General features: G+C 41.6%; 4 protein-coding genes and 1 long non-coding RNA gene across 9 annotated transcripts in view; 3 read left to right on the top strand and 2 right to left on the bottom strand.

The window, feature by feature from the left end:
- The window catches only part of LOC111960687 (voltage-gated delayed rectifier potassium channel KCNH1-like), a 61,729-nt gene extending 49,077 nt beyond the window's left edge, over positions 1-12,652 (bottom strand). Inside the window, exons 1-8 of the mRNA XM_023982834.2 lie at positions 12,117-12,652; positions 9,168-9,291; positions 8,061-8,167; positions 7,812-7,940; positions 7,161-7,279; positions 5,473-5,640; positions 4,907-5,131; positions 1,635-2,064 (exon numbers count right to left, since the gene is read on the bottom strand). Coding sequence (XP_023838602.1) covers positions 1,635-2,064; positions 4,907-5,131; positions 5,473-5,640; positions 7,161-7,279; positions 7,812-7,940; positions 8,061-8,167; positions 9,168-9,291; positions 12,117-12,189 — 1,375 coding nt within the window. The 5' untranslated portion in view covers positions 12,190-12,652. The remainder of the gene's footprint in view (positions 1-1,634; positions 2,065-4,906; positions 5,132-5,472; positions 5,641-7,160; positions 7,280-7,811; positions 7,941-8,060; positions 8,168-9,167; positions 9,292-12,116) is intronic.
- Positions 12,653-14,761: 2,109 nt separating this feature from the next.
- Positions 14,762-36,992, top strand: LOC111960676 (REST corepressor 3). 2 transcript variants are annotated; one of them, XM_023982811.3, is made up of 12 exons: positions 14,764-15,099; positions 15,211-15,267; positions 15,670-15,747; positions 15,848-15,900; positions 16,309-16,470; positions 16,775-16,899; positions 16,985-17,063; positions 23,724-23,945; positions 28,796-28,873; positions 30,442-30,499; positions 30,603-30,847; positions 35,709-36,992. In XM_023982811.3, exons 1-12 carry the CDS (start codon positions 14,976-14,978, stop codon positions 36,078-36,080), a joined length of 1,653 nt encoding a protein of 550 aa, XP_023838579.1. In that variant the 5' UTR covers positions 14,764-14,975; the 3' UTR covers positions 36,081-36,992. The 2 variants fall into 2 exon arrangements, with proteins under 2 accessions (XP_023838589.2, XP_023838579.1); XM_023982821.2 differs by lacking the exons at positions 15,670-15,747; positions 15,848-15,900 and having other exon boundaries at positions 14,762-15,099.
- A 4,773-nt stretch (positions 36,993-41,765) lies between these two features.
- LOC111960656 (TNF receptor-associated factor 5) lies at positions 41,766-52,157 on the top strand. 4 transcript variants are annotated; one of them, XM_023982782.3, is made up of 11 exons: positions 41,766-41,918; positions 43,501-43,740; positions 45,270-45,333; positions 45,651-45,752; positions 45,926-46,090; positions 47,093-47,170; positions 48,011-48,085; positions 49,313-49,405; positions 49,768-49,908; positions 50,390-50,561; positions 50,992-52,157. In XM_023982782.3, exons 1-11 carry the CDS (start codon positions 41,851-41,853, stop codon positions 51,591-51,593), a joined length of 1,800 nt encoding a protein of 599 aa, XP_023838550.1. In that variant the 5' UTR covers positions 41,766-41,850; the 3' UTR covers positions 51,594-52,157. The 4 variants fall into 4 exon arrangements, with proteins under 4 accessions (XP_023838550.1, XP_023838543.1, XP_023993707.1 ...); XM_023982775.3 differs by having other exon boundaries at positions 43,447-43,740; XM_023982790.2 differs by having other exon boundaries at positions 41,835-41,918; positions 43,508-43,740.
- An 8-nt stretch (positions 52,158-52,165) lies between these two features.
- On the bottom strand, positions 52,166-55,607 carry LOC111960667 (E3 ubiquitin-protein ligase TRIM35-like). The gene has a single exon (XM_023982801.2). The coding sequence runs from the start codon at positions 55,122-55,124 to the stop codon at positions 53,760-53,762; it is 1,365 nt and encodes a 454-aa protein (XP_023838569.1). The 5' UTR covers positions 55,125-55,607; the 3' UTR covers positions 52,166-53,759.
- A 698-nt stretch (positions 55,608-56,305) lies between these two features.
- Positions 56,306-63,454, top strand: LOC112067780 (uncharacterized). Its single transcript, XR_002896325.2, has 3 exons — positions 56,306-56,802; positions 62,042-62,240; positions 62,668-63,454. It is a non-coding gene; the product is annotated as an uncharacterized lncRNA (long non-coding RNA).
- The last annotated feature ends 7,952 nt before the right edge of the window (positions 63,455-71,406 follow it).

Genomic DNA, 71,406 nt, shown 5'->3' with positions numbered 1-71,406 from the left:
CAGGCGACTCAACTGGCAACATATTGCATGACTAAGCTTCTGTCCAGCTTCCAGGCTGTGGGTGGCAGACTGTCTTCCCACCACTGAGGAATAGCAGCATGACCCCCCCATGCTCCCCTGTTACTCTCGCTTCCACTATCACCTGCCACCCTGCATCACTGTCAACCCTGGGCAGTGCCAGTCTCTCCCCGAGGTGCTGAGCAAACCTCTGTATACTCCCCCTCATCTGCTGCTGCAACATCAACACAACAATGCTGTGTGATGTGAAAAAAATCCCAAAACCGCTTCACTTAGTTATTCAGGTTCTACCATGCATGTTATAATTTAAATACATAACATTGCGTTGTTGTTTTTTACTCAAATTGATTTCCTGAGCTGGATAACTCCCCCCCCCCCAAGTTTCAACAACCCTTACAGTGTACAGTATGTATTAAAATATTGAAGCTAATAAAATGAGGGTCTGTTGGTTGGAGTGTGATGCTTCGAACACCAGGCTCGTGGTTTTGATTCACACTCAGAAATTGATACCAAGTCACAAGTCAGTATGGATCATAATGTATACTAAATGGTCAGCAATGCATTCTGGGGTGGAAGAGTAGTTGAAAGGTGCCGATCACGCTTGCCTCATTATTTCGCAACTGTGTTACGTCACAGGGATGTTGAAGTTTACTGGTCTATACATAGTCATGTGAAACAAACGTTTTATACTGGCAAACTTCAAGCATGACACTAGCACGCAAACTGATGATGCCTGCCACAGTTTCCCCAGTCCTATTACATGTTATGTCTATTTCCAGGTAGATAATGAAGGTCTCAACTTGACCTAAAAAGATAAAACAGAACTCTTTTTTTCATTTCTGCAATCCATCATATTCCTCAATCTTGAGGCCTGCGTTGCAATTGAGAATGCAATTTAAAATCACGACAGGGTTCTGTGAAAAGCCAATGCAATGTCCCACAAAAGGACCCGGGAAAAAACTGTGTCAATCGCATCTCCAGTAGAAGAAGTAATCCTGTAACCACGGGCACACGATGAATCACTCAGTTGCCAGCTCAAAATGGATGAAAGCATTTGAAAATCCCCTTTAGATATGTACAATCTTCACAGCACAAAATTAAACAAATCGGCTTATTCATAATAAACCTTAAGCACCATGTGAAATTAGGCACCTGTGTCTTTTCGGGAACTGATTAGAACCGTCACAATGTTCATAAATGCTTCAGTCAAGCAATTATCTGTAATAACTTCATGGTAAATGTAGCTGTGATTGAGTTGTATAGTAAGGACATTAAACAGCATGCTATCTTCTACTGAATTCATCAAGGATTCAGAGACATACTGGCCTGTTAACAATACTTCTCCCTGAAGAAGCAAGGGACACATCTGGCATGGTATTTCTTAATGAAACATCAATTGTGTTGTATTTTTCATAAAGATAATACGGCAGTCAGAGGAGGCTGGTGGGCGGAGATATAATCGTAATGGCTGGAATCGGTGACAAGGGATCAAACATGGTTTTGATGAGGTTCAATTTATTCCATTCCAGCCATTACAATGAGCCCGTCCTCCTATGTCTCCACCTACCAACCTCCTTTGATGACAGTAAAATTTCATGGGTAGGGTTCTTACTCACATCCGATCATCATCATTGCCACAGCGAAGAGTTTTTCTCCGTCGGTGGTGGGGGCGATGTTTCCGAAGCCGATGCTGGTCAGGCTGGTCATGGTGAAGTAGAGGGAAGTGATGTAGACCGAGTCCTTGCTAGGCCCGCCCTCCCACCTCCCGGAGCCACTGGCGTTGAAGCGGTACGGTGTCCCCACCGATTCGCTCAATATGTAGAGCCAGCTGTCCATCCTCACACTGTTGGTGTTCTCGTCGATGACCTCGTAGTCGCCGATGCTGTACCAGATGCAGGCCAACCAGTGGGCAGCCAGGCCAAAGACGCACACCAGCAGGACCAGGACAGCGGCCCCGTACTCAATGTAGTGGTCCAGTTTACGGGCCACCCGGCCCAAGCGGAGCAGACGGACCACTTTGAGGGAGCTGAAGAGACTGCTGATGCCCTGATGGGTAGAAAATAAGAGGGGCATGGTTAGGCTAAGCGAGAGAATGAAAAGTAGAGCTTTACTAAAATTCCAATTATCCATTGTTCGTGGTTCTAACTATTTTACTAACTGTTCATTCATTGATTAAAGATAAACTGGAAGGGTCCCAACAGTGAACCCTGTGGAACTCCACTCCCTAAAGCACTGTACAGTATATCCTGCATATGGATTTGGTACCATGGTGTAGTTCCCTGTTGTGTTGATGATAATGAATACAATGGTATTAGCTATAAAATAAAATAATAGCTGGAGGGTATGTTTTACAACATGCTACTTCTACAAAACATAACTTTGCTACAGAAGCTTGATTAGTGAAGAATTCCACACTGCCATGTGACAGAATAACGGTTATTTGGGTCCTGGACCAACCTCTGGAAAGTACAGTATCGGAATTGATTTAGCCCGGGGTTACTTTTGTTTTCATAGATGGACACGGAGCAGGCACCCACAATTAATGTTCCAGGATCTTACTCCGATAATGGTATGTGAATGAGTACTAGGGAGGACAGGTTTCTGAACCATTTGGAGATTTAATTCCAGAATTTGAATGAGTCCCTCGTATGTGGCTTTATCAAAAATCCCATTACCCTCTTTTGCATGCTCAATTTGAATCAAGCTCTTGGCGTCTTCAAACGTCAAAATGTGATGTGACCTGAAATCAACTGCTCATCGAATCTAGATTCCCTAAAACATTTAAGACTTCGTGTGGCATACTGTACAGAGAGGCTGAGATGCAAAATGCATGGGCCCGGCGCTTCCCGAAAGGGTGAATCTACATTTAGTACTTAAGGCAAATATAACGCAGTGCGGTTTATGTAAGCTCACTAGCCTCTGCTCACGTTTGCCTCCATGACGTGTGCGAACCTACTGCATCAAGCAATTTTCAGCTCACCAGGGACACATTCATGATGCAATTACGTTCAACTACAATAAACACATCTCCTCAATGAAAGGGAGAGAGGAAGCTCTGCTTCGTTCTAAGCCGAGAAAAAACTAAAAGCTCAAATGTGTCCCTGTGGCAACTTGAATGTCTCCCTACAATTGTCATTGAATACAAACAAGGTCACTGTGCTGAAAGCCTTCCCTTCAGAGGAGCAGAATGGTTGCTAGCTGCACAGTGCTTGTATATGAGGCACAGCACCCGAATGAAAAGGACGGATAACTGGCGTTGACAAGTGCAGCGAAGGCACATGCAGCGCCCACAGGCTTTGTGGAAGCTCACTGTGGGGGTGCTATAATCTTTCGGCACACCACCCTTCGCACAACAACAGGCAGACAACACAACAGTACATAACACTGGAGATGTGGAGAGGAAAGATGGTGGTTTCTGCACTTTTGTTTTGGTTCTAAGTTACAATGCCCAAAGTTTAAGGACAAAAACAGTGTTGTGACTTGTTAATTAAGCTATAATTGGCTAACTATGTTTGTTGTTTGACCCTTTGAAGCACTTTTTTATTCATTATTTAAATGTAATATTGACCTTTATCTGTGCCTTCTGTAGTACAGAGTAATTTTTATGCTGATAATACTGTACTTGGGCTTAGGCTAGAATGATATCACTTGCAGCATCTATTGATTACTTTAAGGTTATCAAGACTAGCGCGTGAATCAAGACGATCTGGACCATCCTACAAAGGCCTCTGTGCCAAGTTTGCTTCCAGTGAGTTTTACTACAGAATGTCTCGAAGAGGCATCAGAAAAAGGTGCTGTTACCAGCCTCCGATTCCTGTGTTCTTTTTAAAATGTTAGAGGGATCTTCTCTGACTTTTTAGCCTCTATTCACAGTATTTTCCAGCAACCCTGTTGTCCGATGGTGTTTGAATCTTTGACTGTCTGGCAACTATAAGTCAACCATTAGGCAACTGCGGGGGATGACATTTCTACTGCTGAGAAGTTGTATTAGAATAACATTCAGAAAGCGGAGTGATCCACATCATTGTTTTGAACCAAAACAATGCACATTTCTAGTGTTATTCAGTCATATCTATTTTCTGTTTTCAATTTGATATGACTCAGCTGGCTGTGGGTAGGAGTGTATTGTAGAGTGAATAATGGTGAACACAGAGGTTAAAGGTATACTCGGCAATATGACATCATACACAGTGGGGCGACTTCCTGTTTACAGAGATTAACAACAGGATTAAAAGTAATAGTACGTTTTTACAGTACCCAAAACCAGTCTGGGATTTCAACTGACAATGGGTAAAAAAAAGCCTCGGCAAAAATAACTGTCAAAAATCTGTGATCTGTGATTAGTTGAATCCAGTCCCTATAGTCAATAAGCCATTTCTAAAGAATCTGGTAGTATGACAGAGCATTTAGTCCCATTATCGCTAGAAAGGTTGGCCGAAAACGCCAGCAGTCCCTATGGATGGACGTGAAATCCCTAGAGACACTTCAAGTCACAAATAATTCAAACTGACTCAAAGTGACTCCACCTATGTGAGTTTTCCTCAGTGCAGATGAAGATTCCCAGCGCTGAAGCGACTCTTGAAGTCTAACAAATAATATCTAACAATTTCGCAACATATACCCAATACACACAAATCTAAGTAAAGGAATGATGAATTAAGAACATATAAATATATGACGAGCAATGTCAGAGTGGCATAGACTAAGATACAGTAGAATAGAATACAGTATATACATACGTATTACGCTACAACGATGTGGTGAGCATTCCAGATCCATAAAACAATGTGTGTGTCTGTCTGTGTGTCTGTCTGTGTGTGTGTGTGTCTTCATCCATATCCATCCATCCACAAACACACAGACCCCAGTTAACAAACAAACCACTGACCTCGTCAACGTTCTCGAAGGCATTGATGACGTCGTACGGCAGGCAGGAGAGCAGGTCGATGACGAACCACGTCTTGACGTAGTTCATCCGGATCAGTTTGGGGTCCGAGATGACCTCTCCGGCTGGCCCCACAAATGTGGTATGGAAGTTGAGCACGATGTCCACCAGAAAGATGACATCCACGATGCTGTCCACCACCAGCCAGGTGACATTGTTCTGCTTGGTCTGGAGGATTAGAGTAGAGAATCTTTATTAGTTAAGCAGTAGAGTAGAGAATCTTTATTACTTAAGTAGTAGAGTAGAGAATCTTTATTACTTAAGTAGTAGAGTAGAGAATCTTTATTACTTAAGTAGTAGAGTAGAAAATCCCTGAGTGGCAATTTACAGCTGGTACATAGTCAATAAAAGTACACACAAACAGAGTAAAAATTAAAAATAAACAGTTCGCTAAGGTTCGGTTTGGAGTTTAGAGTAAGGGTTAAGGTTAGGGTAAGGGTTAGGGTTAGGGTACGGGTTAAGGTTAGGGTAAGGGTTAAGGTTAGTGAGTAGTTGAATAGAGTTTAGACCTTGAATGAGACGTTGTAGGGCACCATGATGGCTGTGTAGAAGGTCAGGATGAGGATGACCCAGTCCCAGGTGGTCTTGAAGGCGCAGTAGTGGAGAATGATGTGGGGAGGAGTTTTAGGCGTCTCCTGCTTGTACTGCGGGAGGATGTCTGAGCCCAGCTGGAGGACCTAAGTTTGGTTAAGAAACGGTTGGTAACGAGTCATGAATGAGTCAGTGTTTTGGCAGCTAGCTACCTTTAATTAGCCTGGTGGAACCAGCCTGATCGCTGCGTAGAATAGTGACCGCGATCAGACTGGTTCCACAAGGCTAACACTGAATTGGACCAGTGTGCAATTTGATTCTCCTGCTATTCACCATTCCAGGTGTGCATTTTTACCTAGTGTACACATAAATATGACAACATTTTAGTTTGTTATGACAGTGTCTCTTATTGTATGAGAGCGATAACTTTGACATAACACTCATAATAGAAAATACTAAGTCATGGCAATATAATGACCACATTCTGTAGTCTTTTGGACCACACAAAGACAGTTCAGTGTTGCCTTGATTTCATCTCTCGGTATCTCTTGGATTGTGTGACATAACTCTCTATCCCAATCAATATAACATACAAAATAAGAGTGGACTTCCTCTCTCCCTCATATATTTTTTTAAATAAATTGATGGAACTTTCCAGGATCAACAAATAAACAAACGGTAGCCATTTTGTTTTACCTAAGCTAGCAATCACATCTCCCCATTAGTAAACAGAGCACCTTATCTGACCATCTAAAAACACAATTAGCTTTTCCACCATTTTTCAAGAAACAGGATGTTGCTAGAAGATGGTGGTGGTAAGACATCTTGGACTAGTCCCAGAAGATGTCAGAGGAGATATCTACCCAAACAGTCAGTCCCCTTGGGATATCAGAGGACTAGAGACTTTATTTCTAGCCTTGCGATTTTCAGAGGACTAAGGACTATTCAATCAAACCTGCATTGCAGTATGGTATATACACTGTAGGTAGTAGCATAGACGGCTCCCTTATTCAGAGTAAAAAAAGTGTACAGTGATAATCAAGTCCGTAAACAAGTCAAACATTGCTGAGGCAGATTTAATTGAATCCTACTCTTGTCGACATCTCTGTCCTTTTATGCACTGATTATAAGTCACTCTGGATGAGAGAGTCTGCTAAATGAGTAATGTAAATGTACATTTAGGTTACACAACTCCACAGCAAAGGTAATAGGACAGGGTTCCCCAATGGGCGGCCCACGGGACAAATTCTTTGTCAAATACTATATCTGTTTCGGCTTCTTGCGGTCAATTTGCAGTGTACAGATTATTTATAATTATGTTCCTGCTCCCCGACCATGCGCTCAAGCCCACAGATGAATGTAATTGGGGACTTCTGCCATAAGGGTTTATGGTCAGGACTATATATAGAGTGATCCTTCATATTAGAGTCGTGTCTGTCTGCAGAGTTACAGTTGCCCAGGTGGCCAAGGGCTTGCGGTCTACTGCTTTGGGAACAGAAAGACACACTTCATTTAGCTCAGAAGTAGCGAGTGAGTTTGGGGACAGGATTAGGCATTTCATCTGAAGCTAAACAGAAGCGGGCTTGGAAATACGAGACGGTTGCTCCTTCCAGAAACACTTAGGCGGATGAGTGCTTATCAACAGGGACAGAGGCACACACTCTACCTCAGCAAGACGAGAGTGCTTGTGGACGTTCTCGCCCTTGTGGACGGTGGGCGCCAGCTGCTGCAACACTCCCCGGCTGCTCGTCAGAGCCCGTGTGAGCCGAGCGAATTTACCCCATCCTGAATGACAGAGTCAAAGAAATGTGGAATACCAAATCAACCCATATCCACTCCCTTTAGCCTTGAAATCAAGACTGAATCATGCTGCATTTCAACAAATGTGACACAGAGCTAAATTCTGTCTTGAGTTTTCAGGCTACTACTCCCTAGGCATATCTGTAAATCTGAAAAGATTTGATAGGTGTATTCAGTATTGGGGAAATTCTTCATAGCTTATTAGATGGCAAATGGAACTATTACCATATGCGTATACCTATCAATTTCTTTCAGATCTACACGAACTGCCTAAAGACAAGGGCTAGCTAGTGGTTGATTTGGAATTATGAGAAAGTCCAACATTACTGGCTCAAATTATCAGACAAAAATGTAAGTCGTAATGTGAAATGCTGCACTGTGGAATGTCTCTCAATAATGTCAGCAACCCACATTTGTAGCTCTCCAACACCAATTGTATCTACTATCCTCAGCTTGATCCTGTCCTCATTAAAACAGAATCTTCCTTAGATGATCTGAAATTCAGTGTCACGCCAACCTTTCACAGAGTCATCCTCAATGGGCTGTTTGAATGCAGTGATGTCACTGAAGGTGCACAGAAACAACACCACCTTGTCCTGCTCATTCCTGATAGGTGCGATCTTTACAAAGAACCACACCGGCATCCCTGTAGGAAACACAAAATGACGTTATGATATCTGTTCATATTCTAATGTCTCTCATTAGTAATTGATGTAGCAATTAAATGTGACATGATTCAATCAACAGAGAGCAAAGAAACACTTACGATTCTTCTTATACATGAGAATTTCGAACGAATTCGTCTCGTAATTCTCAAAGGTCTGTTGCACTTTCTCACCCGTCTCCTTGTCTGTGAGCTCCCCATACATGAAACTGAAAATTGCATTGTTGGTGCTAATTTACATACAAAACAAATAAAACTGGATAATACATTCAGATTCTTGAAACGAATTATCCAAGCTTCAAAGGCCTCACGAAAAACATTGCGTCTCACAAATAACATGGTTAAGCCATCTGCATAAGCACTGGTCACAGCGAATGTCATGTTGAATTGACATAAATACAAAGTATGTGTGCTACTTCAGAGGCACATTTGAATTCCTTAGTGCCTACATCGTTGTCTCCCATTCCAAAACACTCGACTGCTGTAGACTGAAATAACCTGAATTTGCATGGAACAAACATTGTCAACTTATGTCTTATTTGTATTGGAGTAATAATATGATTACTAATGTATAGAATGTACTGTATGTTTATACGTTTATGGGCCAGTCTCCCGAACCCAGATTAAGCCTATTCCTGGACTAAAAATCCCTTTTATTATATATTTTCCATTGAATATGCCTTTAAATTGGGCAATCTGCAGTTCAGACAATAAAGCGGGCACCCTGCCATTGTTTTTGGTTAACAAGCTGTGGGATGGTGCTGGAGAAATGTTACCACTCTCAAATTCATGGACAGCGCTATGGATACAAGGATTGACCATCTGTGGTATTAAAATGATTGTTTTAACCATGTTTTGCGGCTATACCGTGTTTGTTTACAATAACAATCTTTACAAACAAAGGAGTAAAACAAGCTTTTATTTTGGGCTCTGATGGGGTATGACAGTTGAACAGCTAATGAGGCATCTAAGTAATATTCAAGAATCAATGGGTATGTATAATAATTTTAATCTAAAAATGGATGTAGCAAGTGCAGATTGCCCCTTTAAATCCAGGTGTAGGCTTAATCTGGGTCCAGGAAACCAGCCCGATATGTTTATATGTTCATGTAGATATACTGTATTTACACTCTACTGTATAGTATTGCTGTCAGTGAAACAAAATGCTGACCCACAAAATCAGTGGTGCCATAATGCAGTCATAAGTACCTGCAGGTGCTACTTTTCTGCATGACCTCAGCACGGTGGTAACCGGAGAGCTTGCAGAAGCCGTCGTTGCTGTACACAATGGGCCAGTCCACAATCTGGGCATTGCCCAGAACAAAGTTGGTATCTGCCCAGGGAGGGAAAACAACATGAAACCTGGTTTAGAAAGAACTGATAGAAACTACTACAGCACTAGTAACTGTCTGTAAATTCATTATTTTACTTGGAACTTATAAGGTAACTGGACATAGGCCTACTTGTCTTTATTTCATGAAATCATTATTGTACTTTTACATTTACATTGAAAACATGGCTCAAATCTATCCAAACCTGTACACATAAATGTGGTTCCTCGTGTGTAAGGTGACAGTTGATGATAGTTTTTTTAATACAAATATGTTGTTGTTGTTAGAATGATATATTATTGGATGTAATGTATTTGTATTTTGTATTGTTTTAGTGAGTATGTGTATTGTGGCTGTGTAACTGCCCTCACTTACCTTCCCTGGGACTACAGGTGCAAATTAGCTTTTGGCAAATCCCGGTACATTTACATAGATGTTGCATTATTGTAATATTGATGTTGATTGTGTTTTGTACCCTATATTATAAAAATAAATATATAAAAATAAATGTTTAATCAAAATTGGTAGTCAGCTAACAAGTTAGAGTTAGGTAAAACCAAGTATTACTGTAATGCTGAGCATTACGGCATATTGTTGAGTAATAACTTACCATCTACAGTACATCTATTTATCTATCTAGATAAATATCAGGCAGACAAATTAGCGCATTGTAAAATAAAGTGCAACCCAAAACACGGTTGAGGACACAGCTATTGCAATTGTGAGGTATTTTAGTTTGTTTGAAGCATACTTAATATACTTCCATACTTTTAAATATGTACTGCCAACTATAGTATGTGAATGTCGAATTTATTGGACACTATAGAAACAGGTGAAAGGAAGCATCTGAAGCTTTGCCATGATGATATACAGCATATTGGCAAAGATGTTTTACTTGTTGTGGAAACTGAATCCGAGGCTACTGCAACAAGGTTGAGAGAAGAGGGGAAACGTGACAGTGAAATCAATATGCTGTACACAAAATCCAACACTTTCACTGTTGTCTTACAAATGATAGTTCTATTATGGCTAGAGCCCGGCCGATATGACTAATACATCATCTGCCAATATTATTGGTCAATATTAACCTGATTATTGCATACTTTTTCATTTGCAGAAATCTACTACATCGAACCAGTTGAATCTTAGACAGTGTTTAAAGGGGTTACGATACGACACCATATATCCCTCTTGTTTAGTATTGGACAGATTCAGGTGCCGGTATCCATTGTACCACAACTTTAAGCCTGGTAAATTGGGTCTTGTCTGTTTCAGTGCAACCTGACTAACATTATCATTGGCTGGGGCAGTGGTACCAATCATTATAACATTGTCTATCATTGGCTCGTTAGGCAGTGATACAGCAGTAGCAGTGACCTCAGAAGGTGCTGTGTTTAATCGCCAGGCATCACTTGTAAGACTACATTCATTACAGTGTCATTAAATGGCCCAGTTCGAGGTGATGAGCCAGCACATTTCAAGCAGCTGGGTGTTATGCCCTTCGACCTTAGCTGCCCCATTCCGAAAAACTCTGAGCAAACTATGAGCGGGGACTACCCCATTTGTGAAGTGGTCTTGGTACCATTATACATAACCTATGTGTCTATAATGGGGTGGGGGTAGAGAGAGCATAAGATGTTTTCCTCTCTTGTCTTGCACGCTCAGGGGATGGATGTTTCAAGCGTTTCAGATCAGGAGTGCTGATCTAGGATCAGGTCCACCCTGTCATCTTATTCATTGTGATCTAAAAGGCAATAAACGCTGACCCTAAATCCCCCATTACAGTATAGTTAATCTCGCTCTTATCTTAAGAAAATATGAATTCCTCATACATATTGACAACACAGACCGACACGAGACCATCACGAGACCATCACAGACATTGGGTATGTCAAACATAATGTTTCACAAGACTGACACAACGCCTTGAAAACATGGGGAGTAGTTGGGAACCTGGAGGGAGTTTATCTACTAGAGTCTATTCCACATAGGATAGTATCAGGAATGAAAACTGGGGAAGCAAGTGCAGGGAATATTTGAGGGTGAAGCTATTCACCATATGCGATTAAAAGAAAAATGGGTCTACAGAACACAAACAAGTCTATGGTGGATGATTTGGGGAAGAACATAAAGGGGACATTACACTACTTCACTACTTTAAAACATTGTTTATACCTGTCTGTCTATGTGATAATGTCCAAACTGAAAAGTTAAAAAGAAAAGTGGTTAAAGCAAGAGGCTAAAAACAGTGTTAAAAACAGATAAATTAATTAACCAAAACAAAAGCTCCCGTGGCAAGCATGTCACTTTCTGAATAAGTCAACGGATTCATTTTGCCCAACAAGTCTGGGTGCCTCCACAAACCAACAAATTCTAGACTATCTGAAAAACACTTGTAATTTGGGTTTAAAACATGAATCGAATAAGTATGCCAAGAGGAAAATGTTCATCTACTAATTTAGTTATTTAATGCACAAATCATGTGGAATACAGTGGATGTTTTGGTTTATTTTTAGGTGCAGTAAAGGTGACTGGTAAGGAATACCAATGGTAGACACAGCTACTCATTCGAGTTGTTTGTTGTAAAGACAACATCAATTAAATGCAATTAGTTTTAATTGTTTAATCATTATTTTCATAGCATGCATGGCTGTATAAATGTATAAATCAAATAGACTAATCAAAAATTATTAAAAAACGGTGTCAATTGACGGTTAGTTGTCCTGAGAGTTTTGGCTATAATTAAATCCATGTTTTTCAATGATTGGCCAATAGGCTATCATCCACAGTGTTTCTTCCTACAAAATAAAAACGAACACATTCCTACCATTGGATCGTCGGACGATGTTCTCGAGAAAAGTGTTTTGTGGGGCCACAAGTCCTCGACGTCCACCTGCCATTCCGCCTTGTCATTCAACGTCGGTAAGAAGAGAACGCTTTTAGAGTGAAAGGATGCCTGAAGTATCCGTAGGACGATACAGCTGCTCAAATCTCCACTCTGCTGCTTGCATGGTCCCTGTTCTGCTTAGATATGATGAGCGGAAGAATCCCTCAACTCATGCTGTTCGGCCGCACGTTCCGTGGCTGTGCTCCCCCTGTTGAAGACGGGATGCATGCGGAGAGCGCATCACCTGTCTCTCGTCTGACATCTTTGCACATGGGTACCCCAACCGGGTACCCTCACCCCCACAATCGTGTGAAGGAATACCGAGTAGGCTACTAACAGCCCTGCGTTTAGGCTATGAAGCACAGGTTATGCCTTCACCTGGAACCCAACAATTGAAAACTGACTGGAAATTAGATTTTTTTGCGCAGTGGAAAAGAACACAGCTATAGCTTGCACTTCACACTGGTTGGTTGTGCGTCCTCCTCGCCTTTTTTTTGTTGATGCATGAACATGGGTTTATAGGCCACTGTGGGGAATTCGAGGAGGTAGCCCGTATTCAGAAGTGCAAGGACTGGCATCCCAAGGACGCCACACATTTGGACACAACACACACAGAGACAGAGGGAACAGGGTTGGGTAGGTTAGGCTACTTTCTAAATGTAATGTGTTAGTTACTAGTTACCTGTCCAGAATTACAATCAGTGACGTAACTTTTGGATTACACCAAACTCAGTAACTAATCTGATTATTTTCAGTTACTCTTGGATTACTTTCCCTTTAAAGGAACACTCCACCCAAAAAAACTCTTGGTATTTGTTTTATTAGTCCATTGTTGATATAGTCCCAAAATGTTTTGCATCATACCAGCTGTATTTCTGTATTTTGAAAGTTATAGATCTTGAAAACTTGATGGCTGATATGCAAAACATTTTGGGACTATATGAACAATGTACTAATGAAACAAATACCAAAAGAGTTTTAGAAGAAGACAAAAAGGATCCATCAAACTCATTTGGTATGTCGTCATAGTGGTCGCTGACTTGTGGTCAGACTTGCTCAGGTGGAACAAGTTTAAAAACGTTTTCCAATACTGCCTTGAATGTCATTGAGTCAACAAAGGTGTTAGTGTTTTTTCCCCCCCCACAAATATCCTTTCTGAATTTAAAAGTAGTTTCTGAATTTAAAAAGTATCTGTAATCTAATTCCAATACTTTTTTGCTGGTAACATGTAATCAGTTACTCAAAGAGAGACAGAGAGAGAGGATAGTTGCAGATAGTCCCAGTGGTTTCACCGAGTTCAATATGGCACCATCGAGTATCTCATTCTATAGGGCTTATTCAGATTGAAGAGTTGTAGCATAGTGACGAAATTACATGAATTATGTTATGTGACAAAAAAAAACTGATCTTGGGTAAACAGTTTCTCTTTATGTAATTGTACTATGACCTCTGCTAAGAGATCTGCACCCTTATGGCAAGGGAGGTATAGTGCACTTACACCCCCCCCCCCCCCCCCCCCCAAATATTATGTTTTTGCCATTGAATAGAAGTAAGCCTACATTATAGGAAAGTACATCTAAGCAAGACTGTTTTGTACAGAAATGAAGCTCATATGTGGTACACTACAGTGGCCTGCATAATAAGTTGAACAAAAATAGACATTTCTTTAGCCATATACTTATCTTTATTCATATACAGTTTGCCTCCTTCATGTTAAACTGCTGGGGTCTATCTTAATCGACAATCTAAAGGGCGTTGTGTTTAATAGCAACAATTACATCCATAGTTTAGTTTATAGACTGGGCATATGATAATGGAATGAGGTCTACCAATGTGGATTGAGAGGCATAGCCTACTGACATTTTCTGTTAATTGGGCCCTTATACCCATTTTGGATACCCAAATGGTCAAAACCATCTGCAAACTCTCTCAAATTCACCGCTCATCACTCACACAGACATAAGTAGGTTACATAGGCCTAGTAAACAGTAAATAACTTTACATTCGAAAACCAAATAAACAATTAATTAATTGTGGGATCTCTCGAAATAGGTTAGTGGTCTTTTGTCTCCATCTGCTGGCAAACCAAGAACAATATTCAGAATGAGGCTACCCGAACGACTGGTTATTTTATTTCGCATTTTATTTTGTACAGTTGGGCTATATTCCTCTACTTCTCATTAGCCTACTATGGGGCCATCGTTGCAAACCTAGAGTTGTTTATATTTGCATAACATTTAAGTCAAAAGTAGCCTACGTTGAAATGCTGAAAAGCTGTGTATACGCTTCTGTGAATAAAGGCTTTAAATAAGAGCATCCGGTTCTATATTGGCTTTACAAAACGCATCCAATGTATTATGTGTAATAAATTGTAACAAATTATATTCTTGTTGTAGCCTATTCGTCTACGGAGTGTGACTGTAAACAACTCCATTTTCACCGGCGCACGCAGAGCCGCAGTTTGGCTTCATATAACCAAGTGCGTAAAAGTCCTTCCGCTAGACGAACTAGTTCCTTCTGATTCTGAATATTCAATTGCTGCATGCCTGAACAGATACAAGCCGTGAATTACACTAAAAACAACTAATATCAGACTCTGGAACAGGCTTGAAAAATATTGTTGTATATATCTGCGTTAAACCGTAATATACAAAACAATGTGGAGTAATACTGGACTGTGGCACAGTGTCACAGCTGCGTAGCTGTGGGAGTTATTGAAAAAGACAGTCTGTGAAAAAATATACATTGCATGTTTTTTTTAGGTATTCTCCTAAGGAGAACGCACAAAGATACGTAAAAATGCCTGGAATGATGGATAAAGGGTCGGAGTATCTAGGAAAGGGACGCTCAAACGGAACAAAAAACCCTTCAAATGCATCGAATGGACATTTTTCTGATGAGAGTGGTAGTGACGACGAGCACGGTATAGCCTCGAACACCCCGTTTGCATGTCACACTACATGTATTATTTTGAACGCGAAAAACAGAAAAAAATGGTCTATTAATGTGCTATACACGTTTTTCCTTATTGCAGATGTCGGAATGCGTGTGGGATCCGATTATCAAGCCAATATACCCGAATTTGATCATGGTAAGGTTATGCTTGATCTACCTGACTGTATTCTGGTGGTAGCCTCGGTATAGGTTATGACAGTATATTTACAATCATCTTCTTACTTTACAACCCATCTTATATTTCAGAATTCAGCCAGATGTGTAGAAAATTATGGGCCCATTGAAATATGTTTGGTTTATAGAAGCGTTTTGAAACACATTTCTATTCCGAGGCTATACTTGCCCACCGTAGGCTACTATTGGTTTCCTTCAACTGAATTGGCTTTTTGTTGCTATCTAAACAATATTTTAACAACAATAAAGCAGAATCTTTAGTCCTGCATGTATTGCTTTAATTAGGCAGTTAAAATGACATTAAATATCACTATATGAAAATGATGTGTTTTTTTAAAATGAAGTATTATATATTTTTCTGTAGGTTCTACCAAGTACAGTGATAAAGATAGTGGGGGAATGTTGGTGTGGTCTCCATATCACACCATTGTCGACCCAAAATGTAAGTCAGCTTGGTTTTCACAAACATCTTATTTCTAAAGACAACCAAAAGTTGATTTTACTAAAATATTTACAATTTAAACTATGATTTTTCCCCACAGTGGATGAATATATTGCCATTGCAAAAGAGAAGCATGGATATAATGTTGAGCAGGTATGTCTGCTTTTTAGGATTATTAGACAAGTACATAGGGCCACATTTACTACGTTTTTTCACCAATGCAGAGAATCCACCTTATTTTTCAAAATCATATGAAAAACTTTCAACAGAATTTCCAACCCTATTGAAGCATATTCCCAATTTTAACATTCGTATTACATTTTCCAAACCCCCGGACAGGCATAAAATTTACACCGGTGTGAAAGCTCAGTAAATTTGACCCACAATGTATTAATAAACTACCACGACACACTTAAAAAGAACATATTCAAATGTTATTTAGGGGAATACCTACTCTATATATTCTAGTTCTGTTGCTTAAGCATTTCTGGCTCAGTGAAGCCCCATAGACCTGCCTGGTGTCCATTCTCAGTGGATTCCACTTGTTGCTGTCCCCCACAGGCATTGGGCATGCTGTTCTGGCACAAGCACAACATTGAGAAGTCCCTGGCAGACCTTCCCAACTTCACCCCCTTCCCCGACGAGTGGACCGTGGAGGATAAGGTGCTGTTCGAACAAGCCTTCAGCTTCCACGGAAAAAGCTTCCACAGGATTCAACAAATGGTAACATACATATATTAATATACAGTAGCTTTTATCTTTTACTTGAATGTGTGTCTGTATACTGTTCATACAAACATACACAAGCAGTCTGGATGAATATTGCAGTTGACTTTAAGGTCATTTACGCTTTAGCCAACATCCGCATTCACCTTGAATGCAATCTCTGCAAATGTTGGGGTGATTGCCTTTAAAAGGCGCATTGTCGACAGTGCAGTGCGCTTGTCGAACAATGCGCCTTTGATTGAATCGCGGCTTTAATGTAAGTATAAATGGTCGATTGGCACCATTTTCTCATCTGTTGTAGTTACCAGACAAATCCATATCCAGCCTTGTGAAGTATTACTACTCCTGGAAGAAGACCCGGTCCAGAACCAGCCTGATGGACCGCCAGGCCAGAAAGCTGGCAAACCGAAATGCCCAAGATGAAAGGTAAAGACTTGTAGCTCGCCTTACTACTGTCTGTGAAATTCCAAGTGGTCGGAGTCCAAGAATTATTGGCTTTTCTTGACATTAGTGATGAAGAAATGGAGGAGGCCAACCCCATCGAAGCAAACGATAGTGATTATGACCCCACCAAGGAGACGAAAAAAGAGGTACGTTATCTAAACTTTAGAATTTAAACTGATGGAATGGCAGTTGGGATATATGAAAAAGTAATAGCGGATATGCTTTTAATCAGTGACCAGCATTCACTTACAATGAGTAGTAGAGTAGACAGACGCCAAAGAAAATAGTGAAATAAAATGCAAGGTGTTATGATGTGAGGGGAAGGTTCGTGTTACAACATAAAGTAGACAAACACACTATCCAGGATACACTTCCACCCTCCATCCTCCAGGGGGCAGCAGAAACCTTGTCCAGATGTTGAGCCTGCTTGATAAGCACATCAGGTGCTGACAATTAGGGTGATCATCAGTCAGTGTCCCAGCTTGAAAGCTGTGTGGCTGCTAGTTGGTTTGGTGTCCATGAGGCCTTTCGTTTAGTTTAAATAATTAGTTTAATCATGCTAGTTTGTGGTTTCCTTTTTGTATTCATTTATTTTCGTCACCATCTGGACAAATACAAATGCACACATTCAGGCTACAGACCATGTAACTAGGCCTAGGACCGCTAGATAAAGCAGGTGTAACAATATCCGTAGGTTAATTACTGGGTTAGTAACAATGGTCACACTTAAAAGGTACAGTAAGCGATGCATAAAGTAAACTGCAACATAGGGTGTCGATTTCAGCAACAACTAAGAGAGATTGAAGCACAAGGCTAAACTTGTACATAGTTTTGGATCCAACGCTATCACGTTGTAGCAGTGGGAAGCGCACCCATGCACTAGAGTCCTGCATCGGGTTGGATATCAAATCAAACTTTATTTGTCACATACACCGAATACAACAAGTGCAGACCTTACCGTGAAATGCTTACTTACAAACCCTGAACCAACAGTGCAGTTCAAGAAGAGTTAAGAAAATATCTACCAAATAAACTAAAGTAAAAAATAATAAAAAGTAACACAATAACATAACAATAACGAGCCTATATACAGGGGATATCGGTACCCGAGTCAGTGTGCGGGGGTACAGGTTAGAGGTAATTTGTACATGTAGGTAGGGGAGAAGTGACTATGCATAGATAATAAACAGCGAGTAGCAACAGTGTACAAAACAAATGGTGGGGTCAATGTAATAGTCCGGTGGCCATTTGATTAATTGTTCAGAAGTCTTATGGCATGGGGGTAGAAACTGTTAAGGAGCCTTTTGGTCCTAGTCTTCATGCTCCGGTACTGCTTGCCGTGCGAGAGCAGAGAAAACAGTCTATGACTTGGGTGACTGGAATCTCTGATAATTTGATGGGTTTCCTCTGACGCCGCCTATTATATAGGTCCTGGATTGCAGGAAGCTTGGCCCCAGTGATGTACTGGGCCGTACACACTACCCTCTGTAGCGCCTTATGGTCAGATGCTGAGCAGCTGCCATACCAGGCGGTGATGCAACCAGTCAGGATGCCCACGATGGTGCAGCTGTAGAACTTTCTGAGGATCTGGGGACCCATGCCTAATCTTTTCAGTCTCCTGAGGGGGAAAAGGTTTTGTCGTGCCCTCTTCATGACTGTTTTGGTGTGTTTGGACCATGATAGTTCATTGGTGATGTGGACAAAAAGGAACTTGGAACTCTCGACCAAACCGATATTTTGGTCAGATGTTACTATGGAATAGTGAAGTCTAATTACATCATAAGTGTCAAAGGTTTTTATTGACAATTACATGAAGTTGATGCAAAGAGTCAATATTTGCAGTGTTGACCCTTCTTTTTCAAGACCTCTGCAATCCGCCCTGGCATGCTGTCAATTAACTTCTGGGCCACATCCTGACTGATGGCAACCCATTCTTGCATAATCAATGCTTGGAGTTTGTCTGAATTTATGGTTTTTTGTTTGTCCACCCACCTCTTGAGGATTGACCACAAGTTCTCAATGGGATTAAGGTCTGGGGATTTTCTGGCCATGGACCCAAATATTGATGTTTTGTTCCCCAAGCCACTTAGTTATCACTTTTGCCTTATGACAAGGTGCTCCATCATGCTGGAAAAGGCATTGTTCGTCACCAAACTGTTCCTGGATAGTTGGGAGAAGTTGCTCTCGGAGGATGTGTTAGTACCATTCTTTATTCATGGCTGTGTTCTTAGGCAAAATTGTGAGTGAGCCCACTCCCTTGGCTGAGAAGCAACCCCACATATGAATGGTCCTCAGGATGCTTTACTGTTGGCATGACACAGGACTGATGGTAGCACTCACCTTGTCTTCTCCGGACAAGCTTTTTTCCGGATGCCCCAAACAATCGGAAAGGGGATTCATCAGAGAAAATGACTTTACCCCAGTCCTCAGCAGTCCAATCCCTGTACCTTTTGCAGAATATCAGTCTGTCCCTGATGTTTTTCCTGGAGAGAAGTGGCTTCTTTGCTGCCCTTCTTGACACCAGGCCATCCTCCAAAAGTCTTCGCCTCACTGTGCGTGCAGATACACTCACACCTGCCTGCTGCCATTCCTGAGCAAGCTCTTGTACTGGTGGTGAATCAACTTTAACTTTAAGAGACAGTCCTGGCGCTTGCTGGACTTTCTTGGGCGCCCTGAAGCCTTCTTCACAACAATTGAACCGCTCTCCTTGAAGTTCTTGATGATCCGATAAATGGTTGATTTAGGTGCAATCTTACTGGCAGCAATATCCTTGCCTGTGAAGCCCTTTTTGTGCAAAGCAATGATGACGGCAAGTTTTCCTTGCAGGTAACCATGGTTGACAGAGGAAGAACAATTTCAAGCACCACCCTCCTTTTGAAGCTTCCAGTCTGTTATTCGAACTTAATCAGCATGACAGAGTGATCTCCAGCCTTGTCCTCGTCAACACTCACACCTGTGTTAACGACAGAATCACTGACATGATGTCAGCTCGTCCATTTGTGGCTGCTCATAGTGAAATGTTTTTGGGGATTCAGTTAATTTGCATGGTAAAAGGAACTTTTAATTGCAATTCATCGGATGACTCTTCATAACATTCTGGACTATATGCAAATTGACATCATACAAACTGAGGCAGCAGACTTTGTGAAAGTTAATATTTGTGTCATTCTCAAAACCTTTGGCCACGATGTATCCATCTGGCCCCACGGCTTTGTGAACGTTGACCTGTTTAAAGGTATTGCTCACATCGGCTACTGAGAGCATTATCACAGTCATCCAGAACAGCTGGGGCTCTCGTTCATGCTTCAGTGTTGCTTGCCTCGAAGCGAGCATAAAAGGCATTTAGCTCGTCTGGTAGGCTTGCGTCACTGGGAAGCTCGCGTCTGGGTTCCCTTTGTCGTTCGTAATAGTTTTCAAGCCCTGCCACATCCGACGAGCGTCAGAACCGGTGTAGTAGGATTCAATCTTAATCCTGTATTGACGCTTTGCTTGTTTGATGGTTCATCTGAGGGCATAGCGGGATTTCTTATAGGCATCCGGATTAGTGTCCCACTCCTTGAAAGCTGCAGCTCTAGCCTTTAGCTCGATGTGGATGTTGCCTGTAATCCATGGATCTGGTTGGGATATGTACGTACGGTCACTGTGGGGACGACGTCGTCAATGCACTTATTGATGAAGCCGATGACTGATGTGGTATTCTCGATGCCATTGGATGAATCCCAGAACATATTCCAGTCTGTGCTAGCAAAACAGTCCTGTAGCGTAGCATCTGCGTCATCTGACCACTTCCATAGTGAGCGAGTCACTGGTACTTCCTGCTTTAATTTTTGCTTGTAAGCAGGAATCAGGAGGACAGAATTATGGTCAGATTTGCCAAATGGAGGGCGGGGGAGAGCTTTGTACGCATCTCTGTGTGTGGAGTAAAAGTGGTCTAGAGTTTTTTTTTCTCTTTTCCTCTGGTTGCACATGTGACATGTAACCCACTGTTGACAACAAAAAAATCAGCTGGCAGGTGTAATGAAAAGTCTTTCAACCCGTGGGTCGGATCGCAGTTCAGAACAATTATATTGCAGGTCAAACGTTTTATTTCAAGATTTATTTTACAAACCTAGGAGCTTGTTGAATTGTTGCGAATTCCATTATGTGAGCAGTGAGCCAGACAGCCTAGGGTAGCAGCAACACAGCAAGAGTGGAGCAGGGAACTGTCCATTATTCGTGTGGTGTTGAAACGTTCCTAATTTGTTCACATGCAGAGCTTACATTTACTTCCGCCACGCAACAATACGTTGCCAAGTTTATTTCCCCTGACTCCTAGCTCACATAAAAATGGCTAACGTAACAGGAGAAATGGAAAGAAAGGTTATGATGGTGGATTACACCATCGTGGAAACAGGTGCTCCGTGAATAAAATCCGGTTTGGAAGGATTTTGTAGTCATTGTGGTCAAGGAGGACAACAACCCAGTAGATGGATACACAGCCTGCAAAAGTACAAGCAAGTATTTGTTTATGATAATTCAGTTATTTATCAATGAATTATTACATTAATTCAGGCTTTTGTTCATTTAGACCATACGCAAGCTACATAAAATCTAAACCTACTAAATAAATGTAGCCTATTTTTGCAGCCTGTAGCTTATTTGATTCTGGGAATTGTTTGTTTCAATTAAACTATTTGATTATCTAAACAATATTGAATGTAAAGGTATTGTTTTTTATGTTGCCTATAGGCTTTAACTTCTTACGGCTGAGATCGGCTGAGATCCCGTTAACGGGATCGACTTGACAACAGCCAGTGAAAGTGCAGGGCGCCAAATTCAAACAACAGAAATCTCATAATTAAAATTCCTCAAACATACAAGTATTTTACACCATTTTAAAGATAAACTTGTTGTTAATCCCACCACAGTGTCCGATTTCAAAAAGGCTTTACGACGAAAGCACAGGTCAGTACCTAGTCACAGAAAAACACAGCAATTTTTCAGCCAAAGAGAGGAGTCACAATAAGCAGAAAAAGAGATAAAAATGAATCACTAACCTTTGATGATCTTCATCAGATGACACTCATAGCACTCATGTTACACAATACATGTATGTTTTGTTCGATAAAGTTCATATTTATATCCAAAAATCTTAGTTTACATTGGCGCGTTATGTTCAGTAATGTTTTGCCTCCAAAACATCCGGTGATTTTGCAGAGAGCCACATCAATTTACAGAAATACTCATCATAAATGTTGATGAAAATACAAGTGTTATGCATGGAACTTATGATAAACTTCTCCTTAATGCAACAGCTGTGTCAGATTTCAAAAAAACTTTACGGAAAAAGCACACCATGCTATAATCTGAGTACGGCGCTCGGACACAAAAACAAGCCATACAGGTACCCGCCATGTTGTGTAGTCAACAGAAGTCAGAAATAGCATTATTAATCTTCACTTACCTTTGATGATCTTTATCAGAATGCACTCCCAGGAATCCCAGTTCCACAATAAATGTTTGTTTTGTTCGATAAAGTCCATAATTTATGTCTAAATACCTCCTTTTTGTTCGCACGTTTAGTTCAAAAATCCAAATTCACGACGCGCAGGCACACTTAGTCCAGACGAAAAGTCCAAAATTCCATTACAGTTCGTAGAAACATGTCAAACGATGTATAGAATCAATCTTTAGGATGTTTTTAACATACATTTTCAATAATGTTTCAACCGGAGAATTCCTTTGTCTTTAGAAAGGAGAAGGAATGCAGCTAACTCTCACGGGGGCGCGCCTGAGTGAGCTCATGGCACTCTGCCAGACACCTGGTTGAAACAGCTCTCATTCCCTCATCCTTCACAGTAGAAGCCTGAAACAAGGTTCTAAAGACTGTTGACATATAGTGGAAGCCTTAGGAAGTGCAATATGACCCCATAGACACTGTAGATTCGATAGGCAATGACTTGAAAAACTACAAACCTCAGATTTCCCACTTCCTGGTTGGATTTTTTCTCAGGTTTTTGCCTGCCATATGAGTTCTGTTATACTCACAGACATCATTCAAACAGTTTTAGAAACTTCAGTGTTTTCTATCCAAATATACGAATAATATGCATATCTTAGCTTCTGGGCCTGAGTAGCAGGCAGTTTACTCTGGGCACCTTATTCATCCAAGCTACTCAATACTGCCCCCAGCCATAAGAAGTTAATTAGGTAAGAAGGCTAATTAGAAGGCTTTTTTCCCAAAGCTATTTCACTTGTCAATGTGCGCTGCCTCACATTATGAATATAAGATAAGCCTATCGTTCTTAATTCATGGCATGGTTTCCTTTTATCCAAATGTTGAATAGACATGCAGACAAATTATTTCATGCAGGGAAGGGAAAAAACGTAATACTCATTGATGTTATTTGGAGGGTCAGAAAATATCTGGTGGGGCTCGGAATTGATGTGACCGGCACGGGCGGATTCGGGTCCAAAAAATGTAGCTGTGCAGGACTCTACCATGCACATGTGCAGATACTCTGGTACTGTGAGAGCAAAGTCTTTCATTGCACTCGTCTGAATATCAGTGGTGCTGCTCGTGGCAACGTAATATCGCTGAGTCTGCTGTTCATGCTCCCAGGGGATTTTTCATGGATGCCTGATGAAGACCTAAGGGTCAAAACGTATCAATATAATCACCTGGGAGCATGAACAGCAGTGTGCAGCGTTTCGTTTGTATTATACCTCTTAAAACATGCTCCCAGGTGCCATATGTCTTAACAATGACACAATTGATGTTACTAACATTATGACAGCTAATAGAAAGTGTACACGTGCCTATCCAGAGCCACACGGAGCCCCAGCCCCTGAGCTCCTCCAAGATTGGGCTCGGCCGACGGGAGCACCTGACGCTCATGCACCGGCACCACTCGCAGCGTTCCAAGTGCCGGCCGCCCAAGGGCATGTACCTGACCCAGGAGGATGTGGTGGCAGTGTCGTGCAGCTCCAGCGCTGCCAACACCGTCCTTCGGCAGCTGGACATGGAGCTGGTGGGCCTCAAAAGACAGGTGAGCGTTGGGGATACTGGTTTGTCTCAATGCAGGGCAACCTGGGTCCTCAAGGTACTTGAGTTGAGGCTTTTTCACGGTACATTTTAGTCATTTAGCAGACACTCTTATCCAGAGCGACGTATAGGAGCAATTAAGGTCCTCTTAACCGCTAGGCTACCTGCCGCCTTAGTGCTTGAGAATCGTTGGCTGTATCCTGAAAGTAAAAGATAAATACACAATATAAATATACAGTTGTATATATATATATATAGTTGATGTCTTCACTATTAGTCTACAATGTAGAAAATAGTACAAATAAAGAAAAACCCTTGAATGAGTAGGTCTGTCCAAACCTTTGACTGGTACTGTGTTTGTGTATATTATTTTTACTATTTTCTACATTGTAGACTAATAGTGAAGACATCAACTATGAAAAAACACATATGGAATCATGTAGTAACAACTAAATAAAATATATTTTATATTTGAGATTCTTCAAAGTAGCCACACTTTGCCTTGATGACAGCTTTGCACACTATTGGCATTCTCTCAACCAGCTTCATGGGGAATGCTTTTTCAACAGTCTTGAAGGAGTTCCCACATATGCTGAGCACTTGTTGGCTGCTTTTCCTTCACACTGCGGTCCAACTCATCACAAACCATCTCAATTAGGTTGAGGTTGGTTGATTGTGGAGGCCATCTGATGCAGCACTCCATCACTCTCCTTACACAGCCCGTAGGTGTGTTTTGGGTCATTCTCCTGTTGAAAAACAAATGATAGTCCCACTAAGCGCAAACCAGATGGGATGGCGAATCGCTGCAGAATGCTGTGGTAGCCATGCTGGTTAAGTGTGCCTTGAATTCTAAATAAATCACTGACAGTGTCACCAGCAAAGCACCCCAACACCAACACATTTCCTCTCCATGCTTCACGTAGGAATCACACATACAGAGATCATCTGTTCACCTACTCTGCGTTTCACAAAGACACTGCGGTTGGAACCAAAAATCTCAAATGTGTACTAAAAAAGGACAGATATCCACCGGTATAATGTCCATTGCTAATGTTTCTTGGCCCAAACAAGTCTCTTCTTGTTATTGTTGTCCTTCAGTAGTGGTTTCTTTGCAGAAATTTGATCAGGAAGGCCTGATTCACACAATCTCCTCTGTTGATGTTGAGATGTGTCTGTTACTTGAACTGTGTGAAGCATTTATTTGGGCTGCAATATTTGAGGCTGGTAACTCTAATGAACTTATCCTCTGCAGCAGACGTAACTCTGTGTCTTGCTTTCCTGTGGCGGTCCTCATGAGAGCCAGTTTCTTCATAGCGCTTGATGGTTTTGCGACTGCACTTGAAGAAACGTTCAAAGTTCTGACCTTCATGTCTTTAAGTAATGATGGACTGTCGTTTCTCTTTGCTTATTTGAGCTGTTCTTGCCATAATATGGACTTGGTCTTTTACCAAATAGAGCTATCTTCTGTATACCACCCCTACCTTGTCACAACACAACTGATAGGCTAAAACGCATTAAGAAGGAAAGAAAATCCACAAATTAACTTTTAACAAGGCACACCTGTTAATTGAAATGCATTCCAGGTTGGAAAGGCATTCCTCATGAAGCTGGTTGAGAGAATGCCAAGAGTGTGCAAAGCTGTCATCAAGGCAAAGGGTCGCTACTTCGAAGAATCTCAAAAATAAAATATATTTTGAGTTTATCACTTTTTTGTTTACTACATGATTCCATATGTGTTATTTAATAGTTTTGATGTCTTCACTATTCTACAATGTAGAAAATAGTAAAAATAAAGAAACCCTTGAATGAGTAGGTGTGTCCAAACTTTTGACTGGTACTGTATTTATATACAAGAATGTGGACACCCCTTCAATTTAGTAGATTTGGCTATTTCAGCCAAACCTGTTGCTGACGGATGTATAAAATCAGCTATGCAATCTCCATAGGAAAACATTTACAGTAGAATGGCCTTACCGAAGAGCTCAGTAAATTTCAACGTGGTACTGTCATAGGATGCCACCTTTCCAACAAGTCAGTTTATCAAATTTCTGCCCTGCTAGAGCTGCCCTGTTCAACTAAGTGTTATTGTGAAGTGGAAACATCTAGGAGCAACAACGACTCGGTAGTTCGGTTACTGACCCAACGCTCTAACCACTAGGCTACCTACCACCCCAATTGACTGGCATGCAGAGCCCATCGAACATCTTTAGGATGAGTTGGAACACCGACTGCATGCCAGGCCTAATCGGCCAACATCAGTGCTCGACCTCATGCTCTTGTGGCTGAATGGAAGCAAATCCCCGCAGAAATGTTCCAACATCTAGTGGAAAGCCGTCCCAGACGAGTGGAGGCTGTTATGGCAGAAAAGGGGGACCAACTCCATATTGATTTTGGAATAAGATGTTAGACGAGAATGTGTCAACATACTTTTGATTCATGTAGTGTATCAGCACTATTTAGTGCATTGTAAGCATATCTAAGCATATGTACGGTGCCTTCAAAAAGGATTCACACCCCTTGCCTTTTTCCATATTTCGTGTTATAAGGTGTGATTTCAAATGGATTTGTAATCTTTTTGTCAATGATTCACACAAATACTCATGTCAAAGTGGAAGATTTTTTTTTTTTTTTGTTAAATTCTAACAATCTTGAATACATGTATTCAGTCAATACATGTTAACACCTTTGGCAGCGATTTAAAGCTGACTCTTTCTGGGTAAGTCCAAGAGCTTTGCACACCTACAGTAGATTGCACATTATTTTATTAATTCTTGCCATAAATTTAAGCCAATTTAAGTAAACTAACTACACCACTCAGGATCTTTCAATGTCATCTTGGTAAGCAACTCCAGTGTATATTTATTTGGCCTTGTGTTTTAGGTTATTAACCTGCTGAAAGGTGAATTTGTCTCCCAGTATCTGTTGGAAAGTTGACTGAACCAGGTTTTTCTCTAGGATTTTGCATGTGCTTAGCTCTATTCTGCTTCTGCTTCCCCCCCCCCCCCAAAAAAAAAATATTTGCAGATGACAACCATACCCAAAACATGATGCAGCCACCACCATGGTTGAAAATATGAACTGTGGCCTCCCAGCTGGTGCAGGGGTCTAAGGCACTGCATCGCAGTGCTAGCTGTGCCACCAGAGACTCTGGGTTCGAGCCCAGGCTCTGTTGCAGACGGCCGCAACCGGGAGACCCATGGGGCGGCGCACAATTGGCCTAGCGTCGTCCAGGTTAGGGAGGGTTTGGCCAGTCTCATTGTGCACTAGTGACTCCTGTGGCAGGCCGGGTGCAGTGCACGCTGACCAGGTCACTAGGTGTATGGTGTTTCCTCTGACACATTGGTGCTTCTGGGTTGGATGTGCGCTGTGTTAAAAAGCAGTGCGGCTTGGTTGGGTTGTGTCTCGACCTTTGCCTCTCCTGAGTCCATACGGGAGTTGTAGCGACAAGACAGTAACTACTAACAATTGGATACCATGAAATTGGGGAGAAAAAGGGGGTGAAAATATGAAGTGTGGTACTCAGTGATGTGTTGGATTTGCCCCAAGCATAGTGCTTTCATATTCAGGACAAAGTTAATTTGCCATTTATTTTGCTGTTTTACTTTAATGCCTATTGCAAACAATGTTTTGGAGAAAAAAATTCTGTACAGGCTTCCTTCTCACTTAGGTTAGTATTGTGGAGTAACTACAATGTTGTTGATCCATCTACAGTTTTCTCCTATCACAGCCATTTAAACAAACTGTTTAAAGTCACAATTGGCCCCATTGGCCTCAAGTTTTCCTTCCTCTCCGGAAACTGAGTTAGGAAGGACGCTTGCATCTTTGTAGTGACTGAGTGTATTAATACACCATCCAAAGTGTAATTAACAAACTTAACCATGCTCAAAGGGATATTCAAGGTTTGCTTTTTATTTGTATTTATTTTATGTACCAATAGGTGACCTTCGCGAGGCATTGGAAAACCTCTCTGGTCTTTGTGGTTGAATCTGTGTTTGAAATTCACTGCTCGACTTTACAGATAATTGTATATGTGTGGGTTACTGTCGTGGAAATTCAGTACTGAGAGAGACTTGGTAATTTCTTCAAACAATCATCTTCATTTAATATCGATAAATTATTGCAATAATAAAACCGTCGACCCAACAGTCTTGACTGTTAGGGTGAGAGCCTCCCCTTTACAGACAATGCACAGTTTATATAGCGGATACCCAGAATGCTTGGTTCCAGCCCGCCCATATAGATTGTGGGGCACCATAAGCCACTTTGGGTTCTTCCGCCTCTGGTGCTTTCTCCCAGATGCCAGGATAATTAGGAATAGGGAGGCCTTTAGCCTGAAAGAACTGAACATCTCTATCTCGGTGACACACACCACATCTTATCTATGGAATGCCAGCTGTAGGTTTTTACCTAGCCATCACTTAATCAGTTGCCAGCCCCAGCTTCAAACAACTCCTCTCAGTTCACTACAGTATTAGTTAAGTAAATATTGCGAAATATCCAACAAATCAGGTAAATATGTAATTTTTCTATCACAGTCCAGAGATGAGGTAGTCATTAAAAAAACATGTTAAACACTTATTGCACACAGGGATTCCGTGCAACTTATTATGTCACTTGTTAAGCACATTTTTACTCCTGAACTTATTTAGGCTTGCCATATAAGGGGTTGAATACTTGGACTCAAGACAGTTCAACTTATCATTTTATTAATCATTTGTAAACATTTCCAAAAACATAATTCCGCTTTGACATTATGGGTTATTGTGTGTAGGCCAGTGACAAAGAAATCTCAATTTGAATCCATTTTAATGGGATGTGAGCACTTTCTGAAGGCACTATGAATTTATCCCACAGGTTCAAAATGCAAAGCAACTTAACAGTGGTCTGAAACACAGGATGGAAGCGGGCATTGATGACTTCAGGCTGCCAGAGGTATGTGCCAAATGTTTCGATTTCAGTGAGAAAGGGACCTAGCAATGGGACATAAGTGGTCATAAGGGGTGTCATGACATTCACATCACTAAGACCTTACAAATGAAGTGCTACCAAAGAGATGAAGTCATTAGTTATGGATGTTTCTTTATTATGGTTGCTTATATGAAGTGAGTGACCCTGTTGACTTGACATGTATTGCCACTTAGCTTCTACACTGAACAAAAATATAGACGCAACATGTAAAGTGTTGGTCCCATGTTTCATGAGCTAAAATAAAAGTTCCCAGAAATTGTTCATACTCCCGAAAAGCTTCTTTCTCCCAAATGGTGTGCACAAGTTTGTTTATATCCCTGTTAGTTAGCATTTCTCCTTTGCCAAGATAATCCATCCACCTGACAGGTGTGGCATATCAAGAAGCTTATTAAACATGATCATTACATAGGTGCACCTTGTGTTGGGGACAAAAGGTGCAGTTGTCACAAAACACAATGCCACAGGTGTCTCAAGTTTTGAGGGAGTGTGCGATTGGCATGCTGACTGCAGAAATGTCCACCAGAGCTGTTGCCAGGTAATTTAATGTTAATTTCTCTACCATAAGTGGCCTCCAACGTTGTTTTATAGAATTTGACAGTAAGTCCAAACAGCCTCAACCGCGGACTTGTGTAACCACACCAGGCCAGGACCGCCACATCCGGCTTCTTCACCTGCGGAAATGTCTGAGACCAGCCACCCGGACAGCTGATGAAACTTGTCGTCCACACCAGGGTCTTGACCTGACTGCAGTTTGGCATCGTAACTGACTTCAGTGGGGAAATGCTCACCTTCGATTGCGGCTGGAACACTGAAGAAGTGTGCTCTTCACGGATGAATCCCAGTTTCAACTGTACCGGGCAGATGGCAGACAGCATATTTGGCGTCATGTGGGCGAGCTGTTTGCTGATGTCAACGTTGAGAACAGTGCCCCATGGTGGGGGTTATGGTAAGGGCAGGCATAAGCTACGGACATTTGCATTTTATCTATGGCCATTTGAATGCACAGAGATACCGTGAAGAGATCCTGAGGCCCATTGTCTTGCCATTTATCCGCCACTATCACCTCATGTTTCAGAATAATGCACGCGAAGATGTCGCAAAGATCTGTAAACAATTCCTGGAAGCTGAAAATGTCCCAGTTCTTCCATGACCTGCATACTCACCAGACATGTCAACTATGACAGCGTGCTCCAGTTCCGCACAGCCATCGAAGAGGAGTGGGACAACATTCCACAGGCCACAATCAACAGTCTGATCAACTTTATGCGGAGATGTCGCGCTGCATGAGGCAATTGGTGGTCACACCCAATACTGACTGGTTTTCTGATCCAAGCCCCTACTTTTTTTTTTAAGGTATCTGAGACCAACAGATATCTGTATTCCCAGTCATGTGAAATTCATAGATTAGGCCCTAATTAATTAATTTAAATGTCCTGATTTCCTTAGAAACTGTAACTCAGTAAAATCTTTGAAATTGTTACATTTATGTTTTTGTTTAGTGTATAATATCAGGTGTTCTTTGTCTGTTCTAGTGCAGCCAAAAAGTTAATGCTCGCTGGACAACAGATGAACAGCTTCTGGCAGTTCAAGGTAAACCTACGTTCTTTGTGGGTTTGTTACGGCTCATGTTCTTGTCCATGGCCCGCCAGTCTGTTTACCTCGTGCAATTTCAGAATATTTGTTGTTTCAACAGGTGTCCGGAAGTACGGGAAAGACTTCCAGGCCATTGCCGACGTTATCGGTAATAAGACGGTAGGGCAGGTAAAGAACTTCTTTGTGAACTACCGCCGCCGGTTTAACCTGGAGGAGGTGCTGCAGGAGTGGGAGGCGGAGCAGGGAACTGGCACCCCCAACGGTGACACTGCCACCTCTGGCGAGGAGGGGAAGAACAGCTCCAACACCCCTTCTGGGAAGAGTACGGACGAAGAGGAGGAGGAGGTGGTGGAGCGTTCCTTTATTCCCCCTAAAACCAAAAAAATTAACCTTCCCATAAACCCCTTCTGTAATTTCGTTATAGTTAGCTATGGGAGTTGGCCTCCCACAAGCCCCCTCTGCATGCAGGTTTTTACTCCAACAAATCTCTTAACACTGCAGTTTCATAAACATTCCTTCATAAAGGTGTCTTAACATTATAATTATTGCAATGTTAGTTGCATCTGGACATTCCAACCCTGGGGGGGGGGCAAAATGCAACAAAAAAAACTACATTTCCAGTACGCATGTGTATAATACACACAATTTATTATTCTACAAATTTACCATTGACTTGATAACTTGAAGAAATATCTGAATGTGGTTGATGTCAACGAATGGTCTTTTACTCCTTGCATGACGTGTAGCTTTAAGTATTATTTAACATATCATAAGCAGTTGTAGATGACCTTGCTATACAGTATTGAAAATAATGTAATACTAATATATTTTAAACGAATACACTACATGACCAAAAGTATGGACAACTACTCGTCGAACATCTCATTCCAAAATCATGGGCATTGATATGGAGTTAGTCCCCCCTTTGCTGCTATAACAGCCTCCACTTTTCTGGGAAGGCTTTCCACTAGATGTTGGAACATTGCTGCGGCGATTTGCTTCCATTCAGTCAAAAGAGCATTAGTGAGGTCGTGCTCTGATGTTTGGCGATTAGGCCTGGCTCACAGTTGGCGTTCCAATTCATCCCAAAGGTGTTCGATGGGGATGAGGTCAGGGCTCTGTGCAGGCCAGTCAAGTTCTTCCACACCGATCTCGACAAACCATTTCTGTATGGACCTCGCTTTGTGCACGGGGACATTGTCATGCTGAAACCGGAAAGGGCCTTCCCCAAATTGTTGCTACAAAGTTGGAAGCACCGAATCTTGTAGAATGTCATTGTATGCTGTAGCATTAAGATTTCCCTTCACTGGAACTAAGAGGCTTAGCCCGAACCATGAAAAACAGCCCCAGACCATTATTCCTCCTCCATGGCTGTGTGCTCGATTTTATACACCCGTCCGCAATGGTGTGGCTGAAATAGCCGAATCAACTCGTTTGAAGGGGTGTCCACATAGTTTTGTATAGATAGTGTATATGCCTTTATGGCTACGTTGTCAATTAGCTAAGTAGGAAACACAATAGAACAGGTGCCAGGCCTATTTTCATAACCTGATATCCGTTATGACTGCTAATGACATTTGTTAAACTGATCTTAAATCTGGTATTCCAACATGTCATTCAATGTCAAGACCAGTCAAGTGGCTATCCCTCCTGGAGAGCTACTGTACTTTTTCCACATTTTGTTACATTACAGCCTTATTCTAAAATCAATTAAATTGTTTTTTTCCCCCCTCAATCTACACACAATACCCCATAATGACAAATCAAAAACAGTTTTAGGAATGTTTGCTAATTTATAAAAAATAAAAAACATCACATTTACATAAGTATTCAGACCCTTTACTCAGTACTTTGTTGAAGCACCTTTGGCAGCAATTACAGCCTCGAGTCTTCTTGGGTATGACGCTACAAGCTTGGCACACCTGTATTTGGGGAGTTTCTCCCATTGTTCTCTGCAGATCCTCTCAAGCTCTGTCAGGTTGGATGGGGAGCGTTGCTGCTCAGCTATTGTCAGGTCTCTACAGAGATGTTCGATCGGGTTCAAGTCTGGGCTCTGGATGGGCCACTCAAGGACATCCAGAGACTTGTCCCGAAGCCACTCCTGCATTGTCTTGGCTGTGTGCTTGGGTCTTTGTCCTGTTGGAAGGTGAAACTTCACCCCAGACTAAGGTCCTGAGCACTCTGGAGCAGGTTTTCATCAAGGATCTCGCTGTATCAAAAATCTTGTTTCTCATGGTCTGAGAGTCCTCTAGGTGCCTTTTTGGCAAACTCCAAGGGGGCTGTCATGTGCCTTTTACTGAGGAGTGGCTTCCGTCTAGCAGCTCTACCATAAAGGCCTGATTTGTGAAGTGCTGCAGAGATGGTTGTCCTTCTGGAAGGTTCTCCCATCTCCACAGAGGAACTCTGAAGCTCTGTCAGAGTGACCATCGGGTTCTTGGTCACCTCCCTGACCAAGGCCCTTCCGCCACGATTGCTCAGCTGGTGGCCAGCTCTAGGAAGAGTCTTGGTGGTTCCAAACATCTTCCATTTAAGAATGATGAGGCCACTGTGTTCTTGGAGACCTTCAATGCTGCAGAAATGTTTGTGTACCCTTCCCCAGATCTGTGCCTAGACACAATCCTGTCTCAGAGCTCTACGGACAATTCTTTAGACCTCATGGCTTGGTTTTTTTTCTCTGACTTGCACTGTCAACTGTAGGACCTTATATAGACAGGTGTGTGTGCATTTTCAAATCATGTCCAATCAGTTGCATTTACCACAGGTGGACTTCAATCAAGTTGAAAAAACATCTCAAGGATGATCAATGGAAACAGGATGCACCTGAGCTCAATCTCGTTTCTCATAGCAAAGGGTCTGAATACTTATGTAAATGAAGTATTTCTGTTTTTAATACATTTGTAAAAAATTCTAGAGACCCGTTTTCGCTTTGTCATTATGCGTAGATAGATGAGGGGGGAAAAAGTATTTAATCCATTTTAGAATAAGGCTGTAACGTAACACTTGAGCTGTGTTCGAATACCCATACTAACATACTGTATACTACATACTTAATGAGTATATACTACATACTATTAGTTTTTTAGTATACTGTAAACGAACAGTATGCTTTCAGTTGAGCGTAGTAGCTCTTCACCTGTCTACCTGAAGTTCATGCTTTTATTATGCAACCTCTTGCTAGCATAACAAATCACTAGTCAGATATTTTACTACTTTGGGTGTATTCTTAAATTGAATCTGGAGTGCCAGAGTGCGCTCGTAAATTCAGAGCGTTGTCAGATTGTCAGTTTTGTAAAATCAGTGTTTCGCTCTCGAAGTGCACACTGGTCGCTCGGGCCGAGGAGTAGGGTTGATTTGAGCGTTCTGACCTTACAATGGCAGTCAAGCACCCAAGCTAACGTTGGCTATCTTGTAAATAAGAATTTGTTCTTAACTGACTTGCCTAGTTAAATGAAGTTTAAAATAAAACAATTGCTTGCTAGCTACTTCCAGACACAAATGAGACCACTCTGACCATTTTACTCAAATCAGATTGTATTTGTCACATGCGCCGAATACAACAGGTTACCGTGAAATGCTTACTTACAAGTCCTTAACCAACAATGCTTTAAGAAATTAAGAAAAAAATACAAATAAATGTTAAGTAAAAAATAGATAAGTAGAAAATAAAAGTAACATAATTTAAACAGAAGCAGTAAAATAACAAGCGAGGCTATAAACAGGGGGTACCAGTACAGAGTCAATGTGCAGGGGCACCGGTTAGTTGAGGTAATATGTACATGTAGGTAGAATTTTTAGGGCCTTCCTCTAACACCGCCTGACATAGAGGTCCTGGATGGCAGGAAACTTGGCCCCAGTGATGTACTGGGCCGTACGCACTACCCTCTGTAGTGCCTTGCAGTCGGAGGCCGAGCAGTTGCCATACCAGGCGGCGATGCGACCAGTCAGGATGCTCTCGATGGTGCAGCTGTAGAACCTTTTGAGGACCTGAGGACCCATGCCAAATCTTTTCCGTCTCATGAGGGGGAATCAGCTTTGTCGTGCCCTCATCACGACTGTCTTGGTGTGCTTGGACCATGATAATTTGTTGGTGATGTGGACACCAAGGAACTTGACGCTCTCTACCTGTTCCACTACAGCCCAGTCGATGAGAATGGGGGCATGCTTGGTCATCCTTTTCCTGTAGTCCACAATCATCTCCTTTGTCTTGATCACGTTGAGGGAGAGGTTGTTGTCCTGGCACCACACGACCAGGTCTCTGACCTCCTCCCTATTGGCTGTCTCATCGTTGTTGGTGATCAGGCCTACCACTGTTGTGTCATCGGCAAACTAGCATGTTATCCAGAGCGTTGGTGACTAGCTGTGCTGCTGGCAACAATTGAATTGCGCTTTTTTGCCGACGTTTACTGACACCGGCCATATTCAACGGGCGCTCGTAAGTTCATTTTTCTGCGCTCTGGTACACTCAGACGAGAGTGCTCTGAAATCGGAGTAGATAGCCAGAGCGAATTTACGAAAGCACCCGACTGTCCAGCTAAGCATGACGGGAATAATCAAGTCAATATACGTTGGGTAGTTATAGTTAGATAGCCTATAGTTAATATACTGGCAAGTTTAATGTATGAGTAGCCAACTAACGTTAGGTAGCTACCCAACAACATACCCGTCGTACATACTGTTGTATGTAAGCTATGTGGTTCGTAAGGACAGCGTAGCTAACAAATTGTCAGCCAATATAAAGGGTAAGGTAACTTATTTGAAAAGTCATTACTTTATTACATTGCTCAACATTTTCTTATCATTTGTCATAATTAGTTAAAGCAGTGAATTTGTATCCGCTCTCGTTGTACTTCGACTGCATATTTTCTGCCATTTCCTTCAAATCTGGAAATGATGTGAAGCCACGCCCATTTCCCGAAGAATTGCATTATGGGCCCTAAAGTGTGGAAATAGTGTCCTCTTCATATTTTGGCGAATTTAGTATGACTTCCGGCAACTTTTGGCATACTAACTATACCCATACTATGACCAATAAGCATACTATATACTCAATTCACGTGACAAATAGTGCGGTTAGTATAAGTATTCGAACACAGCTAATGTGTAAAAAGTCAAGGGGTCTGAATACTTTCCGAATGCACTGTATGCTGTAATGTATTGCCCATCTGTGTTTTGGTCTGAAATCCCAACTCACACCTCTCTCTTCCAGGGCCAGGTGACCCTCTCGTCAGGCCCTTCTCCCGCTGCCACTTCCTCTACAACTTTCCAGACCCTGGTGACGTCGTCGGCAACCTCGCTCAACCAGCCGCCCCCGCTCCTACGGCCCTCCCTGCCGGCCACCCCGGCCCTCCACAGGCAGCCGCCCCCTCTCCAGCAGCAGGCCCGCTTCCTACAGCCCCGGCCCGCGCTCAACCAGCCCCCCCCACTCATCCGGCCCTCCAACCCGCCGCCCCCGCGCCTCAATCCCCGGCCGCTTGCCCCGACCTCAGCCCCCACCTCCACAGGGTGCCCAGGCTCCAGCCAGCCGCCCCCCACCCTGGTGGGCATCCCATCGGAGACGCCGTCCTCCTCGCTGCACTAAGTGTGTGCAATGGCGAAGGAAGAAAACGGAAAAGTCGGTGGTCGTTTTTTTTTTACTTGGTCGTTTGTTTCCTTGTATTTTTCTTGACAATGATCTGTTGTGTTCCTGAAAGTCGTCAATCGTTGGTTGTTTATGAGGAGATGATGTATATTAATGAGAAACGTAAAGCCGTTGTGAAGTTTTTAAAGTTTATGTATATTAGGTTAGGTCTTAGTTTTATTTATTTGAAATCACACCGTTTTTTTTTATTCACTCATCTTTGGATGGACTTGCTTAGATGTTATGTATTGGTGATGTTAAAGATTTACTAGAAGCATTGGTCCTGTTTGAAAGTGTTCTTGGCTTCTGGTTAATGTATATTTTACAAATGGCAAAATTTGCAAGTGGTATATAAACAAGGTATATTGAAGACACTATAATGGACAATACACCACTACTAGTGAACAGGTGGCATTGCCATATTTCAGTTCAATTGTTTGATTTGCTGTAATGCATATTTGTTCTTTGAGCGTATATAGACTTATCTTTTATATAAGCATTATTTATTTTTCTACTCGGTGCTATGGACTCTAGACTGATTTTTGCCTATGTCCAGTATAATAATAACCATTGTGTAAGTGCTCTTACGCTTCTAGGCCAACTGTATTTACGTGATTGAATTGATCTAAACTGGAAGAAACTGATTGAAAAAAAATTATGAACCCGGTTAATAAAATTAACTTGTTTAATGTAATATTAAGCTACGAGGATGTCAATGTCAGTGAATCGATTGTTGTAGTCAGTGAGCCACATTTTCAGGAATTTGATATGTTTCAATGATTTTCATTCAAGATATATTGAAGAACAAGATGTTTGACTTCTGTACAGTTGTGTGTAATAATTTGTGTGCTTAATTTTAAACTGTCAAGATCATACCTAAAACTACGCTTTTTGATTTTGTTTTAACGGTCGCCCATCAGTAATTCCCAGTGTAAGATGAGGCATAGTTTCTAACATATCCATTCAAATAATTGTAACATTTTGTTTTAGTCTGTCCAATTATGATCATTCGTTTTTTTACCAAGTTTTGGAATTAATTAGTGCCACTTCATGTTCAGGGGTTGAAAGATTCTGTAAAATTTCAGAATATTTATACAGTGAAGTTGGAAGTTTACATACACCTTAGCCAAATACATTTAAACTCAGATTTTCACAATTCCCGACATTTAATCCTAGTAAAAAGTCTCTGTCTTAGGTCAGTTAGGATCACCACTTTATTTTAAGAATGTGAAATGTCAGAATAATAGTAGAGAGAATGATTTATTTCAGCTTTTATTTCTTTCACCACATTTCCAGTTGGTCAGCAGGTTAATTAGTATTTGGTAGCATTGCCTTTAAATTGTTTAACTTGGGTCAAACGTGTCGGGTAGCCATCCACAAGCTTCCCAAAATTAGTTTGGTGAATTTTGGCCCATTCCTCCTGACAAAGCTGGTGTAACTGAGTCAGGTTTATAGGCCTCCTTGCTCGCACACACTTTTTCAGTTCTGCCCACAAATTTTCTATAGGACTGAGGTCAGGGCTTTGTGATGACCACTCCAATACCTTGACTTTGTTGTCCTTAACTTCTTATGGCTGCAGGGGCAGTATTGAATAGCTTGGATGAAAGGTGCCCAGAGTAAACGACCTGCTCCTCAGTCCCAGTTACTAATATATGCATATTATTATTAGTATTGGATAGAAAACACTCTGAAGTTTCTAAAACTGTTTGAATTATGTCTGTGAGTATACCAGAACTCATATGGCAGGCAAAAACATGAGAAAAAATCCAAACAGGAAGTGAGAATTCTGAGAGTGGTCGATGTTAAAGTCATCGCCTATTCAATTCCCTGTAATATATGGATCTGTTTGCACTTCCTACGCCTTCCACTAGATGTCAACAGTCAGTAGAACGTGGAATGAAGCTTATGCTGTGTTGWGGGACCGGATYSYAGGTMTTTGAGTCAGTGGTCTGGCAGAGTMCCAGTTCTTGGTCACGCACTTTCCTCATGATATCGRCATGCGTTCCATTACTTATAGAGACTGAAAAYAATGCTKRGGTWGGAACGTTATTGGATATATATGATAACAACATCCTGAAGATTGATTCTCTACTAAGTTTGACCAGTTTATTCGACTTGTAATATAACTTTTTTAAGTTTTCGTCCGACGTTTGCCTGKATCTGCYCGAGCGTTTGGACARGTGTACTACACATGCTAGCAAAATTAGCTAATTGGACATAWGTAATGGACATTATCGAACAAAACAACGATTTATTGTGGAACTAGGATTCCTGGCACTGCATTCTGATGAAGATAATCAAAGGTAAGGGGATATTTATGATGTCATTTCGTATTTCTGTTGACTCCAACATGGCGGCTAATTTGGCTATTGTTCTGAGCGCCGTCTCAGATTATTGCATGGTTTGTTTTTTCCGTAAAGTTTTTTTGAAATCTCACAGCGGTTGCATTAAGGAGAGGTATATCTATAATTCCATGTGTATAACTTGTATTATCATCTACATTTATGATGAGTATTTCTGTTGAAACGATGTGGCTATGCAAAATCACTTGATGTTTTTGGAACTAGTGAATGTAACGCGCCAATGTAAACTCAGATTTTTTTTATAGAAATATGAACTTTATCAAACAAAACATGCATGTATTGTGTAACATGAAGTCCTATGTGTGTCATCTGATGAAGATAATCAAAGGTTAGTGATTAATTTTATCTCTATTTCTGCTTTTTGTGAAAGCTATCTTTCGCTGGAAAAATGGCTGTGCTTATTGTGGTTTGGTGGTGACCTAACATAATCGTTTGTAGTGCTTTCGCTGAAAAGCATATTTGAAATCGGACACTTTGGTGGGATTAACAACAAGATTACCTTTAAAATTATATAAGACATATGTATGTCTGAGGAATTTTAATTATGAGATTTCTGTTGTTTGAATTTGGCGCCCTGCACTTTCATCGGCTGTTGTCATATCATCCCGGTAACGGGATTGCAGCCATACGAAGTTAATCCATTTTGCCACAACTTTGGAAGTATGCTTGGGGTCATTGTCCATTCGGAAGACCCATTTGCGACCAAGCTTTAACTTCCTGACTGCTTCAATATATCCACATAATTTTCCTTTCCCATGATGCCATCTATTTTGTGAAGTGCACCATCCCTCCTACAGCAAAGCACCCCCACAACATGATGCTGCCACCCCCGTGCTTCACGGTTGGGATGGTATTCTTCGGCTTGCAAGCCTCCCCCTTTTTCCTCCAAACATAACGATGGTCATTATGACCAAACAGTTCTATTTTTGTTTCATCAGACCAGAGGACATTTCTCCAAAAAGTACGATTTTTGTTCCCATGTGCAGTTGCAAACCGTAGTCTGGCTTTTTTATGGCGGTTTTGGAGCAGTGGCTTCTTCCTTGCTGAGCAGCCTTGCAGGTTATGTCGATATAGGACTCGTTTTACTGTGGATATACTTTTGTACCTGTTTCCTCCAGCATCTTCACAAGGTCCTTTGCTGTTGTTCTGGGATTAATTTGCGCTTTTCGCACCAAACTACGTTCATCTCTAGGAGACAGAACGTGTCTCCATCCTGAGCGGTATGACGGCTGCGTGGTCCCATGGTGGTTATACTTGCGTACTATTGTTTGTACAGATGAATGTGGTACCTTCAGGCATTTGGAAATTTCTCCCAAGGATGAACCAGACTTGTGGATGTCTACAATTTCTGAGGTCTTGGCTGATTTCTTTAGATTTTTCCATGATGTCAAGCAAAAAGGCTCTGAGTTTGAAGGTAGGCCTTGAAATACATCCACAGGTACATTTCCAATTGATTCAAATGATTTCAATTAGCCTATCAGAAGCTTCTAAAGCCATGACATCATTTTCTGGAATTTTCCAAGCTGTTTAAAGGCACAGTCAATTTAGTGTATGTAAACTTCTGACCCACTGAAATTGTGATACAGTGAAATAATCTGTGAACAGTTGTTGGAAAAATTACTTGTGTCATGTATAAAGTAGATGTCCTTACCGACTTGCCAAAAGTATAGTTTGTAAACAAGAAATTTGTGGAGTGGTTGAAAAACAAGTTTTAATGACTCCAACCTAAGTGTATGTAAACTTCCGACTTCAACTGTACGTTCTCCAGAAATCCTGGTTGGATGATTTCCGGAACTTTGGGAACGTTTCTCAAATTTTGCCTAATCACTGCTAAGAAATGGAGGAAGAAATAGGCCAATTCACTACTGTACATGGTGAAATGCAAACCTAAATTACCTTTAAACCACTAATATACACTGACTCAATCTTTTCCTGTGGAAATAATGTGGCCAGAAATAAGTATAATCATGAACATTGAGGACTTGCATTTTGCCTTAAAAATACAATGACATTCGCATGTTACGTTTGCTAGGCTATTGGCTTGCCATTATTTCAGGCTCTCGTTGCACTTGCATTTCATTCAAGTGTCTTTCAAACATTTTTAATTTCCATGTCCCTTCTCGCACATTTGTTTGGTTCGTCTTTGTCCTACTATATTGTCGATTTAAATTATTATGTTTCCCAGCCTGCTTAAATTGAAATGAATATTGCTCCAAAAATGTAGCATACTAGTGCAATCCCAAATATACAACTATAAATGTAGCACATAAATAAAAAAATTGAATTTTTGCATAGTTTCCATTTAATTGATTTGTCTACTTCAGCCTAAATAATTTTATCAGCATTCAGCATTGTTTCTGCTTGTTGATATGCCTAATTGACCATAATTTAATGGTTTTCCCATAATCATCAAGCCTCAATGTAACTGCTGTGAAATAATTCTAAACAAATGCAATGAAGTAGTAAAGAGCTAAATAGCATAGGTATATGTAAATAATACCGCCACACTAGGCACAAACGTCAGTTCGTCTAGTTTTGATTTACATTTGGTTTATTAGTCAAAATGTGAATGCAACTTTAAATCAAATGTTACCATGCCATTGGATTTAGGTTAAAGGTTGGGTGAAAAAAAATGCCCTTACGTTGACTTTTTGCAAATCCAATCAGTTTCACGTTGATTCATCATGGCATAGATTTATATTGGTTTAAATTACGTGGAAACAACGTTGATTCAACCAGTTTTGCCAATGATTCGATTTCGCCATGCATGTAAAAACATCAGCTGTGCTTCTTGGTGGTCTTGATTTATTAGGCCTAGGGCCTACATGATTCTATTATAGATTTGTTGTATTAAAAAGCAGTATCAATGTGCTCAACATTTCTAAATGTATGCAATGGTATTTTCGACCACATCACATTGCCATATGCTAAAACCTTTAATATAGCAGTATTATAAGCACCACTCTGACGTTTGGGTTTGATAGACCTACTAGCTCCGTGAATTGTAGTTTATAGTTAAGTTATTTTCAAATACATTGTGATAATTTAAGAAACTTCTCAAATTGTTTTAACTCTCAATTTTTAGCAAATACCATTTTAAACCTATGGATGCATAAAAATGGGACAATTTCTTCAGCATCCTGTCCCCGAAACGCTTCAGGGAGGCTATGCAAGGTGCAAACCATACATTTTATTTTACCGCGTTTTAGGATACGATCATTTTTCAAGGGTGTGAACTATGAACACAACATTAGTGCCATTACATTCACTTCCTGACTCATTTTCCGCTCATATAAATTTGGCGGGACGCCGAATTGTGACGTATAGCCTGGGCTACATGCTCCGTACTGTGCAGAAGTTTTTGCCATATGAATGTGGATGTAAATTACAAAAGTAAATTAAGAATATTGTCGCACATTCCGTTTTTAAAGACACGGTAAGAACGCACTGTATGCCTGCTCAGATCTTCAATGCAACAGTTGTTTATTTAGGCTCTGAAAACGAAAGCAAACAACTAATTTCAGTGTGCCTTTTTGATTTAACAATATAAATACAGAACTCCCTTGGATTTTGTCTTCACATTTTTTTTTTTATAATCATGATGTTTTCATCTATTGGAATCATAGTGAATTGCGCTGTTCTTCAGCAGTGGGGATTCCCCGACATTGTAGTGATGCAAAGAGTGCATAATTCCGTCGCGTCTTTTTGTCTTTCTCAATATAACGTCAATTAATAGCCTACTCGTACTGTTAATGTAATACAACATAATCCATGTTTATCTTAATTGTCCATTGTCTCATTAAGGATTTGTCACGCACCCTTAGCATGGGCTGCGAGGGGGTAGAATCGCTGGTTTCACCAGCACTAAGGCACTAGGCTAGGGGAATTTCTGAAAGGAAGATTCTGATGAGACAATGCACCGACCACCCACGGTCCTTCTTGGGTGCTTATTGAGAATCATAGGAATATTTGCTTGATTTAATATTAAACATGTTAGATACCTGCACCAGAGTTGGCTAGATGGAAATGAATGGCTTTCTGAACATCCCGACAAGCATGGCTGTAGCCAGGGTCTGAGTTTTAGTGAGGTCTAGAAACCTCTCTCCCCCTTCCCATTTCAATAAATGTTAAGACAGGTTAAGCTCATTTACTGCATTTCTATACTATTTAAAAACACAAAAATGCTATTTGGAGAACCCCAAAAAGAATACAAAACACCCCAGCCGCCATTATCACATTGTTTGCTGTAGCTTCATTCACATCAGTCGATCTACAAACATAGCCACTACACCTTAACTCACATCAACTCAGCATCGGAAATTCAAAACTATACATTTATATGTACAGAGGGATCTGTTGGCAGAAAATGTATTTTATTAACAAAAGGTCAACAAATAAGTTTGCTTTACAGATTTGCTGTAGTTTTACAGCCAATTTCCTGCAAGTCTACACATTTTGGCATGACTTATGCCATGCTTATATGATGCGTTAGAGTGAGTACCAGAATTAATGAGCGCCCCTTGTAGGTCAGAACCCCTGGGCACATGCTTTGCGTTCCGGGTCGGTAATTCAGCCATGAAAGTTCAGCTGGCTAGACTAACAACTAATTTACCAATCTATGTTTAACTGTCATGTTCTAATTGAGTGACTGTCAGTCAGTGACAATGTATTTATTTGTATTCAAAAGAATGACAGCGGTCCAGACCTCTGTGTACTCAAATGTAGCCACGGCTACAAGTCCATGTGAATAAACTCCATAAAAAGATAGGTTTGTTTTAAAATGTGGGGATTTTACTTATAACCCCCTCCCCCTATTTACTAAACACTTTCATGCACAAATGTTTGGCCTACATCTCATTATGGAGTGCTTTGAATGGGATTTTCTGAATGTCAGTCATGCAGGTATGTAGTCAATTGCAGGACTCCTGGAATAGGACCTTTTAATGTTAACAGACTCTTTGTAGATGTACATTTGCACAGGTCTACAAACTGTCCAACATCTACCACACACCTGTCAGTCTACAGGTTGCCATGGCAACAACGGAGAGTGACCCGAGTGGATCCGGAGGAATCTCCAGGCAGAATTCGGGAGTGGGGGGACAATGGGAATCGGACTTGACTGCGGTGCAGCACAGTTTGAAGTTTGTGAAGAACCTGGAAGAGCACTATGTTTGTCCCACCTGTAAAGGAGTAGTTCTCAACCCACACCAAACCGGCTGCGGACACATCTTCTGCTACCGCTGCATCCAAGGGCTCCTGTAAGAACAGTTGTGATAACAAAACAGCCATTTACTGCGTGTTATGTTTTCATTAATACGGGGGTGTTTGTTTGGGGGGGGGGGGGGTATGACTTTGGGTCAATTCCACTTCAATTCCAGTCAATCTAGGAGTTGAAACGAAATTCTATTTGTTATTTGAAAATGGTCCTTTCTCCTCTGAAGATTGTATTACTGTTTTTTAAGTTAATTTCCCAGAGCTGACTGAAATCGAACTGGAATCAGCCCTATGACAAATGACCAGCCCTCAATTGTGCAAATCTAACTGGTCTGATGTCAGACCAGCACAACTTAAAGTAGAATTTCAGGATTTTATCATTTGAAGTGGTCTCGTGTGGCTCAGTTGGTAGAGCATAGCACTTCCAATGCGAGGGCTGTGGATTCAATTCCCATGGGGAACCAGTATGAAAATGTATGCAGTCGCTCTGGATAACAGTGTCTGCTAAATTACTTAAATGTAAGGTAGGTGGTTCCTCGCCCTGAAATTAGTCCATGGTCCAGGATAAATGAATCCATGGTTTGGTTCTTCTTTAAACAGCTACTGCAAACTTCAGCTAACTTTAGCCACCATGAGATTGGAAATGGAAACTGAGCGTTTTTTTTTTTTTGTTGCCACATCACCATCAACATCAAACCAAATATGGAGTTGATTTGTAGTTGATTCAGCCTTTAAATATCTATATATTTTAAATGCTCAAGTTAGCTGAAGTTTGCAGTGGCAGTTTGATCTGCACTCGGGGCAGGGGTATAGAAGAAGCCCATGCAGTCCATGTCCAGGCAGTCGCACATGTCCTTGCCCAGGCAAGCATCCAGCTTTTGTACACTTTGGTCTTCGCCCCCATGGTTGATTTGATTAGGATCTATTTTAGCCCACCATGGGCTAGTCTTCCAAGAGTCCTTAAAGCTACAATATGTAACTTTATGCGCAATCTGACCAAATTCACATAGAAATGTGAGATATAGATCTGTCATCCTCATTGAAAGAAAGTCTAAGTAGCGGTAGATCTGTTATAAGTTTTGTTTCTGCACCTTTTACTTTCGGTTTTGTAGACCAGCAAACAGCTGAATATACAATATTGTTGGTTATTAAAAAGATAATTCACCGAGTTTTACATGGTACAATGATTCTCTACGCTATACATTGCTTATTTTGTCAAACTGAAATTAGGCGAACTATTAGAGAAATTAGGTGAACTATTAGAACCAGGAAATGTAAAACATACAGAAATTTGGAAAAACTACAAAAGCAAAGTTAAAAACAAACAGATCCACATTCCTATTACGAGTTACACCTGCCAAGAGGCATGTGTACATATTATCATTTAAATACAACTTTACATATTACAATAATCTCTTACCCATTCTAATTGTTCAAGAGGCTTTGTGAGTTAATGAAGTTGTACAATTCTGAATGTACTCTTTTAGCCCATTGAGCTAAAGGGCTGTTAGTTGATACTGTAGGTAGCATATGTCAGCAGTCAAATTGAAATGTGATGCTCTCTTTTGTGCAGGGAAAACTCCCCAGCCACCACCTCGGCCTGTCCTTTGGACAGAGGTTTGATCAAATCTGATGAGGTGAGATTAAGAAACCGTCGGGTTCATTTGGGAAGTAAAAAGCGAAATATACGAAGAAATACTTTAGGCGTACTTTATTCAGAATTACTTTTGCAGAGTACATTTTTCCTGCTAACACAACTGATGTCTACAATGTATTTTCATTGGTACACAAAAATATTTTGGGGGTTTTACTTATCATGAAACTTTAAGACACCAAACCTACTTCATGTGTAAGACAAGAACGACTGTATTGAAATTCCGACAGAAATCAAACATGAATCATGAGCTTCTTGAAATGTAAAACAATGATACACAATAGTTGCCGTTTCCTGCAGGTTTTCCAAGACAATTGCTGCAAAAGGGAGATATCAAATTTAGAAGTCTACTGCACAAACTCCCCCAACTGCTCCCACAGAATGACATTATGTCGGTTGCAGGTAAATCCCACAAGACACCACAAGTATCCAATGTTACCCATTGCTGTAGTAAATACAAGAGAAACGACAGCTAAAACAGGACTGCAAAGTAATTCATTAACAAATGCTCAGACAGCAACGTGATCAAACATTTGATACATGACAGGCTCTCTCCCCTTCCCTCTCTTTCTCAGGAGCATCTACAGGCATGTCCGTTTGAGTCGTTGCAGTGTTCCAATGTAGGCTGCAGTGAGATCTTGCAACGCAAGGATTTGCAGGAGCACCTCAGAATCAGCTGCTCCTATCGTATGGAGCGCTGTCACTACTGCAAGCATCCTTACACATGCTGCCAACTCGAGGTGAATGCCAGAGAAATTGACTGTTTTATAACATAGTCTGTTTAAATTTGATCTTAAATTTGTTTACTCTTGCAAAGGTCAGGGTTTAAGTTTTATGATATGAGGACTTTCGATTTGCCATTGTGCCCGGCGGTTTATTTGGGATCTTCTAAAATGGTTGAACTGTCCTCAGGCTCAACATAGTATTTTTACTCTGTTACCAAAAACACAACTAGCCTACTGATTTTGCTGCACCCCCTATGTCTAGGGGTTTTAGGCCTAGTTAGGTGGTGTGTAACCTGATTTAAGATGTGCATATACAGTATGTGAGAAATCACTGTATTCACCTAGGTGTTGAATGCATGTACCCAGGACACTGCTACATTAACTTAGGTCTAACGCCAGCTCCGGATTGACCTCTTGGTCAGCCAGTCCAAGCAATTATTATTTGTTCAGATGGTGACAAAATAAATATGTACAAAAACCAAACCACAAACAAACAAAATGGTGGCCGAGGGGCTTCTGGCCTCCTCTCTTTCTCTCTGAGTGACAATCACTTTAATTGGCTGCACCTGATGTGCTTATCAAGGCTTAGCTCACCATCTAGACCCGGTTGCTGCCACCTGGGAATGGAGTGTGGAAGTGTATCCTGGAAATGTGTTTCCTAACTCTGTGCTAACTCTATGCTACACCCCATATCACAAGTCATATTAAGGAAGTGGATTGTCCTTCAACTGTGTTCCCCCTCTAACCCTTGTACTACATTTAGCCAAAGATAATTTTTTACATAGTCTGGGTATTACATACAGTAATTCTCCCAACAGGTGGCGCAATTGACTTGAATAGATGTTTGAATTCCTCGCCCTTACTGCAGGTTCTTAACAGTTCACACAACTACAATAAGTGCCTTTGACAACACTTGAATGAAGCTCTTTTCAGTCTATTATGATATGATACTGTAAGTCTTAAAGAAGGACAATCCTCCTTAATAATCACTTATTATTTCTGTTCGGACACCACCAGGAACATGAGAGGTATACATGCCCAGAGGTTGAAATCAAGTGTCCCAACAAATGCTCGCAGATGATTAAAAGATGCATGGTAAATATTCAGATATTACCAAAATATTAGTTTTATTTGCTAAATGTATTGTTTGAAGATACTGATTTATTGTTTGAAGAAAGATGTTCTATATTCCTTGACATTTTGCAACAACCACATACACTGATTGTACAAAACATTAAAAACACCTGCTCTTTCCATGACAGACTGACCAGGTGAATCCAGGTGAAAGCTATGATCCTTTATTGATATCACTTGTTAAATCCACTTCAATCAGTGTAGATGAAAGCGAGGAGACAGGTTAAAGAAGGATTTTTAAGACATGGATTGTGTATGTGTGCCATTCAGATGGTGAATGGGCAAGACAAAATATTTAAGTGCCTTTGAACGGGGTATGGTAGTAGGTGCCATGCACACCGGTTTGAGTGTGTCAAGAACTGCACTGCTGCTGGGTTTTTCACGCTCAACAGTTTGTGTGTATCAAGAATGGTCCACCACCCAAAGGACATCCAGCCAACCTGACACAACTGTGGGAAGCATTGGAGTCAGCATAGGCCAGCATCCCTGTGGAACACGTTCAACACCATGTGGAGCCCCGACGAATTGAGTGCAAAAGTTGCACCCCGCAAATCAACATTAGAATGTTTTGTACACTCAGTGTATAATACACTGCACAGGAGTTTGTAAAACTGTATGAGTGTGTAGAACTAATTTGGTTCCTGTTTCTACCTCTCACCCAATCTCCCTTCTCTCATGTATCCTTCTCTGTCTGACTTCTCTTCTCCCCTCTCTCCTTTTCACCTTTTTATACTCTCCCCTCACTTTCCCTCTCTGACAAACACCTCTTTGCTTGTAATGTACTCTCTCTCTATCACACAGCTTGAAGACCATGCTGACCAGTGTCCTGAGGTGCAGACGGACTGTGTTTATAAGAAATATGGCTGCTCTGTCCGGGTTGGTGGACATATTCTCCCATTCTCTGTGCTTTGGAATCCAATTCTACACCCAAGGAAATCTAGTGTTAGTCAGACAATCTCAAAGTCCTTATGCGACCCTCTTGGATGGGTAGTGGCTGACACAGATGCCATGTGGTGATAAAACAATGGCTTTGTAACAATTTACTACAATAAGAACTGTCTATACGGTCTCAAGAATGTCTGTATGAACAAAAATATAAACGCAACATCAACAATTTGAATGATTTTACTGAGTTACAGTTCGTATAAGGAAATCAATCAATTGAAATAAATGAATTAGGCCCTAATCTAAGGATTTCACATGGGTGGGCATGGGAGGTCATAGGCCCACACACTTGGGAGCCAGGCCCAGCCAATCAGAATGTTTATCCCCACAAAATGGCTTTATTACAGACAGAAATATTCCTCAGTTCCATCAGCTGTCCGGGTGGCTGGTCTCAGACAATCCCGCATGTAAAGAAGCTGGATGTGGAGGTCCTGTGCTGGCGTGGTTACACATGGTCTGAGGTTGTGAGGCCGATTGGACATACTGCCAAATTCTCTAAAACAATGTTGGAGGTGGCTTATGGTTGAGAAATTAACATTAAATTCTCTGGCAATAGTTCTGTTGGACATTCCTGCAGTCAGCATGCCAATTGCACGCTCCCTCAAAACTTGAGACATCTGTGGCATTGTGTTGTGACAAAACTGCACATTTTAGAGTGGCATTTTTATTGTCCCCAGCACAAGGTGCACCTGTGTAATGATCATGCTGTTTAATCAACTTCTTGATATGCCACACCTGAATGGAGATGGATAGATTATTTTGGCAAAGGAGAAATGCTCACTAACAGGGATGTAAATACATTTTTACACAACATTTGAGAGAAATAAGCTTTTTGTGCAGATGGAACATTTCTGGGATCTTTTATTTCAGCTCATGAAACATGAGACCAACACTTTACATGTTGCGTTTATATTTTTGTTCAGTAATAGTAATGGGTGTTTATATGAACTAGTCCTATACATTACAACCAAAAGACACAGATATTAATTTGTCTTGGTTCAACAACAGCCTTACCCATCGGGTAATGTCAAAACAGTATGTATAATGAGTGTTATAATTTGTATGTCATTGTTTGGCATGTCATTCTTAAACATGTCTAGACATGATATGCAGTTCTATTGCCATACAACTAATTGTTATTTCTCTCTGTGTGGACAGGAGAGGAGAGCCCAAGTTCAAGTTCACGAGGAAACCGCTCTCAATCACCACATCCTCCTGGTTCTGGGGAGCAACACCAAGCTGGAGACACAGGTAGGACCAATCACTACCCAGAACTTTTCTGTTTATGGACCAGGGTGCATTCAGAATGAAGAAAGCTTCGCAAATGTTTAGTTGGTGCTGTTTTGAACGAGCAAGTTAATAACAGTCATCAGAAGGACAATGCATGGTCACAAAACATTCAAAAGGGCCAAATCCTAACTTGAGGTTTGCAAACGGAACACACACTTATGTCCTTCCCTTTGGAGACTTGCGCCAAACATGAGTTTCCTGCACACATCTCAAGTTAGGATTCAGCCCTTATAGTGCCTAGATCAGTGTGCCAAAGGGCAAGTTGTACCTAGAGCCAGTGCGGTGGCAACGGTTGAACTTTGACCATTCCTCTGATCTGCCAGATGGAAATCCTCCAGCAGGAGGTGCTGCTGAGGCACAAGGAGCTCCAGGAGAGGAGCCACCAGGTCAGCGGTCTGGAGGAGGTGGTCCGCCCGCTGGCCCAGCAGGTCAGCCGATGTGACAGCACCCTGTCTGCAGTACAGGTAAGAAGCAGTACTATAGCATGTAACCAATACAACACCCAGAGGTCTGGCTGGTCTAGCGGTAATGCTGCAGAATCCAGCATGTCTCCAGTGTAGGTTTGAATCTGGCCTACTGCCCTTTGACACAACCTCTCTCCATCTTTCCCCATCTTCTCTCTGTTCAATAAAATCTAAAAAGACTTAAAAAATATTTATGGAACACTGCAAGTAAGAAACACTGCTGTTAATGTATATGAAACCAAAGCAGAAATAATTAATTCACACAACATTGCACTTAATAGAATCCATTGGTCATAGGAATCAAAACGTTAAGATTCTCATAAGAGGAGAGACTACCTTGATTGTGTTTATTAAGGCATGCAACAGAAAACATTTTAAAACATTAAACATTCTGTTTGGTGCCTAATGATTATGAACGCTACCCTGGTAAATAGTAGTACTGCAAATAAAGTGTTATGGTTTTCTGGACGTCCCTGTACAGAGGTCTCTGGAGGACCAGAGGGACCACATCTCCAGCGTCCAGCTCCAGCTTGAGGAGCTGTCCAGTGTGTTTGGCCCTGGTGTGGCCCGGGAGGAACTGGGCCAAATCAGAGCGTCCCTGGATGCCCTCAGACAGCAGGTGTCCGTCACAGAGGGGCTCAAAGACCACCTGGGTGAGTGGAGGGGGTCCTAAATGGTCTGAGTGAACTAAAGGTGGATTGGAGATCATTATAATGGTTTCCACCGACAGTAAGCCCATGACGTGTGAAAAGTGGGTCTTGGGAAATGTAACTGCCACTGGGTTATTTGAATTATGGTAAAACTGCCTCTGTCTTTGGCAGCATATTCCACAGAATTCAAGTAACTCAGTAGTTACCAATCCCGGGTTACTGGAAAGATGCTAGACTTTTAGGGCAATAAGCTAAAGTCTCCCAAGGCTTGTAACAGATTATGGAAAGACTCAAGACTGTGTTAGGCCAATGATCTTAAGTCTCTAAGGCTTGCAAGCGATTATGAGCAAATAATTAACATTGTACTGACATTTACAATCACCAGTAGATTAATTAAAGTATAAAAAATTCCATCGCCCATCTTTCCCCCCAGGGGAGTTGAAGGAGACCTACATGCGCCACTCACGCCTCCTCAGCATCCACACGGCGCAGCTGGAGTGCAACGAGGAGCACTTCAGAGAGCTCGAGTCCACCTCATACGACGGCAAGCTCATCTGGAAGCTCCGCGACTACCGCAAGAGGAAGGAGGCCGGGGCACGAGGCCAGGGACCGTGCCTGAGCAGCGCGCCCTTCCACACGGGCCGCAGCGGCTACAAAATGGCCGCCAGGGCCTACCTGAACGGCGACGGGGCAGGCCGGGACACCCACCTGTCTCTTTACGTGGTCCTCATGAGGGGCGACTTCGACCCCCTCCTGCCCTGGCCCTTCAGACAGCCGGTGTCATTGTCAGTGCTGGATCAGAGCGGCACCAACAACCACCTAACTATGAGTTTCAAACCCGACCCGGAAAACACTAGCTTCCACCGGCCCGGCTCGGCCGCTGCAACCGCCAGCGCCCCCACCAACGTGGCCTCTGGTTTCCAGTGCTTTGCCTCGCATGCCCAGCTGGAGACGCCCAAGAACGCCATCTACGTGAGAGACGATACGCTCTTTGTTAAGGTCAAGGTGGACACGAGCGGTTTGGAGGACTTGTAGAGGGGCCTTAAAGAACTGGTTTGAGATCATTTCAAAAACAGCTAATGTTACAAAGCTCAGTGCAGGCCAATGCCTCAGCTGTACTCCACATTTAGCAAAGTAAGCTTGCAGAAATGGTGTCAGCAAGTCCATGCATTTTTCTCCCAGATACTTAAATGATAAAGCAATACAGAAATTGCAGTGAAGTATTTACATTTTGTATTTCTTTAGCCTTGTCTGGAGACTGCTTGTATGTGCTCACTGAGGATTCAACTGTTAATGCTGCCCACAGATATTATATTGAATCATATTTTTGGATTAAAGTCCTACAATCAGAGAGCACGCAATCTATTAATCGTTAATTAATGACAACTCAGGGATTTTAATGGACAGCTGTTAAAAAGTTATTAATGTAATTAACATACACTTTATAATACCTTTACTGAATAAGCCAATATACAGTACATGTTGAACGTTTATTTAAATTCTTAGAAATGTAGAAATGTGAAAAGTAAAAAAATATATGCTTATTCCTGAAAGTTATTATAAAGTGTTACCATTGATGAATAAATTGTTACAAGCGTTTTTCCTTACATTTTGTGGTACATGCATAACAACAATTATGTGCATCACATGTCATATCCAGTCAGTAAATATGTAGACTGTGGTTGTGGGATAACATTACTTTTTGGTGGGGATCAATCTTTAGCAACATTTTCCTACGTACTGTATCTTACGACTGTACTGTATGTGTTAACGGTAAAGCAACATTATGTGAGCTTTCGTGTAAAAACATAATGGGATACCAATGCATAACAAAGGATACATCAGATACAGGTATGCATTATACATTTCTATGGGAATGCTGTGGTCTTTTGGGTAAATACTGAAATACCAAGACTGGGATTCAATCCGAGGCACGTTATAGAGCAGCGCACTAAGCGAAAGAAATGAATGTGATCTATGCGAAAGAAATTGCCTTTAAATGGTGCATTGCCGGCTGTCTAATGTGCTGCTCCATTATGGAATCCCAGCCTTAAAAATAAGGGAAGAGTAACAACACACATTAATGGGCCACAACCCTATTTATGAATCCATGGTGCTAGTTTATTCAAAAAGGTGACACGTTTCGACCGTAGTCTTGTCAAAATGACACTTTCTTTTCGCAGCCATGTCATTCTGTCTGACTACAGAAACAAGTTCTACTTTAAAGAAGGCAAATATATAAACATGTATGTAAACCCCTTACATCTCATACAGAAAGTTCAGTACAGCAGATTGGAACATTTGGGGAAAAATTATAAGACTATCTTTCAACCGGTGCTGGAAGTCAAAGTAAATGTTTAGTAAAAAGTACAAGTAGACATGGCACACAGATCTTGTGGTTGAATAAAACAAAATGTTGAACTATCAACATATACCTAATGAAACCTCAAAAAGGGGCAATCTGCAGTTGCTACATCCAATTTGGAATGATATTGTAAGTGATATTTACCTGTTGATTCTTGAAGAATATTACTTATAAATGCCATGAGCTTATAGTTAAACTGTCGTACCCCATCAGAACCCAAAATATAAGCTTGTATATGGGTTCTGATTGGGTACAACAGTTTATCCAAGCTCATGGCATTTATACGTTATATTCTTCAAGAATCAACATGTATATATATCACTAATATAGAAGTCCTCCAATGTTTTGTTATCTTGGATGAGCCGTCCTTGCATCCATAGCTCTGTCTATGAATTTGAGTGGTTACATTTCTCCAGGCCCAGAGGACACTGCTTTGTTATTGTTTCAGCTGTGGATTTCCCCTTTAAAGGGATAGTTAACTAACTTTTTAGCATTTGTGACCCAACACCAATACAAGGCAATATCCCGTATATTAGCATCTTAAAGTATAACTTAATTGATCTACATTAGGAATTTCAGACACTTTAGGATGATTTGGACATGAAACGTGAACAATTATTAAACTACAACAATATTTGAAATGTAACAGGGCAGACATCTTATACAGAACAATAATAGTTTGGGTTGGTTTAGAGAAAAGTCGTATAAGCCTTTTGAAATCTACAATTTAATACATAAATACACATGCCTTTCTGAGTTTTACACTATTGGAGCAGATACACCTGTGAATATCAGAGAGGATTGGATCGATACACCCACCAACACGCGCACATACCTCACTGATATGATTTTACTGTCACAGACACCTCTGATGGGCAGATCTGTATATCACGGTTGCAGGCGTCTTTTATCTTCCAAACAGAGATGTATGGGTAGACCGTCTCAGTAAACCTATGTTTATGAGTGTAGATGTGTGTATTGTCTTTGGGGTCATAGAAAGCCACTTCCCCCCTGTCGTAGTTCAGCTGAACTCTGATCCTCTGGGGTATCCTCTTCAGAGTGAGGGCTTTACCAATTCCATTTGTATACTTGCGCCCCCTTTTCAGTATAGCCCAGATTCCGTATTCTGGTGACGCAAGAAGATTTTCTCCCTTCCGATTGACGGACTCTGCAGCCACGCCTAAATTCCACTCAGGTTGGTCGCCCACCTCCACCTCCCAGCTATGCTCTGAACCCTTCACAAAGCCTGCGGAGCCAATGACCTTTGCCCACCGTGTGAACCGCTCTGGGTTGTCCGGAGTCTGCTGCTTCTCTATGGCTGTGTGTCGCACGCTGGTGAGGTCATCAGACAAAGTCATAGTAGAGGGAGCCGTGTTGGGGTCCAAAATGATGGGCGAGTGTTTGACTATCGCCTGCATCTGCTCCCAGACTTGGAACTGCAGGTTTCCCAGGTGTTTGGCGATGTCGATCAGCGCTCCGGAGACGAGCTGTGGATCCGTATGTTCAAGTTGGGCTCTGGCTCTGCTCTGGGTGCGTTTGTAACTCACAAGGAATTTTTCACTGCCTTTCTTCAAGTCCTCTTTCACAGCCTCAATGGCATCTGTGAGAGAGGAGATCTGCTCATCAATGCTCTCCATGCCTCTCTCAATTAACATTCCCTTTTCCTTCTCCTCCTCCCTCAGAGCAGCCAGTCTGGCCTCCTCTTCCTCTCTCAGGAACTGGTGGAGCTTCTCAAACTCTTCCCTGATCCGCCTCGTTGTGTCCACCTGCTGATCCTTGGTGTGCTGAGTCATGCTATCGTAGCTCTCTCGGGCGTTTTCACATTTCTCCAGCTTTTCCTCCAGATGTGTTAAGTCAGATCTCAGGTTGTCCTTCAGCACACTCACCGATTCCCCCTCTTCCATTCTTTTGTTCTGTGCTGGTTCCTCTTCTGGAAGATCTCTCTTTAAAGACATAGCAAGGTTGTTAAAGTCCATGTTGCTTAGGATCATGTTTGTGACGTTCACAGCTCCCTCCTCGCAGTAGGTCTCCACCATCCTATCCACAGTGGCATGCCTTGTGACATTCTCCAGGTGAGCCTTTGAAATGTTAGGAAAACCTTTCAGATTGCTATTGCTCAGCTCCCAGTTAAATCTATCCAGCTCTCTTTTGTCCAGTTTCTCCAGAACGTCCAGCAACAACTCAGAGACAGATGCTGCCATTGTAGAACGCTAGATACACTGCACTAGGTAGTGAAACGTACAACTTTGTTTAACTTTCACGTTTACCAGCTGCCCTTGGAAGTCACAGTTTTGGATGTTCTCTCTTAATAATCACTTTGTTTCTACCAATAATTCCTGTGTTGCTTTTTCAGTCAGATGGAGAGAGTGAAGATTACAAGCAGCCCTAAACAAATTTCACAGAGTTTTAGGAGGGGGGGTTTTTACGTTTTTTTTTCTGGGTGTTGACAGGAAACCGTTAGAATGTGTGTGTGTGAACTGTATGATAGGTCTGTCAAACTCCCTACTGTTGGCTGATTTCCCAGAAGCAGCTGACCTTGCCATTGTGCACATCCACTGTAGTCTTTGCGGTTGCGTACACACACGTACATGTTCACAGACCTCATGCATTTCTTGTAAATCGTCTGACTTCTTTTCAGACGTTATAACAAAGTATATGGACAAAAGGTATAACAAATGTAAATAAGGGGGGGATCTGTAAGAGACTGTATTTAGCGACATCCAATCCGTTTCTGCTATACTGTCTCGTAGCTTTCCATTGTTGTGATTATAAAGACATGATGTTAAGTATTTCGCAAGAGCTCATATCATCTGTGCAGAATTTACAATAAACCAATGGGTCTCATATCTACTTGTAGCATCCTGACATTGTGGGTAGTCTGGGTTAGTTAGTGGAAAGATGGGAACAGTGGTACACCAGGTGTCCTTGGAAGTGCTAGTATAAGTACTGTGTCAGGGGTTAGTTGGTGTCACCTGGGGGACAATATAAGATACTCTAGGAATGTTCTCCATGTGTTATTATAGTCATTTAGTGGTTCATTAATTTAAAAAGGTACATCTCTCCAGGTACATCTCAAACAGACTGTGGATTTCTTATGCTCCTCACGAACTAACGATCAGAAAATAAAATAATATGAATTACATTGTCTTTTCCACTTCTACAGAATAACATTTTTTGGCAAGTCATTGAAATAAATAAGTTAATTTATAGAGACCAAGAGAGCACAGGAATTCTACTTTGCGGAGATAAGGACTGAGATCTCCATTCAACAACAAACAGCAAGTAAAACCGGGATTAAATCCAAGGTGCGTTGTAGAGCAGTGCACTGGACATTCGACAAAGCGCATTTTAAAGGCATTTTCCCCGACATTCACAGATATCGCATTCGAATCATGGTTGAATTGCAGTGGCATGTGCGTAGCTTCGTAATTATCGGACTGATTACTGCTGGAATCCTTGTAGCGAAACAGAAAGTAAACTGGCGAGACTTCTGGGTGGTTGTATTTTTTAATGTTTTTATTTAACTAGGCAAGTCAGTCAATAACAAATTCTTATTTTCAATGACGGCATAGGAACAGTGGGTTGACTGCCTTGTTCAGGGGCAGAACTACAGATTTTTACCTTGTCAGCTCGGGATTCAATCTTGCAATCTTTCGGTTACTCTACCTTTCGGTTACTAGTCCGATGCTCTAACCAGTAGGCTACCTGCCGACCCAGGTTAGCATTTGCGTCCCTCGCGTTTGCAACAATGAAAAACTGTTGTTACACATCATCCATGTTTTTTTGCTTATATTGAACTGTTTATCAATGATGAAACATAATGCAAGTCATTTATAGCGCAAAATCCATATTTTGTAGGCCACGGCTGCAGATCCGAAGGTAAGCACCCTGTCCCGCCCCTGTCAGCTCCCCTGGAAACCTCTTCCCCTGAGCTGAAGATCCAAATCACGTTCTGGTCATGTGTTTCTTTACATTTACTTTACACACCAATTTCTGTGGTCACCCTCCCCTTACATTTCTCGAAGGGAGGGTGACCTGTGAAATGTCAATGCGGCATCTGGATGCCAACCATTTGATCTCAATCAATTTCATGGGAAGACACATTAGATCTTCTTGAATTATGTACAGTGTTGTTTCGAAGTACAGTGTTTTATTTGAATTATGTACAGGGAGCGAATTTTAGAGCAGATGGTGTTTTGACTAGTGGCGCGCTGTTGAGTTTTGACCACATGGGAGAAAAATGCTACCATTCTCACAATCATCATAAAATCTCATAAGAAATGAGGTGGTGTTTTTTGTCTTACAGTAACGTTATACCATACTATTATATTCGGTTCTGTTATATATAATACTATGATTATGTGATCTTGCTGACACAGATTCAGCCTTGATTTAACTTAAACAAGCATCATTCTCCATTTATCACAGACATTTGCCAAAGTAGCCTTTTCTTCTGGGCTACTAAACGAGTAAAGCAGAGACTGTGCGTAAAGGAGAGAATCCCACACAAGCGCAGAAGCTTTGGATTTAGTTGGTTATAGAAAATGGTTATAGAGAATTCGGTTCTGCAGCCACTCTGTATTTTGAAACTTCTCTTAATGGTCTCAAGGGTACAATCCTTGATTCTGTTTCATTTTTTTGTCCCCAGCTAAATGGCAGCTCTGCTTTTTGGTTTGCTAAAAAGCTGAAGGACGTGGCTGGAGAAATGTAATAAGTGGGTAACATTCATTGAAATGACCATTGAACAGCTGTACATATTGCAGATTTCACCTTTAAAAAAATGATTGACACTTTCTTTAGAAATATATGAAATGTACCAGTGATCAGTTGTATGAACACCCATCCAACAGCCTCCACATGCTAGCAGTGCTAATTTACATTAAGTTATAAAAAGACCGACATTGTTAGGGCCACGCAACATGAACCGACGACCATCGCACCACTTTGTAAAGACGAGCGTGTCAGGTGGGACTTGGACAGTCAAAACTTGGGATGACGAGACTACACTGCTATTCTTAGCTCTTTTGTTCAGTGTTGAGAGAATAGTTGGGACCCTACTATCACCTCCACTACCACCCTGAGCCCAGGCCAGGTACTCCAGGCTGCCAGCCACCAAAGTAGTTCTCATTGTTACGAGATGTGGAAGATCAAACGTAAGTGGCGCCACCATTTTCTGGCATGCATGCATGCTCTTTCACATTCAGTCAAAACGAAAATAACAAAATGACTGCATATGGCAAGTTGTTTTTCCCTACACACACAGGCTACAGTTCAGCATGGCTGAGAGACATTTCCAGCCAGGCAACTAATAGAACTTGGCACCATTAGGCACTGAATGGAACGCAATGGACTGAAACAGGGAGGGATTTCCTGGCCTTGCCCCCTCCAAAAAAATGCTCATTAGGTTTCCATTACAAAATTGTGTTAAAACATTTTCTGTTGTGTGCCCTCTTGAAACCAACCAAGGGTCAGCGTCAATTTCGTTTGGAGTCCATTTAAAATATGAACTGAATTAGAATTGAATTCATGAACTGAAAATCCACCAGGAAAATCCCAATATACTGTATGTTGTCATTATAAAACACATATTTAAAAAAAATAGAGGACTTTATATCTGTGCCATTAGCAGCATGGGCAGCGCCAGAGGCAACAACCCATAGGAATCCCCACCCAGTTGACTACTTTCAATACTTTAAAATGGCGCTGCCCATGCCACTATGGTGGGGAGTTAAATGCGTCCTCATGCTTCCCAGCCAAAACAGTTCAGAAGTTTGTGCATATATTATGATGACATTTTGTGATGTTTATGTTCGTTTTGGACTTCGGTGAGTGTTTTTCGGCTGTTCGGGCACACAAAATGTTTTCTCGAGGCAAGCCGAAGTCCAAAACGAACATAAACATCACAAAATGTCATCATAATATGCGCACAAGCTCTTCTGAACTGTTTCGGCTGGGAAGCATGCGGACGCCTTTACAGTGCCTTCAGAAAGTGTTCATACCCCTTAACTTACTCCACATTTGGAATACGGTGAACATTTTCACAAGCAAGCTGAAGCTATTACCATATTAAATCTTCTCAGAGAAACACACATGCCAAGAGGTCAATTTGGAAATACACTTCATGACCAAAAGTATGGACACCAGCTCGTCGAACATCTCATTCCAAAATCGTGGGCATAAATATGGAGTTACACCCCCCTTTGCTGCTATAACAGCCTCCACTTTTATGGGAAGGCGTTCCACTAGATGTTGGAACATTGCTGCGGGGACTTGCTTCCATTCAGCCACAAGAGCATTAGTGAGGTCGGACACTGATGTTGGGCGATTAGGCCTGACTCGCAGTCGGCGTTCCAATTCATCCCAAATGTGTTCGATGGTGTTGAGGTCAGGGCTCTGTCCAGGCCAGCCAAGTTCTTCCATACCGATCTCGACAAACCATTTCTGTATGGACCTCGCTTTGTGCACGGGGGCATTGCCATGCTGAAACAGGAAAGGGCTTTCCCCAAACTGTTGTGTTGGGGTAGGTTCCTTGTTCCTTGTCAATCATTTGCTTATTGGTGAAATCAGCAATCAGACAATATCTTTAAGTAAAAAACCTTTATAAATGCAATTGAAGACAGAAGTTGACAATGGGAATAGGAAAGGGTCCAAGTTCCTTTAATATGCTTGTAGTCAACCCCCAGTGATGTAACTGCCTATGTCAACACCTTCTACTCATGAGACCAAGCCCATGCATATACAGTTATACAAACTTGCAGGAGAGAACAATAGTTCCAGTGTTTTCTAAGGGCTCAGTAGTAACTTTCCACTCCCCAAGTTGCTTTATAGTGGTATGTCTGACTTGTCTCTTATCTCTTTCACTCCCCTGCAGGGTTCTGTGTCTATGAATCTCTTTTAGCCTTGAGGGGCTTTCTCACAGACACCCTGTTTTGACTGCAATAACTCACACATCTCTCAGACCGTTTCTTATAAGAAGCAGAGACTAGAAAAGAACTGTGGAACAATATTAAACCTTATAATGTATATACTGTATATATGCTAATCTGTAGTCCAGGACCATATAAATGTAGTGGGGGTGGGGTCTTATAGCCCTTCCCCTTCTAATAATACAACATAAGCATAATCAATTATTATAATACATCAATAATTTGGTGCAGCTCCTATCATGACCCCAAGGTGAACCCCATCAGTTGACACAAAGTTGGAAGCACAGAATCGACTAGAATGTCATTGTATGCTGTAGAGTGAACGTTTTCCTTCACTGGAACTAAGGGGCTTAGCCCGAACCATGAGAAACAGCCCCAGACCATTATTCCTCCTCCATCAAACTTTACAGTTGGCACTATGCATTGGGGCATGTAGCATTCCTTCCTGGCATCCGCCAAACCCAGATTCGTCCGTTAGACTGCCAGATGGTGAAGCGTGAGTCATCTCTCCAGAGAACACGTTTCCACTGCTCCAGAGTCCAATGGTGGCGAGCTTTGCACCACTCCAGCCTTTTGGTCTGGGCCCTCTGCTTCTGTCCTTTGGCTCGGGCCTTCTTCCTCCTTCAGATGTTCTCGGGGCCCTGCTCTCCCTCCCTCCAGTCGCTCATCCATGGCTTCCACTCTGGGAGATGCTTGCAGTGGGAGAAACACGTTTCCACTGCTCCAGAGTCCAATGGTGGCGAGCTTTGCACCACTCCAGCCGGTGCTTGGCATTGAGCATGGTGATCTTAGGCAGCTGCTCGGTTCTTTTTCTTACGTTGCTTCCAAAAGGCATTCTGGAACTCGGTAGTGAGTGTTGCAACCGAGGACAGACGATTTTTACTCGCTGTGTGCTTCAGCACTCGGCGGTCCCGTTCTGTGGGCTTATGTGGCCTACCACTTCGTGGCTGGGCCAATGTTGCTCCTAGACATTTCTACTTCACAATAACAGCACTTACAGTTGAACGGTGCAGCTCTAGCAGGGCAGACATTTTATGAACTGACTTGTTGGTAAGGTGGCACCCTTTGACGGTGCCACGTTGAAAGTCACTGAGCTCTTCAGTAAGGCCATTCTACTGCCAATGTTTTTCATGGAGATTGCATGGCTGTGTGCCCAATTTTATACACCTGTCAGCAACAGGTGTGGCTGAAATAGCCAAATCCACTAATTTGAAGGGGTGTCCACATACATTTGTATATATAGTGTATATACCAGGAAAATAGGAAATTGACATATTTTATACCATAGAACTAATCTTGTTCCCACACACTTCCGCCCAAATGTGCAAACAAATGGTGGATCAACGAGTGTGAAACTTGGCCTTCGTTAGCCAATACAGAAAGACCGGGGAAAACTCCCGGTGCATAGGCGTTGGTTTAATCATCTTAATCAACGAACCAATCATCTACCACAACACCTTCCCCATAACCCTCCCCCATACACTAGCAGAACACAAGCACAGAGCCACGCCTCGTAATCGTGTGATTCACTTTAATTAAATGATGATCATAGAGATGGGAAAGAGGCTTCATCATTGTATCCATGCCATTATGGCGTCTGTGACCGCATGGGCAGCGCCATTGAGCTATCTCCATTTTGAAGTAGTACATTTTCTTCTTCACAACTGGCTAATCCCTCCAGATGGCCCGGTTGGACATGACTCCAACAGGGTCACCAGGAGGGATCAGCCAGTGAAGTTGGAAGTCCCACCCAGTTAAATACATTAAAATGGCAGAAGCCCTCAATGGCGCTGTCCATGCTAAAACTGGCCTTTTGGTCACTAGAGGCCTCTGTCATTCTCTATGATGATGACAAATACTTTACTCAGTAAGGTCACTCCCATGGAATTCTATGGTCACTCCCACTAAGGCCAATTTTGAATCGTTGATGTACCAGGCTTACATATATGCACTGTGTGCAATAACCCGGGGATGAGGTTACCATAGAACTAACTTATTTATGTGGTATTGGTCTGCCTCTGTTTATGTGCAGGCCAATATGGGCCATAGTGTATGCATTTCCATTTATGGGTTGAATTTCTCATGCTAGTTTATGTAGTCTACTGGTATGTTCTAGACAAACGGCCTTCAAGGCCAGTAACATTTCTACTCTATTCTATTGTCCCCTGTCTGACCACATCCTGTCCTCCCAGACCTCGGTCCCTACAGACCCCATGTCCCTGTTCAACCTGAAGAGAGGTTCCCCCGAAGAGGAGTTCCCTACCCTAAAATACAACTACACATGTATGGCGAGAATCCTGACTCCAGAACTGTATGCTCGCCAGTTCAACCGCGCCACCCAGAGCGGGGTCATCTTTGATGATGTCATACGTCCGGGCCTCGAGGAACCAGGTGACGTCAACAGGCATTATGCGATTTATAGGGAACTCTTGTTGCTAGATCATTATGCGCTGAAAACAAAGGAGCCAGGCTCAGTTACATCATAAAAGCCGTCAATAACGATAGCCACCCATTTAACAGAATACTAAAACAATGTCCTAACACCTAGCTTATCTTAACGCCTAGCTTATCTTAACGCCTAGCTTATCTTAACACCCAGCTTATCTTAACACCCAGCTTATCTTAACACCCAGCTTATCTTAACACCGAGCTTATCTTAACACCCAGTTTATCTTAACACCCAAATTATCTTAACACCTAGCTAATCCAAAACAACTGCTGCTGCTTACGCATTACAACGTGTGACTCTAGTGTGCGTTTCTCTGTGTGAGTGTGTACTTACTATAGGTGTGTATACTGTTCCTGTACTGTCCTACAGGGGAGCTTCATGGACCCGTGTCTGTGGGTTGTGTAGCTGGCGACGGCCAGTCTTACATCCTCTTCTGTGACTTCTTTGATCGGGTCATGGTACTGCAGCGTGGCCCTATAAGTGTATCTCCATTTCACATAATAAAAACAACTATTGTTAAAAAAACGTTTTATTATAAGGTTTCTTCATAATCCCAACTATGAACTTTCATGCTTTTATGAAGAAGTTAACATTTGTCACATATCGCTTGGACTACTCACATGATTTCAGTGTGCCACACTTCATAACAGACTTCTACCAAAGATGTGTGATGTGACATGTCATACAAACTGTTGTTAGTTGTTATGTCAAGATCTCAGTAATGTTTATGATAACTTTGTAGGGCATTGTGGCATAACATTCCAATAGTGTTACCCAGTACATCCGTAGCAGATTTGTAAGTTGTTCAATGTGTTTAAATGCATTTATGTCTCTCTCTCTTGTTCGCCCGCTCTCTCTCTGTGTGTGTCAAATACGTACTGTGTGTGTATGTTTGGCTGATTAATGTAATGTGTGTGTGTGTGTTGACTTTGACCGTGATTACGACTTGAGCTGCGAGGTGAGTTTGGTGCGCGATGTGGATAACTTCGGCTTCCCTACACACTGCAGCCGGGGAGAACGTAGATAGCTCCTTATGCTGGCCAAGAAAGGTACTGCATGCTCTGATCTACAGTAACAATATTGCACAAATAGTACATACAGTTCAGGTTTGGTGTCAATTCCAATTTGATTTCAAATTCCAATTAAATTATTGAATTCAAAAATGAAGTGGATAATTTACTTTGAAAAAAAAATAAAAAAATGTAAATCTTCAAATTATGGAATTGGACTTGGCTTTTTTAATTGGAATTAAATTGGAATTGTAAAAACATTCTTTGGAATTTAAATTCAATATTCCTACATTTCCCAGTTAATGGAATTAATGCACAAAGTATAAAAATTGTACTGTATGATTTGTTTTTAACCATTTCAACCTCTACTCCTATATTTACAGTATAGCTAGGCTGTCTGAACAGTGACATGATCAGCCTGAGGGAATGAATTAGAATTGTTGGGGATAATATTGAATTGGGAATTCAATTATTGGAATTTACCTAACATTAGAATTTAATTTTCTCTGAATTCAAAGACTGACCTGGAATTTGAATTGAATTAAATGGAATGTACGAGAACTGAATTAAAATGCAATTTGTGGAATTGACACCAACCCTGGAAGTGTGATACTTTATCCTCAACTGCAATCAAAACTAAATGTAATTGAGCTCATTAACTCCATCAGTTTAGTTAATATATGTTTTAGGCTTTTAGTTTACATTTTCAGAATAAGAATATCTGGGCTGCTATCAATTAACAATCTTGAGGACACCAAGCAAAAGCAATCAATGCCCATCCATGCTCCTTCTCACACAGTAGTTTGAAGTAACATTGTAATGGTACGTGGTGTCAGAAAGAGGATACACTAATTCAGTGGTGCACAACTCAGGGCCGAGTTCCACAGCTCGGCTGGTTTTCGTTTCACCCAATTGATGTTACTGAATGGCCCAAATAGAAACCAGTCCCTAGCTAAAAGGCAATGACAAAAATCTGCAGAACTGCTGTCATCGAAGAATGGATCTGAGCATCCCTGCACTAACCAATCAGACCTATAGCAAACATGATTGATTGACACTTCTCCGTCCAGCTCTGGACCAATTGGCAGAGGAGTTGCCGGGGAAGCTGTACTCAAGGGCCGAACTGTCACATGAAAAAGAAGACAAGGGAGTGACCGTGGGAGCCCCTTCCCTTTCCCAAAGGGGTGGCCCGTGACTGGCCTGACTCCAGAGCTGTACGGACAGTGCTGCTCTTTAAGTGCCTGCCAGTGTTCCCTTCTTCTTCTTTTTTCTTCTTTTTTCTTTAACCTTTATTTAACCAGGTAGGCAAATTGAGAACACGTTCTCATTTACAATTGCGACCTGGCCAAGATAAAGCAAAGCAGTTCGGCACATACAACAACACATAGTTACACATGGAGTAAAACAAACATATAGTCAATAATACAGTGAAAAAAATAAGTCTATATACAATGTGAGCAAGTGAGGTGAGATAAGGGAGGTGAAGGCAAACAAATATGTTCCCTTCTTTACAACCTCAACAATTTATTGTATGTGTTGTGTTTGCCTCTTTATGCAGAAAGATTATTTGTGCAATGAAAAATACCAAAATATAATGTATTATTATGTTCCACACGTTAGTGTGGTAATAGCAACTGCTCCAGGGTCTGTTTTGCCTTTTAGTCCACTAAAACTGTATGGAGACATAAAAAAAACGTCCTGTTTTGCCTAACAACATAGTTCGTTACTAACCTAGTGGAGAAGTGAAGCAGTGCACTCTTCTTGTAAGTATAGGAGTAAATCCTCATGAATATCTGTTTTAAATCAACCCCGTAGTATTCAAATCATGATAACGAAAAACCAAAAATACCACGGTGTCAACAAACCCAGCTGATTCTGTAGCTCGACCCAGGTACTGTAGTTAATCAATATTACAAACATTTTACACAACAGCACAACCAAAAGTTAGATGGTGCCTTTACACGGAGGTCCTTCTAGACAGATTGAAGCTATATGTTTCCAGCAAAACAGCAGCACGCCACTTGTTTTATTATACGGCTGAGGGACGAGGCTATATGCAACTGCTCTCACATTCATAGACAGCGCTCTAGATGCAAGGACTGGCCCTGTAACTCCATTGAACTTTGATACTGTTGTGACCGTTACCACTCTGCAGGATTAGTAAAAAACGGGACCCTGGTGGTATGGGTAAACATTGACGACCACCTCAGATTGGTGAACACGCGAGATGACGCCTCCATCGCAGAGGCCTTCCAATGTATCTGTGTCAACATCCTTAAGGTTGGTACCCTCGGAAGGTACAGATCCTGAACGCATGATTACCTTAAAGTCGAACTGATAGCCTTTTAGCAACATTAAATCGTATTAAAATCAGAGGACGAATATGACACCTTTTTTTTTTTAAAGCGAGCACGTATAGACATGGTCATTTACAAATTTTCATAAATTATTTAAATGTTTGGGAATTACGTATTTTTCATTTCATTTCACCTTTATTTAACCATGTAGGCTAGTTGAGAACAAGTCCTCATTTGCAACTGCGACCTGGCCAAGATAAAGCAAATCAGTTCGACACACAACAACACAGAGTTACACTTGGAATAAACAAACATACAGTCAATAATACAGTAGAAAAATCTATATACAGCATGTGCAAATGAGGTAGGATAAGAGAGGTAAGGCAATAAATAGGCCATGGTGGCGAAGTATTTACAACATAGCAATTAAACACTGGAATGGTAGAATGTGCAGAAGATGAATGTGCAAGTAGAGATACTGGGGTGCAAAGGAGCAAGATAAATAAATAAATACAGTATGGGGATGAGGTAGATTGGATGGGCTATTTACAGATGAGCTATGTACAGGTGCAGTGATCTGTGAGCTGCTCTGACAGCTGGTGCTTAAAGCTAGTGAGGGAGGTAAGAGTCTCCAGCTTTAGTGATTTTTGCAGTTCGTTCCAGTCATTGGCAGCAGAGAACTGGAAGGAGAGGCAGCCAAAGGAAGAATTGGCTTTGGGGGTGACCAGTGAGATATACCTGCTGGAGCGCGTGCTACGGGTGGGTGCTGCTATGGTGACCAGTGAACTGAGATAAGGCTGGGCTTTACCTAGCAGAGACTTGAAAATGACCTGGAGCCAGTGGGTTTGGCGACGAGTATGAAGCGAGGGCCAGCCAACGAGAGCGTACAGGTCGCAGTGGTGGGTGGTATATGGGGCTGTGGTGACAAAACGGATGGCACTGTGATAGACTGCATCCAATTTGTTGAGTAGAGTGTTGGAGGCTATTTTGTAAATGACATCGCCGAAGTCGAGGATCTGTAGGAGAGTCAGTTTTACGAGGGTATGTTTGGCAGCATGAGTGAAGGATGCTTTGTTGCGAAATAGGAAGCCGATTCTAGATTTAATTTTGTATTGGAGTTGTTTAATGTGAGTCTGGAAGGAGAGTTTACAGTCTAACCAGACACCTAGGTATTTGTAGTTGTCCACATATTCTAAGTCAGAACCGTCCAGACTTTGTGCTACAGGATGCAAATTTCTGCTTGAAAAAGCTAGCCTTATCTTTCCTAACTGCCTGTGTATATTTGTTCCTAACTTCCCTGAAAAGTTGCATATCACGGTGGCTGTTCGATGCTAATGCAGAACGCCACAGGATGTTTTTGTGCTGGTCAAGGGCAGCCAGGTCTGGAGAGAACTAAGGGCTATATCTGTTCCTGGTTCTACATTTTTTGAATGGGGCATGCTTATTTAAGATTTTGAGGAAAGCACTTTTAAAGAACAACCAGGCATCCTCTACTGATGGGATGAGGTCTATATCCTTCCAGGAGACCCGGGCCAGGTCGATTAGAAAGGGCTGCTCGGTGAAGTGTTTTAGGTAGTGTTTGACAGTCATATTTAGCGGATGTTGCGCATTCATAAATTCATCAGCTATTCTGCGCTCTGGGAATCAGACGAGAGTGCTCTGAAATCGGAGTAGATAGATAGCCAGAGTGAATTTGCGAACGCAAGAGATATGCTAACTAAGTAACAGTCGTTCAAGTTCTTGCTAGCTAACCAAATGATACCTGCATCTCTAGCTGTGTATTGCCACCGACAAACGATATGGAGGAGAAAAAGTCAGTCAGCCAGACATGACATCCTAAACGCAACATGTAAAGTGTTGGTCCCATGTTTCATGAGTTGAAAGAAAAGATCCCAGAAATGTTCCATAAGCGCAAAAAGCTTATTTGTCTCAGATTTTGTGCACAAATTTGTTTACATCCCTGTTAGTAAGCATTTCTCTTTTGCCAAGATAATCCATCCACCTGACAGGTGTGGCARATCAAGAAGCTGATTAAACAGCATGATCATTACACAGGTGCACCTTGTGCTGGGGGACAATAAAAGGCCACTAAAATGTCCAGTTTGTCACACAACACAATGCCACATATGTCTCAAGTTGCTGACTGCAGGAACGTCCACCAGAGCTGTTGGTAGAGAATTGAATTTGGCAGTACGTCCAACCGGCCTCACAACCACAGACCACGTGCAACCATGCCAGCCCAGGACCTCCACATCCGGCTTCTTCCCCTGCGGGATCGTCTGAGACCAGTCACTCTGACAGTTGATGAAACTGAGGTATATTTCAGTAATGTCTGTAATAAAGCCCTTGTGTGGGGGAAAACTCATTCTGATTGGCTGAGCCCGTCTCCCCAGTGAGTGGGACTATTTCCCACCCTATTTGCTACCCTGCTCAGTCATGTGAAATCCATTGATTAGGGCCTACTTAATTTATTTCAATTGACTCATTTCCTTATATGAACTAACTCAGTAAAATCGTTGAAATTGTAGCAAGTTGCATTTATGTGTTTGTTCAGTATAGATACGCGAGCCTATTAGCCACATTATGACTGATTTGTGATCATTGCCCTTGCTAGTTTGATTGTAATTGTCATTCCCAGCCTTAGTTACAAATCACCCATTTTTGTAAAAAATATTGAGCCATTGTAACTGAAACCGTGCTTCCCCAATGGAAGCAGCAAACATTGTACCAGGCCAGCTGTGATTTACAACCAGATAGCAATATTTTTGACACTACCAAGAAATGTATTGGTGAATTATATTAATCATGCACAGTGGTGTAAAGTACTAAAGTACAAATACTTTAAAGTACTACTTAAGTAGTTTTGGGGGTATTTGTACTTTACTGACAACTTTTCACTATATTCCTTAATAAGAAAATAAATGTACTTTTTTACTCCATACATTTTCCTGACACACAAAAGTACTCGTTACATTTTGAATGCTAAGCAGGACTGGAAAATGGCCCAATTCATGCACTTATCAAGAGAACACGTGGTCATCCCTACTGCTTTTGATCTGGCAAATTCACTAAACACAAATGTATAATTTGTAAATGAGTGTCGGAGTTTGCCCCTGCTTATCCGTAAATGTTTTAAACAAGAAAATGGTGCCGTCTGCTTTGCTTAATATAAGGAATTTGAAATGATTTATACTTTTACTTTTGATACTTAAATATATTTTAGCAATTACATTTACTTTTGATACTTAAGTATATTTAGAACTAAATACTTTTAGACTTTTACTGGGTGACTTAACGTTCTATTAAAAAGGAATCTATACTTTTACTCAAGTATCACAATTGGATACTTTTTTCATCACTGATCATGCATTGAACTGCATCAATCTATTCTGCCAACAATGCCTTCGTGTATGTCATGGAATGTTGAGGCAAATATAACCCATTTTTAAAACATATTTTGAAGTTGGTTTTGTGGCATAAACTAAATATTTTATATTTTTTACTGATGTTAGGATTGTCTGTTTCATATCTGCAAAGTAGTTAACATGCTGCCAGTTCCACTTTAAGGCAGTGGTAGGCAATTCTGGATCTAAAGAAGCACAGGTTGTACATGAGTGTTCAGGCTTTTGTTCCAGCATAGCACGAAGGTGTTTAATTCAACCATGTACCTGACTGCTGTACTGGTAAGCGATATTGCACATTTAGTAAGACTCTGGGTAACAGTTCGCTTAGCCTATGCCATTTGAAATTCTAATTCCTCCCCCCAAACTTGTACCCTTTTCACACTTCTGAGCCAAGTCCGAACTAAGCTCTACTGCGCTAGCGTAGTATGAAAGTGTTTGTGCTGGTGAAAAACAAGTCTGTTAATAGATATTTAATGGGGAAAAGGGCTAGCGTTCATGTCAAGCTGCAACACCTGCCCAGACACAAATGTCTGGAAGACCTCAAGAGACTGCGCCTCCGCATGGACAACACCGGTAATGCAGATGGACGGGCTGAAATTATTTTAGTTTAAAACTAATTTGAGTTAAAAAAAAATACATTCTGAATATCAGCGCTTCCTTGACACATTTGACAGAGTTTTTGTACAATTGGCGTTGGTGAAAAACTTATATAGGTCATGAATCATTCTAGATATTCTGATGAGTATAACTTTAGGTGTAATATACACTATTTATACAAAAGCATGTGGACACCCCTTTCAAATTAGTGGATTCGGCTATTTCAGCCACACCCGTTGCTGACAGGTGTATAAAATTGGGTACACAGCCATGCAATCTCCATAGACAAACATTGTCAGGAGAATGGGCTTACTAAAGAGTTCAGTAACTTTCAACGTGGGACCGTCATAGGATGGCACCTGTCCAACATGTCAGTTAGTCAAATTTCTGCCTTGCTAGAGCTGCCCCGGTCAACTGTTAGTGCTGTTATTGTTAAGTGGAAACATCTAGGAGCAACAACTGCTCAGCCGCAAAGTAGTAGGCCACACAAGCTCACAGAACGGGACCGCAGTGCTGAAGCGCGTAGCGTGTAAAAATCGCCTGTCCTCGGTTGCGATACTCACTACCGAGTTCCAAACTGCCTCTAGAAGCAACGTCAGCACAATAAATGTTCGTCGGGAGCTTCATGAAATGGGCTTCCATGGCCAAGCAGCCACACACAAGCCTATGGTCACCATGCACAATGCCAAGCGTCGGCTGGAGTGGTGCAAAGCTCGCCGCCATTGGACTCCAGAGCAGTGGAAACCCGTTCTCTAGAGTGATGAATCACGCTTCACCATCTGGCAGCCCGACGGATGGATCTGGGTTTGGCGGATGCCAGGAGAACGCTACCTGCCCCAATGCACAGTGCCAACTGTAAAGTTTGGTGGAGCAGGAATAATGGTCTGGGGCTGTTTTTCATGGTTCGGGCTAGGCCCCTTAGTTCCAGTGAAGGGAAATCTTAACGCTACCGCATACAATGACATTCTAGACGATTCTGAAAGCCATGTCCTGTTTCAGCATGACAATGCCCCCATGCTCAAAGCGAGATCCATACAGAAATGGTTTGTCGAGATCGGTGTGGAAGAACTTTACTGGCCTGCACAGATTAACTGGAACGTTGACTGCGAGCCAGGCCTAATCACCCACATCAGTGCCCGACCTCACTAATGCTCTTGTGGGTGATTGGAAGCAAGTCCCCGCAGCAATGTTCCAACATCTAGTGGAAAGCCTTCCCAGAAGAGTGGTGGCTTTTATAGCAGCAAAAGGGGACCAACTCCATATTAATGCCCATGATTTTGGAATAAAATGTTTCCAATGAGCAGTCCACATACTTTTGGTCATATATTGTATAATGTGTGTATGTATAAAATGTGTGTATATAGTATCTATATATGATATAAGCTAGTTACTTTAAAAATATTTTTGTTTACTAGGATACAAAAAATATATACTGTTATAATTTCCTCCAAATTTACAAGGAAGTCGTTCCATACCTTACTTTAATATGGTCAAATTAACGGAAGTTTCTTACCTCTTTCTCCTTAGACTGCAGTGGTGTATAACATCAGTAATGGCCAGACAATTGGCTTGGACGAGGTGGGGTTCACGTAGCTAGTGGTGGACGGGGTCAAGCTGCTCATCCGCATGGAGAAGAGGTTAGAGGGCGAAGAGAAAATCAATGATCTGGTGCCTTTACAGAAGTAAAGCTGAGGAAGATGGGAAGGGACTCCTGTCCTATTCAACACAAACTTCACATTTTAGTAGTTTGACTGGTAGCGTGCTATCGTAATACTGTGCAGGGCTTTTGCGAGAATGACA

This window comes from Salvelinus sp. IW2-2015, linkage group LG1 (assembly GCF_002910315.2).
Source record: "Salvelinus sp. IW2-2015 linkage group LG1, ASM291031v2, whole genome shotgun sequence".
NCBI classification, from domain to species: Eukaryota; Metazoa; Chordata; class Actinopteri; order Salmoniformes; family Salmonidae; genus Salvelinus; species Salvelinus sp. IW2-2015.
This window is presented reverse-complemented; position numbering and strand designations above follow the sequence as displayed.

What these genes read in the sequence shown, in the direction of transcription:
- LOC111960667 (XM_023982801.2), bottom strand. Translation starts at nt 55,124, where the DNA reads ATGGCAGCATCTGTCTCTGAGTTGTTGCTGGACGTTCTGGAGAAACTG.
- LOC111960676 (XM_023982811.3), top strand. Translation starts at nt 14,976, where the DNA reads ATGCCTGGAATGATGGATAAAGGGTCGGAGTATCTAGGAAAGGGACGC. An exon ending in ATGGATATAATGTTGAGCAG is followed by an intron (nt 15,901 to 16,308) that starts GTATGTCTGCTT and finishes TGTCCCCCACAG; the next exon opens with GCATTGGGCATGCTGTTCTG. An exon ending in CCAAGGAGACGAAAAAAGAG is followed by an intron (nt 17,064 to 23,723) that starts GTACGTTATCTA and finishes GTGCCTATCCAG; the next exon opens with AGCCACACGGAGCCCCAGCC.
- LOC111960656 (XM_023982775.3), top strand. Translation starts at nt 41,851, where the DNA reads ATGAATGTGGATGTAAATTACAAAAGTAAATTAAGAATATTGTCGCAC. An exon ending in ACACATGCTGCCAACTCGAG is followed by an intron (nt 46,091 to 47,092) that starts GTGAATGCCAGA and finishes GGACACCACCAG; the next exon opens with GAACATGAGAGGTATACATG. An exon ending in AGATGATTAAAAGATGCATG is followed by an intron (nt 47,171 to 48,010) that starts GTAAATATTCAG and finishes TCTATCACACAG; the next exon opens with CTTGAAGACCATGCTGACCA.